At 41.8% G+C, this 61,059-nt stretch overlaps 5 protein-coding genes across 8 annotated transcripts in view; 1 reads left to right on the top strand and 4 right to left on the bottom strand.

The window, feature by feature from the left end:
• Nucleotides 1-2,518: 2,518 nt before the first annotated feature.
• Nucleotides 2,519-21,402, bottom strand: cdh17 (cadherin 17, LI cadherin (liver-intestine)). The gene is made up of 19 exons (XM_050046832.1): nt 21,303-21,402; nt 19,320-19,376; nt 18,393-18,488; nt 17,545-17,682; nt 17,291-17,426; nt 14,976-15,134; nt 14,503-14,655; nt 13,530-13,735; nt 13,292-13,423; nt 13,041-13,191; nt 11,876-12,085; nt 11,723-11,799; nt 11,453-11,641; nt 10,243-10,487; nt 8,720-8,850; nt 6,788-7,012; nt 6,586-6,696; nt 5,029-5,145; nt 2,519-3,256 (listed from the first exon to the last, which is right to left on the bottom strand). The coding sequence occupies exons 2-19, from the start codon at nt 19,365-19,367 to the stop codon at nt 3,171-3,173; spliced, it is 2,610 nt and encodes an 869-aa protein (XP_049902789.1). The 5' UTR covers nt 19,368-19,376; nt 21,303-21,402; the 3' UTR covers nt 2,519-3,170.
• Nucleotides 21,403-23,495: 2,093 nt separating this feature from the next.
• On the bottom strand, nt 23,496-25,993 carry gem (GTP binding protein overexpressed in skeletal muscle). The gene is made up of 4 exons (XM_050046548.1): nt 25,163-25,993; nt 24,770-24,846; nt 24,459-24,663; nt 23,496-24,370 (listed from the first exon to the last, which is right to left on the bottom strand). The coding sequence occupies exons 1-4, from the start codon at nt 25,515-25,517 to the stop codon at nt 24,087-24,089; spliced, it is 921 nt and encodes a 306-aa protein (XP_049902505.1). The 5' UTR covers nt 25,518-25,993; the 3' UTR covers nt 23,496-24,086.
• Nucleotides 25,994-42,518: 16,525 nt separating this feature from the next.
• On the bottom strand, nt 42,519-58,889 carry rad54b (RAD54 homolog B). Its single transcript, XM_050046057.1, has 16 exons — nt 58,764-58,889; nt 56,968-57,139; nt 56,664-56,859; nt 50,028-50,276; nt 49,217-49,516; nt 48,930-49,092; nt 47,058-47,283; nt 46,704-46,790; nt 46,482-46,602; nt 46,239-46,378; nt 45,848-46,138; nt 45,418-45,581; nt 45,083-45,344; nt 44,377-44,443; nt 44,084-44,281; nt 42,519-43,184 (listed from the first exon to the last, which is right to left on the bottom strand). The coding sequence occupies exons 2-16, from the start codon at nt 57,112-57,114 to the stop codon at nt 42,964-42,966; spliced, it is 2,832 nt and encodes a 943-aa protein (XP_049902014.1). The 5' UTR covers nt 57,115-57,139; nt 58,764-58,889; the 3' UTR covers nt 42,519-42,963.
• On the bottom strand, nt 50,554-55,727 carry LOC126391354 (fibrinogen silencer-binding protein). The gene is made up of 2 exons (XM_050046063.1): nt 53,713-55,727; nt 50,554-52,904 (listed from the first exon to the last, which is right to left on the bottom strand). The coding sequence occupies exons 1-2, from the start codon at nt 54,117-54,119 to the stop codon at nt 52,349-52,351; spliced, it is 963 nt and encodes a 320-aa protein (XP_049902020.1). The 5' UTR covers nt 54,120-55,727; the 3' UTR covers nt 50,554-52,348.
• Nucleotides 56,851-61,059, top strand: part of rnf41l (ring finger protein 41, like) — an 8,706-nt gene continuing 4,497 nt past the window's right edge. For 2 of the 4 annotated variants that reach the window (XM_050046059.1, XM_050046062.1), the window contains exons 1-2: nt 60,437-60,866; nt 60,969-61,059. The exon at nt 60,969-61,059 is cut by the window's right edge and continues 116 nt beyond it. In XM_050046059.1, the coding sequence (XP_049902016.1) occupies nt 60,970-61,059 (90 nt within the window). In that variant the 5' untranslated portion in view covers nt 60,437-60,866; nt 60,969. Of the gene's footprint in view, nt 56,945-60,403; nt 60,867-60,968 lie in introns of those variants that run through there. The other 2 variants (XM_050046061.1, XM_050046060.1) reach the window with 2 other exon arrangements.

Here is a 61,059-nt window from a genome sequence, read left to right as displayed (position 1 = left end):
TGGATTATCTTGGCAAAGGAGAAGTGCTCACTAACACAGATTTAGACAGATTTGTGAACAATATTTGAGGGAAATGGTCTTTTGTGTGTATAGAAAATGTTTTAGATCTTTGAGTTCAGCTCATGAAAAATGGGAGCAAAAACAAAAGTGTTGCGTTTATATTTTTGTTCAGTGTAAATTATCGTGTTACCAATTACTAAATACCAATAACTGTCTTTTCATTGATTGTTAACAGTAAAATACTATTAACCAAAGTTTAATTAACTAACAATTTACCAGTTATAAAGTGGAGTTTTCCTTCTTTCCCTCCAGACGTTGCATCACTAACAACCACAGGACTGAGCAGTTACTTATATATACATGATATAATAGTTTCACATTTTTACTTCCGCAACATATTTATGTAACTGTGTAAATAATCTCTTGGAGTGCGCTGTGTGCTGTGTACAGTATGTACTATGTACATTGTACTAATGTGTTCTGGATCCAAGCCAGATGTTAAGCTCTTGAGGTCACTGTGTTATGTTTGCATTATTGTCTTTGTCTGTTGTAAAGAAGAATAAAATGCTCTTCAAATACGATTGCAATAAATTGGTTGACAGATGTATGACTAACACGTTTTTGACTTGGTGACTTGGTTTTTTAATTGTGGGCCATATACAGAAAAATATAAGGAGATATGGGCCAAACAATATTAAATGTATAGTTTTTAACCAGTTACACAAAAAATTAGTTTTTCTAGACCAGAAAAGTGCATTTGCCGTAGAAAATCAATCTTTTATTAAAATTACTACGCAACATTACTAAATATTATTGTTTGATATGACAGTGGTTGCCTGGTGCCAACATACTACAAAAAGTATTTCTATATCTTCTGTCCTTTGAGGTCCACCGCCATGTTTACTGAGGGAAATGAGAGTACCTCAGAGATGACGCTTTTCTGTAGTCCAAGGCGGAAGTTAGCATCGTGCTGTTTCCCTCGTCAAAATGCCTACAGACTTTTCCATTGGACTTTGAATTACTAAAGAAAATAAGCTTTGTGGCAAATGTAAGTTCATGCTGAGTAAATCAGAACCAAGTTTTCATTAACGTGTTGCCTATTTCTCGCCCAAAATGTTTCCAAAAAGATATATTAGCTTACCGTTTAACAGTAATTCAGGACCGTTTGTTACCAGCCGGCCGCCATCTTGTTTCCTGTGGGATAAATGGCTCGTCACCTACAAGCGGAAGTTGGTTCGCTGTTGTGCAAAGCATTCTGGTAGTTGTAGGTTTTCTAGCCTTTCCCCTGTTTTCTCTGATCGTGTAGCACCAATTTAAAAAGCATTTCTACTGCATAGACAGCCTAGTTTCATGAAAAGATGATTTTTCCAGCAGTGAAGCACTTTTTAAGAAGTAGGATAATTTTCTTAACACAGAAAGAAACACTAATATCTTCAGATATCACAAGCATTCATAATACCTGGAGACGAGTGGTTTTCATTGGATAGAAAGGGGATGAAAAACTGTTATATATATATATATATATATATATAAATAACTAAAAGCAGTCAGATAAATGAATAAATCTTAGATGTTGTAAAATACAAGTACCTTGAATTTGTATTTAAGTGTGGTACTTGAGTAAAAGTAGCTAAATATATTCCACCCCTGAGTATTTCTATATTAGGATAAAAGAGTGCCCCAGCACATCTGGGTGGGAATCACTGGGGACAAAAACAATCATGTGAGACTGTGTGGTGATGGTGAGGATTGATATCCAGAGGTGAGCAGGTCATCCATCACACAGTTTACTCTCCCTTTCTCTCCTCCATCTTTTCTCTTCTGTCCCTCAACCTTTCAATGTCTCCCACCAGCTCCGTGTGTGTGTGTTGTTGTGGAAAGTGTTACCAGGATACAGGCAGGGAGAGAGTACAGACATAAACACTGGAGAGGCTCCATGTTGAGTTTGTCATTATGAGGCCGTAGCTCAGTCCACTCCTCTGACACTGTCCTCTGTTTGGTTTTGGAAGCTGAAGCAGGCCGTTCGATGACTCATCTCACACGCACACACTCACAAATATGGCACATGGATAGGAAGGTTGCACGGTCATAGCTGCACATGTGGCACCCATATTCAACTCTCACATGTGTGTAAGAGAGGGTGATTTTCTTTGTGTGTGTGTGTGTGCCGTGGCCTCTTTGTGCTGCCTGAAAGCCCACAATCATGCCAAATCATCCTCTCAGCACCGCTAACAATCTGCAGCCTGTCCCCCACTGTCTGAGAGATGACTCAGAGCATCGCTCTCTGCAGCAGCACCGTGGCCTTGACTGCTCAGCGACAGACAGGCATGAAGGGGGTTGGATGCAACAGTACTGACTATAACCACAGAGTGGGGAGAGCGGAGAGGAAGTTGTTTGTATCGACGCTTATGTCACCGGTCACCTGCTGCACCATGCGTCTGCTCTGACATGTACTGCACACATGTACCGCACATGCATCCACACAGGTATACACACATACAGTGGTGAAATCCAAAGTGAATCCCAGTTTCTTTGTTTATTGGGAAACACAGCAGTGACTGGTCATTACAAAACACAGAATTGATCGTTCATTACACACAGTGACATTCTGGGTTTAAGATGTTTCCAGCTTTGACACAACACTCAACAGTTATGTGTCACATTCAACATAAAAGCTCCGGGTCAGAAACTAACTGAATTATGTGAGATGATTAAACTGCTAATGAAACAACCTGAGTCTGGGAGCGAAATTCAAATAAAATACGTTAACAAGCTTTATAAATGCATGATTAGCATGGAGCCACCTGACCACCTATTAATCAGCTCTCACTTGTAAATAAACATAACCTCGTGTAAATGCGTGTGTCTGTCTTTGTGAGGATTAATGCGACTTTTAGACCTGGAGGGAGAAGACACTGATGGAAAACCAAGTCCTCATTTCTGCTGTTGCGCTGGTGAAGATTTAGTCATTAATTAATTTTATTTCATTTGTTTATGTTGCAAGGAAAATGCTAGTAAAAGTTTGTAAATGAGCCGTCAGCACAGAATGAGGGGCACGACTTGGTTTGAGGGCTGAGGTTCGAATAAGGTTCAGGTTAGGCCTGTAGATGTGATGGCTAAGGTCCTTACAAGTATAAAAGTACAAATATGCGTGTGTGTGTGTGATGTCTCTACATCATGGCGTTCCTCTCTTCCTCTTCAGTTGCCCTCTTGCCCCCTTTACTGACACGTTTGATCACTACAACGAAGACAAGAACTGCAACAAGACAAAAAAAAATACAATTAGTCAATTATAGCCACAAACAAAATGTAGTCAGCAACATAAAACTATACAATAACATCAGACTGTACAGTGTGATGGATGCTGGTCCATGTGATGAGCAGGCCTGTCACGATAGCTACTTTTGTTTGACGATATATTGTGATAAATGAGACCATTTTATACCACTGATATAATGATAATACAACAGCATATTAATGCAAGTACCATCACAGTCTGCAGTGTCCTGACACCATCAGACTTTTCTGGGAAGACTGGACTGGGTATCTGTAATAGACTACTATGAGTTGCCTACATTAGTTAGTCTGTCTTTGTTTTCACTTGTCAGTTTTTTATCAAGACGATGTTTTTCTGGGTTTTTGGGTTTCCGTTTACTGCGTTCTGTCGGGGTGGACCAGTCGCCTCTGTCAGCTTTGCTAAATTTGTGCTAAATTCAGGCTCTTATGTCCATTTTGCAAGTGTTGTTAGTGCTTTTTGTGGTTGGCTTTGGATGGTGGTGGCGTGTGGCGAGAGTCACTCATCAGAATGAGGAAATCAACTCACCAGTCTGAACACTCTCCTTCTGCATTGCTTTTGTACATGGGACGCCCACACTACCCACTGAGCTACTGGGCACCCTCAGCTGCTAGCTGCTACCTAGCCAGGTTGAGGTTTTAAGATGTAAACATCAAAAACATTTAGGAAAAGATGGAGAGGAATGGACTCCAGCTGAACAAGTATTCTACAGGCACTGGATAATAAACTGGACAACCTCCATGCCACAAGAATTTCAAACGGAATATCAGGAACTGTAATATCATTTGATTAGGGATGAATTAGGGATGATTTTTTGCAGATGTCCGATATGTAACAATTTATTTAACCGATAACCGATACTGATATCGATATATCCACATTTTTCCACACCTAATTTCATCAAGTCTCTTCTGTAGTGGAATCAGCATCATATTATGCATGCATACTCTTATCATGATGGCCCACCATCAGATGGAGACATGAAATACAATGCTTTTCAATGTATGCGATATTCATCCATTGCACAAAATAAGAAAAATCATGTTGGCCGATTCTTCCAATATTAGCCAATACCGATGATGTACCGACATTAGTGTGCATCCCTACATTTGATTTACCAAAACTTGACTTCTAAATGCCCATCAACAGAGTAGAGGACTCTGGAGAGAAGGGAGGAGGTGTGTGCTTTACAGTGGATAAGGACTGGTGTTCGGGTGGAAACGTGAGGTGCTGTCCCGTTCCTGCTGTGGATCACTGCTATACACCGTTCAGAGCCAGCTGCAAAGCAGCACTGTATTCGTGAAGAGCAGTGGTTGTCGAGGTCAGGATGTGCAGACAGTTAAATCATCCCATATACAGAAACCATGGATCACCAGAACCATCCGGAAACATGGGCAATAAAGCAGCAGCCCTCAATGTAAGAAGACGCCAAATAAAAACGAAAAAGACTAAACTAGAGAGCACAAGTTAAAGGAGCTGATAGGGCCAATGGATTGATAGATTCTCTCCCTCCTGCGTTTCTGTGCTGCCTTTCCCCCATTTGCCCACCTACACACCTGCCTTGCACACCACATGACATGTACACCTTTTTAAAGAGCAACTACCAGAATCGTAGGATCTATGGACATGACCTCGTTCATTTTTGCTGACCTCAATGAGCTGATAGTTATCGTGACAAGCCGAGTGATGAGTTGGTTTTCACAAACTTTTATATGAGAGTTTGTCACACTTACTGCAGAATCCCAGAACGCCAGCCAGGATGCCGATGGTGGGTCCCATCCCTAAGCTGAGGTCACGGTTCTCTGGTGTGATGTAGCAGTAGCCCAGCTCTGTGCAGTTACATACTCTCACTGGTACAGAAGGAAGACAGCAACACATGTGTAAATAATCCGTTATCAGGGACATGATGTGCAGTGAAGTGTCAGTTTGCCTTTAAAGGATGTAGCTGAGGTCAATCTGTGTAAACACATCCCATTAAAGTCACAAACCAACAATGTGTTAGTTTATCATCAACAACCAATCACTTCTTGGCTGTTGCTTAGCAGCTGTGGCTCAGGGCGTAGAGCGGTCGTCAACTAATTGGAAGGTCAGTGGTTTGATCTCTGGCCCCTGCAGTCTACAAGTCACAATGTCCTTGAGCAGGATGCTGGTCTTATCGTAGCCTTGGCCACCGACACATAAATGTGTGTGTTGCAGAGTGCTGAGAGTGCTCACTATGACTACAAAAGCGCTGTATAAACACAGACCATTTACCATTTATCTCAGCCTTTGAAATACTGTGTAACCTGTGTTTTCCTGCTAAAAATAAAAGCAGTCTCGAAACACTTACTGATTTCTCATCTCTGTCTGTGGAAACTAAGCCTCAAGCACATTTGTGGTCAGATCTTTAATAATGTTGTCTACTGTGTGTGATTTTTTTCCAAATTTGTTGTTTGCTTTTCATTTATTTATTTAGCTTCTTATTTCCTCATAATGTAAAAATGTTCATAAATAAAAAGTTTAAAAAACGTCACAAAATATAATTTTATATTTCAAAAAAACCTTTAAAGCAATTTCCTTAAATATATGAGCACTGTAGTTTTTATCAAATCTTGCCCAAACAGGAGAAAATAGTTCATTTGTTGGGGACTATTTTCAGCGGCGGATTAATACACATTTTGTGACATAGGGAGTATATAAAAACAAGGCAGTGAATGACTCAAATAAATTAGAGCCTGTGTTCATGGTAATGAAGGAACATGTTATGTATTGTAACAGTATGGTGCCTTGATATACTTTTAATATTTTATAGACAAGAATGGAGGTAAATGGCACAGAGGAAAAAGTTATATCAGGCTTTGGCTACAAAGAAAATAGATGTATGGATTAGTAAATTGCTTTTCGTCCTTTCTTGGTAGAAGACATGTTTTTAAGAATGTACAATTCATCTGCTATATTAATATTTTGTTGAACATGGTTTTCCCACGTAAAAAAGTAAAAAAATAAATAAATAAATTACTGCATTCAGCCTTACGTTTGAGCCTCAGTGAGACCCAGATTCAGATGAGGAGTTTGTTGTGCACCAAAATCAAAGACTAGCATACGTATCAGAATAGTAAGTGTAATCAGCATCTTTTATTTGTTTATGTTGCTTATTAGCTTGTAGGCTAACTGGCAGTGGCTACCACAGCTTTAGTGTTTGTAAAACATACATTAATATCTGCTGCGATTACGTTTTTGCTGTCAAAACTTAAAATAAAAAAATAACATCTTTGAGTGGAGAGGGACTTGAATTTAAAGAACGAACTCACCCTCAAACGCCTGCGTGACTCCCATGCCTGCATTGTCTTTAATGTTAATGTTGAGAAAGACAGTTTTATCTTCACTCGGTATTTTCTTCAGGGTCAGTCTAGCTGATGTACCTGCGTTACATTCCAAAGCAAACAAAAAGAATATTATGGTCTGCACAACATCTCCTGATGATGACCTCAGTTTTACAGCATGTCAGCGTACCGTCGATACTCTTCAGGTCCCAGTTGGGAGATTTCTTGCCGTGGGCGAAAGCGAAGGTGAAGGGCTGGGAGAAGGGGGCGCTGTCTGTGTCTTGGGCCTTGATGATGACGGGTTCGGGTTTCTTCACACAGATGAAGGCCTGGGTCTCCATAAGTTTGGGGACGTTGTCGTTGACATCCAGCAGCCACACGGTCACGACACTTTCTGCAGACATTTCTGGGTGCTCTTCAGAGGGAAAGCAGAAAGATTGTGAGAAGGGTTTCCTGATACAACACTACTTTGTTACAGCACTATCATGGAGAAGATATAAATTCACCAAATAAGTGTAAAAAACTGTTTAACCTTAGAAAGAATTACCTATTCTACTTTGAGAAAAACAAATACTATTCAGAAATGTTTGGCATCCTTTTATCATTTACCCTGAAGAGAGAGAATTGAAAAGTTATACTGGGTCAGCTGAGTGAATTTGGAGATGACTGATAAGCTCCTCTGCTCGGAGCAGGATGTAAACCTTGCATAAATGGCTTTCTGTTGACTAATGGTGGGATGATGTTGCACATTGTTGACTACAGGATGCAGGAGAAATATTTTCATGTATTTGTTTTCATCATTTTTAAATTTTAAGGGTAACTTCTGTATTTTTCAACCCGGACTCTATTTTCCCTTTACATCTTATGGGCACTGAACAATGTCAACTTAGGTCCACTTAAAGAGCTTGTTTTTGCCACTGACAGGCTCAGATAGTGATGACATTATGGAGAGGATCCCTACAGAGGTTAACGTCTTTGTTAAAGGGTAAGATCCTTTTTGAGCCAAGTTAAGGGTTTATTTTTAACCAAACCAGAGGTGGTGATTGTTTGAACAGTGGAAAGACAAACGAATGAGTTTTATTTTGCTTCTGTCAACTCTAAAAAAAGTCCTGTTCACACCAAAACAGTCTTAGACAGGTGCGTAGGTGGAGCATGAATCAAAAAGGAGAACACCTGCACACTGTCCGCACTTGCAAAAAAGGCTACAACGTTTCAGTCATGGACCTTCATCAGGTAGATCTACCGTGATCTTACTGCTTTAACAAAGACGAGGTCCAAACAAAGAGGTCCATCTCTGAAAGGATCCTTTCAATAATGTTGTCCGACACTTAGAATAACAATATGAGTCTGTCAGTGATTAAAAAAAAGAAAAGAAAAGAAAAGAACTTATAGTGGACATAAATTGGCAGTGCTTAATTGCCCGCAGGGATTAAATTGCAGCCTGTTTCACTGCAGCGCTCTCACTCAGTACTAGACCAATATCAGATTGTTGTTTTGACTAGGCACTTAGAAACAAAACAACAAAAATAGGGTCAAGGTTAAAAATACTGATGTTGCCCTTCACTATCTAACAGCCTGTGTCCACAATAGCACTTGTTTCTCAGTGCTTCTGTTTTTCAATTGATCTCAATGAGAAGCGAGCTGCATGTGGCCGCCTAGAGAAAAGGCCCGCACCCAGCACCTTTTTCAGAGCGCTCCATTTTGTGTGGCCACACCGAGTTGAAAATCTCTGAACTTTTCAGAAAGGCACAGGTGACGTCACTGCCGCCTCTTTAGCTAGGCTACTGTCCACTGTCACAGCAAAGACAGATCAGCCGGCGGATGTTACTGGTGAATGTTGTGCTTTTATCACTGTTTGCTTTGTGAGCCTGAAGCTGACTGTGTCGTCAACCCTCTGTTAATATAGCATTGTTTGCAACCGGACTAATGTTAATGTCAAGATATCGTTGTCACATAAACGAAAAACAAAACTAAATCCTTTAATTCTATTAATTGCTATTATTATTCATACTTTTAAGATATAAAAAGTATTGCAAATTTATTTTAAAACTGTGTCACTTCATAGCAACTGATCAACACAACAAACACTCTAATAAGCTGCGATATGAGTCTGTTATCTCACCCTTCTCAAATGCAGTTACAGTGACTTTGAAAGTCTCCACGGTTTCTCTGTCCAGCTTGTCTTTGGTCTTGATCTCTCCTGTGGCCTCATTGATCTCCAGCCAGCCCCGAGTGTCACCTTCCAACTTAAATCTGCACACAAACACACAACAGCAATCACACACACAGACACACACACACACACACATAGTGAGTAGATATTGAAATAATACGTGACACATTGAGCTCTGAACGCAGGCCTAGGGGAATAATGGTAGTCAAAACAAATCAATAGTCCTGTTCGGGTACTCGTGATAGTCCTAACATCATCCTGACATTAAAAACAAAGCCAGTGCACATCTAGTGGGACAATTCCTGAGCTATGAAAGCTATGCATGTGCTCAGTCTTCTATCAGAACATCTTGTTAAAGCTCGTAAACTGAACAAGAACGTGGACGTAGCGTCAGTGTTGTGTCCCTCTGGTTTCTAAAGTGATGGTTGGAAGTATGCAGCTCAGAGGTGTTTTGATACATACAACACCCCCAAAAATTTATAATTTAAGAAATTTAAGATTTAAGAAGTGTAATAGTTTTGTATATCAAGAGTAAAGTTGCTTTAGTTCTGTAGAAGACTTAGGGGGCTTTAGAGGAACTGGTTGGTGCTGCTCTATGTTTCTACTGTTGTCAACAAATCCCATTAAAAAACCAAAAGCAACACATTAATCCATCTGTTGCCATGTTGGAAACAGTCCAGTGAAAACTCAGCACTGCCCACCAGCCAGAGGAAACTTCCTCATTTTACAAAAAGCAGTTTTGTAGGTTACAGTGTTGATAATAACAATAATTATAATAACTGAAGGGGATAGTTCTGATTTTTTGAAGCAGGGCTGTATGAGGCATTTATCCATAGTAGGTGTATCACACAACAGTAGAGAGCAAATAGCATGCCCCCAGTGTGGAGGAGCAGGCTGGAGTCCGGGAGTTGCTGGTCTACCACCACCTCGATCGGTTAGTTAGTCTGTGTTTTTGTGTGATTTTCGGATCCAAACTAACGTGGTGTCCAAAGCAGTATATTGCTTAGCTTCCTAGCCGTTTACGGGGTTAGAGGAATATAGCTAATTTGGAAGATTGATTACACACAATTAAACAAAGACGGCTTGATCACAAAGAGGCACGTTAGGCTGGCTAAGGGGTTTAAATGTCGTAATATCATCCTGCAGAAAGGTAAGTCAGGTCATGTGGGAAACATTGTAGAAGGGCTAGGGAAAATAACATTTTAAGCATACATACTTGACCAAAATAAGATTTTTTTGATTCAAATACACTACTAGGAAGCTACAGAATGATATTCCGGTAAAAAACTAATGAATCAAAAATAATAATAATAAAAATGGACTCGCCCTTTAAATGAGATACATCATGCTTGGGGTACACAGACAATACTGTATTATGTTTAGAATGATCAACTGATTGTTGGTTTTGATCTCCTGGGATTTGATGGTTGCTGCTTGGTCTTGCTTGTGTCGTCTTATTTCTGTGTGCTCACCTGATCTCTTTGCCTTCTGGATCCTTCGCCTCCACAGTGAGCAGCACTGATCCCTTGGTGGTGTTTTCAGGCACAGTCACATCATGGATGTCCAGACTGAATTCCGGAACCTCGTCCACGTCAGTGAGAGACAAGGAGACGAAGGCTGTGGATTCGCTGCCGTACTCCAGACCCTTCATCAGTGGCTCCGGGTTACGAGCATCAATCTGGAGCTTGAAGGTGGGAGAGCACTCAAAGTCCAGAGGCTGTTAGGAGACAAACAGGCTGGTTAGAGAAAGCAGGAATAAAAGGAGACAAAGAATATTTGACACAGTCGTGACTCTGCTCTCCGCTTGCCCAGTGTAATGTACATTTACAATCAAGGGCACATTCTCCTTTGATTTCATAACACAAGTTGGAAGAAGTCAGATCCAGTAGTTAAATCAGCTTACACTCTTGCTATCAGGATGAATTTCATAAGTGATAAATGTTTGATTTTCAATGGTTGTGTCATTGACAACTTTTTTGATAATCAGTTGTTTAAAGGCCCTGACACATCAAGCTGATAGTCGGCCGTTAGTCAATGCTGGGCCGTCGCTGAGCATCTTGTTGCCCTAGTTTTACCTCCTCTCATGCAAGTGTACGTGCAACTTGTTGGCCAAGGCACAGGTAATATGAGGCAAGGCAACAGTCAGCCTTTGTCACCTCTCATTCTTTGATGCCTATTTTGTGTGTCTGAGGCTTAAAGGTGCAGTATGTCAAATTTTGTCCTATCTAGCAGTGAGGTTGCAGCTTACAACCAACTGAACACCCCACTGCTCGCCCCTCTATATGGTGAACCTACAGTGGTCTCCAGGGTAAAGTAAAAATGCAAATGGCCCTATCTAGAGCCAGTGTGACTCTGTAAAAGAGGACCGGGGGTCTCATTACAGAAGATTATTAAACATTGACATCTTTACAGATGACACCATAGACCTGAAGAGAAATACTCATTATTTTCTGAGATTTTAGAAACTAAACCATACATTTATTATTAAAAGACATCAATAAATGAAAAATGAAAAATAATAATTACACATCACAGAAATATAAACCTTACACCATGGGAGGTTAAGAGTTAACTTTTTAAGGTATGCGGGACCTTGAGTGTTTCAGTGAACAGTTAAAGATCAGTGAGTTGTATTAAATCATCTGTGTGTTTGTGTGGGAGTGCAGCGGGGAGATACTGTACCTTAGCTACGACCAGATGGCCAACACCTTTGCCGTCCGTTTCCACAGCAAAAACTTCATCATCATCGCCAGCAGTGATGTGGAACTCGATAAGGGAGCTGCCGCTGTCTGGGTCATCAGCGTCTGTTGCTCTGATGGTGAGCACTGTGTGTCCCACAGCAGTGTCCTCTGCCAGAGTGTGATTGCCGTACTGCACACCGACACAGGAACATGAAGAAAATCAGCCAAACATCACGAGAAAGAAGAGACAGGAAGTGGTTCACATACTCACATCATTCTTCTCAAACAGCGGCATCTCGTTGTTGACATCGATCACCTTGACGACGACCTTGCATTCTGTGCTGAAAACTGTGAGACAGGGGAGTTAAAACTGACCCACCTCTAGTTACAGGTGTATTACATCGTACAGTTTCGTATGTGTTACCTGGGTCGTTGACTCTGACGTTGAGGTTATACATCTGGTGGTCTTTCCGCTGCAGCGAGCGCAGTGCCTGGATTCTTCCTGAATCACCGTCGATGGCGAAGGCAGTGGGTTCGGTGGGTGGATTCTGGGACAGGATGGTGAAAGTCAGCTGAGAGTTCAGTGTCCCTTCTTGATCGTTATCATGGGCCAACAGCTGTCCAATCAGGCTGCCTGGAACCACAAGAAACACAACTTGAGAATAAAAACTGATCTTAAATTTAAGGGCCTCCAGAGTCTTTTAGGCTTGTTACAGCAGAGTAAATCCTACTGTCAATACAAGTCTTTTATCCATCCATCCATTTTCAGACGCTTATCTCAGGTCAGGTCTCGGGGACAGCAGGCTGAGCAAAGCACCCCAGACGTCCCTCTCCCTAGCAACGCTTTCAGCTCCTCCTGGGGGACCCCAAGGTGTTCCCAGGCCAGATGAGATATGTAATCCCTCCAGCGTGTTCTGGGTCTGCACCGGGGCCTCCTACCAGTGGGACTTGCCCGAAACACCTCCAACTGGAGGCTCTTGTCAAATCTTTCACCCACCTCCAAAATCAGGTTACATTACCCCCCAAATGATCTGTTCCACAACCTAAGAATAAGGCACTACACTAAAAGTCGGAAAGAGATTAAAAGAGACCCAACACCTATCTAGCAGCCTTTTATCATGGCAATAGAAAAACACTTGCCAAATAGATGTCATATCTTCTACATCTGCAGATTGTTAACAGCTGACATGGCAGAAAATACCCTCCATGTGAAAGAGAAATTGCAGTTAGAATTAAATTTAACAACTTAATGGTTCATCTACAGTTACTCGTCACAGCTCAGGAAAGTACATTGCGTTATCGGTGGAACTTGGCTCTGATGGTGGTCGATGAATGCCCAGCCTCCACCAGTAACACAGGGATGTACAACCCTGACTTTAGAGTGTTCTCAAGTGTAAATCTCAGAAATGTGATAAATACGGATCAAAAAAATAAACGGGATGCAAACCAACAGAAGAAGCAACAGTGAGTGATCAAATACAAATCAAAAGAAGCAAAGTTTAGGAAATTCTTTGGCTGAATCCCAGCTTTGAAGCACGTGTAACACTCTACGCCATTAATGGCTTATGCGCTAACCACACACATCTTACCTACAGGTTCGTCCTCCTGCACCTCAAACACACTTTCCTCTTCTGCACACACTGGAGCGTTGTCATTAACATCCTCCACCAAGACTTGAATCTCCATGGGTGGATCCACCTGTTTGTCGTCGTTATCCACTGCGAACACCACCAGGATGTACTGAAACAGAGCCAACACAAGATCAAGAGTCAACCCTGAAAGCAGGTTTTGATTTCTACATGAGAAAACAGAGATTTATAAAGCAAACTGTGTTGTGTACCATGTCTTTGTCCTCTCTGTCCAGCTCCTCTGTCAGAAGTATTCTTCCATCTTCTGTGATCTGGAAGGGGAATTTCAGCTCTCGCTCTTTCTGCACTAACTTGTAGATGGCGCTGGGATCATTAGACTGGACCTGGATAGAAAGGGCCAGAGAGGGATGGTTAGTCACTGCATATAAAGAGTGTACTTTAACGTGTATGCATTTGTGAGATCTGTGGGGAGTTGGCATTCCACCACACCGTTGCGATATCCATAGGGTAAGTTTCCTTTAAGTGCTCTCTGATAGTAATAGGTCCAGGATTGACCCACAGGTTTTGCTGCACGACAATTCGCACTCTGGCGTTTCCACTCAGCGCTGTGTCCAACGCTCCGCCCAGGTCCTGCACACGCACAGACAGGGTGTAGTCTGGGTCCTCCAGGGGGTCCACATTCCTCCTCCTCAATTCTGACAAAACAAAGGACGACAAAGGCTGCAATTAGAGCCATTGTTTTTATCGTTTCCCAGTGTAAACCTTGTGTTTCATATATTTTTATATTTAGAAATGTGACCAGAGGAAAGTGCAGGTATGTACGAGGAGAAAAAGAGATAAATAAATAAATAGATAAATGAAAAAACAGAAATAATATTGATAAGTCAATTAAGTTTCTTCACAAATAAATAAATAAATAGTAATAATATTAATAAATCAGCTCAGTATTTTCACAAATAAGGAGGACCTCGCACGCTACCCTGGAGTCCACCCTTTTTATTTTTATCTTCCTTTTTGTCTCCTTGTATTTAGCCGTCTTATCTTTCTTCTCACAGGTGTCATTACATGGGCAACAAAAAGTAAAAGTCTGGTGGTTGAATGTCACAAAAACATTTCAGCAGATCTCTAATTTTGGACAGCTGAGTCACATGGATACAATCTTGGTGATTGGTGGTGGCTTAACCACTCTCCCTGGCTGAACTCATCAACTCAGCACCCAATAAATCACAGCACCAGCACTAATCGCTGTCTTCATTGCAGTCTGTGTTTATCTACATTGACACCATCCGTCACTCTCAAACACTCTAGCTTTTACACACCACAAATCCCTTGGCTGGGATCACTCATGACTTTTAAGATTTGAGAAACACGTGTGTCAAACTAAACAAAAGTTTGTGTACACAGTTTTGTGCTGCAGGATTAGTTCTCAGCTCTTCATGTTTTTTTTATTCTGGATACAAACCTGCTCTCTCCACACAGGTGAAGAAAGGGTTGTCTTCATAGGGGACGTTCTGCACTGGACAGTAGTCGTTGAACTTTGTCTTCAGAGCGTCAATACTCTGATCTTCTCCCCTGCCATAATGGATGCCTTCTCTTGCCTTAAGCATCTTTTCCCCTGTTAAAAAACACACAAACACATCAAATACTGTTCAGTACAGTCAGCTGACAGATAAAAACAGGCATCTTCAAACACAGACCATTCACATGCTCACACACACTCAAAGTAATCAGCGATCAACATCACGCGACACATTTAGGCAATCTGCCTCCAATCAGCGTTAATCTTGAGCACACAAGATGAGCTGTTTAATCTGGATTTACAGTGGCACTATACTGCCAGATTACAGGCAGGGATGGACAGATTACTGACTTTCCTATGGAACGTGTTCCTAGTTCTGAACGCTGATGTCTGGGTTCATGTCTGTGTGTTATTACCTGCTTCTGTGGTGGAGATCTCTCCAGTGTTTGGGTCAATCTGGAACAGGAGGATGTTTTGTTTGTTGGGGATCTGGCTGACCAGGCTGTAGCTCAGTTGAGCGTTGGGAGTCTGCGGGTCGTCCCGATCCAGTGCAAACACGCGGGTAAATGGGACACCTTGAAGAACGAAAAACTGATGTTAAAGTCTTACCACAGCAAGATGCCAGCTCGAGTGTTTCGACACAGAGAACTATAGTGACTGGATGTCAGTGAACATATAGAAAAACTGCTCAACCCATATGCATGCCAGGAAAACTACCATAATGGTACTTTAAATGCTAAAACATATGAACACCAAACATATTCAAAAGCATAGCAGTTTGTTGGTTTTATAGAAGAGTTTTTCCACATTTAAGACAGACACTGTTTTCCTTTCATTTTAGTACAGATTGAAAATCACTCCACAGAGACTGCAGACTTGCTTGAGCTTCCCATCTCATTCCACATTAAGCAGCTTTAATCTCTTTGTTAAAGTAGTGTTGTCATGGCTAAGTAATACGGCTGTAATGAGGGACGTTTTTTCTTGTTGATCATCCTAGAAAGCACCTACATCCAACACACAAGAGTCCACTGCCAAATAGCAGCTGCATATGTCCTTGTTTTCTCCTTTAATGTCTCCTTAAATCAGAGGTAGGCAGTTTTATTTTTGGCATCACTGGGCAAAATTCCACAATAAATTTTGAACATGTTGTAATTCAAGAGGACTGAGGCAAAACTGGACTTCTGTACCTTCTCTTGGGTCTGCTTTTAGGCTTTAGAAAATCTACCCTGTGATAGGAGACTTATGACAATCACAGGCCAAGGGCGTTCATATTGGCTGTTCTACAAGTGCAGATGTGTGAGCATGTCCCTTAGGTGAAAGCATGATTTAATGTTGGAGAATCCTGCAGAAAAAGTTGTTATTCCAGCATTGGCAACAACTGCCTGCACTGCAAGAGTCTGACAATAAATGAATAAAACATGCCAACATCAACGAGGCATTTCAGTGATGGAGAGAAAATGTTGCCAATAGATCAGCCTTCTACTAGCCAAGGCCAAAAGCTCACAGCTGCAGGTCCATGTTTATGTAGCTAACATAAGCTAGAGCCTTGAATCACAGTGTCCTTTGCCTCACTCCCCACCTACAGACCCCCTCGCTGGGAGGAGAGCAGGCAGCAGCTCTGGGGACAGACCCCCACTTAGCAGCCACAGCAACCCAAATCCAGCCACTGCAAACTCTAGCTCAAGGAGACCGGAAAGACCAGAGTCCCTGCTGGATGAGCAAACTTTCTGTGGCTGCCGCTACACAGGTTAGACCCAGCGCTGCAGTCGGCCACCAGCCCACTGTGACACCTGGTGCTGGAGGGTTTGAACTGGGCGAATTTGAGCTGCAACAGCCAACTACCGCAAGGTCTTGTAAGGCAGGGAGTGAAGCGGAGAGACGGTGGGGTGGCGAACAAGCTAATTCTTTTATTTCTCATGTGTGATCTCATAAACAGAAAGAGAGGAGCAAGAAGGGGCTGAGTGAGCTGCATGTAACTGTCGATGAAATAGGATTAAATAAATCAGTGGCTAGGAAACAGGGTTACTGTATGAAGCATGTGCATGTGCCTGTGGTGGTCTGGTGGGAGGGCTTTAGGACAGAGAGGGGACAGCTATAGGAGGGTGTATTAACTAATTATGCCGTTTTTTTTGCCTTTGCCAGATTTCTGCCAACTTTAAGGTTGGAAAAATAATCTTATTCCATGTTATGTGGCAGTATTTATAATGTGTACATGCTTGTTCTAACTTTACATTGAAACCCTACACTGTTGGCTGTTGGCACTGTTTTCTAACATCTCCACTTGAAATTGAAATAACAAAAACTGAGGGTCTGAGCAAAGTTTGGATGCACAGATTGAGTCTGTAATGAACTGAGGGTATAGTTCTGAAATGCAATGCTTTTTGGGATGCAGACACGCGTGCATGTGGGTGAAGCAATACACGGTCCTGAAAGTGGTTTCACACATTTCCTCTGATCCACAGGTGAAATGGTGCATTACCCTGGCAAAGGTGGGGTGGAAAAACCTGATTAAACCTGGACCTTTAATCACATTCAAAGTACAAAAGCTCCCATTACGGTCACCTGTGATGGATTACATATACTGAATATTTACAGCTTCATGTGTGAACGACCTGTAAAGCAATACCAAGTGTTCCTAGGCCACTGTGTACATTTACATCTAAGCCACTGCAGGTTTTGCAGGTTTTTTTGCATTAGTAATGTTTCCTCTCCTCTTATTTATGAAACACACCTGCTGGATTGTTTTCTCTGACCAGTGCTGTGTAGTCACTCTGGTTGAAGTACGGAGCGTTGTTGTTGACGTCCAACACATTTATTGTCACATAAACTGGACCATCCACAACTTCATCATCTGCCAGTGCCTCCACCTGGATAAAGCCGCGCACACACACAAACACAAGTATGTTTAAATACATGTTTTATAGCTACTACAATGCAGAGGTATAACTTTCTGTGTGCTTATGAGAGGAGGAAGGACCCTGTTACCGCGAGTATGTAATGGTCCTCTCGTGACCAGTCCAGAGGCTTCTCCAGGAACAGCCACCCATCCTTGGAAATCTGAATGTCGTCCTTACCTTCTCCATTCAGCCTGAAATTATTAACACCTGCATGGGTCACCTGAAACTGTAGAGGGGAAACAACAGATTTGTTTACAGCCTTTTGACACAATCACACACAAGAGGAAACAAAAGAAAAAATAGAAAAATTGCTGTACAAAAGGAATAAAATGCTAAAAACGCATACATAAGAGGCAACATAACTGTCAGGTACACAGCTCACACATTCAGAGACACAACACACACAGGAACACGTCAGGGAAGACCACATCAGGGGGACTCAAATGCTAATGAATAAAAGTAGGTTTTGAGTCTGGACTTAAATGAGTCAGTGGAGGAGGCAGATCTGATTGGGAGGGGAATGCTGTTCCACTGTTTGGGGGCAGACAAAACAAAGGCACAATCACCCCTGAACTTAAGTCTGGAGCATGGGACAGCCAGGAGCCCCAGGTCAGCTGACCTGAGGGACCTGGGCATAGAGTAGGGGGTTAGAAGGTCTGCGAGATAGGATATGAGCTTGCTGGTTAGCATGCTCATTTCAGTAGATATCTCTGCAACCATAGACTGTATAAGTCATGGACGTAGCTACTATTGGTTTGTGGACCATGACTGGACAAGAGGTTGGAGCTGTGGAGGAGCAAGTGGTGGATCTGACTCAGACTGTAGCGACGCCTCAGACAGCCTGTCACTCAAGCAGCCCACCCTTAAATATGCATAACTTTAAGTATCAAGTCCAAGAAACTCAAAACAGTAATTGTACTGGCATGTGTGTACTACCTGATACATGGGATATGGCACCGGCGTCCCCTCTGGCACATCCAGCTCCGTGTTCTGAAACGGGCCCTTCTTCTCCTCCAGATCCTTCCCACCAGCCTATCAGAGCGCAGAAACAGAGGTCAAAGGTCACTGAGTGTAGTACAGGAGGAAGTAAAACTGAACCTCTCCCACTCTACGCCCACATTTGCCCTTTCCGCTTTACTCCGTACTGTAGCTGAATGTAGTCGGGCATTAAGGGCAGGCCAGTTATTTATTGAACCAAAATTACATGTCAAGTGGGAGAACTCTTCCACTGCAGGACAGGAGAGCAAAGTCTACAAAGAAAGGACTGACACTCAGTTTAGTAACAATTCACACTTATTTTCTAGTGTTTTAAATGAGTTACCAAGGGTTCTCTTGTACACATTTATTAACACTTGTCATCGATGTTTCTTTTGCACAGGATGCTTTAATGACATAAAAAATTATCAGCCACATGCATGAGTCTGTAGTCATCTTGAGTCTCTCTGTAGTCATTGTGAGTCTCTGTAGTCATCTTGAGTCTCTTTGTAATATTTTTAAGTCTCTCTGTAGTCATCTTGAGTCTCTCTGTAGTCATCTCGAGTCTCTCTGTAGTCATCTTGAGTCTCTTTGTAGTCATCTTGAGTCTCTGTAGTCATCTTGAGTCTCTTTGTGGTTGTTTGTAACATTTTGTAGGTGAAGGCGAGGGGGCCCCTGGGCCTGCACCTGGTAGGCCCATTCAGTATTCCATCCATGCACACAAGCACTTCCTATGCATCAATACTGTCCCATAAACTATTCATTAAATCTAAGCATTAATCCGCACTGACTGTTTCACACACATTTTAACGGGGTAATGTATTTGTGCATTTACTATGAATATGTATTGAAGGACAGGAGCAGCAGTTGGCAGTATTATGTACTCACAATGCTGAGCAGGAGCGGGAGCAACAACAGATGCATCATGGGTGTCATGATCACAGTCTGGGAAGGAAGGGGAGAAGAGGAGTAGGAGATACGGGGGATAGGATTATATACAGTGGTGAGGGAAAAAACAGGAGGTTGAGGAGGCAGAGAGGTGACATGAAGAGGAGGATTTAAGTAACACGGTTAAAATTTACAGAGCATAATATTCACTGTGATCAGCTGTTAAATTCACATCTCGCACTTGTAGGAATAATGGAAACTGATGTTGTCCAGAAACAATTAACCGCAGTGTGCCTCACTCTGTTCAGCACACCGAGTTATTGACTCATAAAGACAAAGTAAATCTGTCCTTGGATATCCACACATGTACATGCTATCTCTACGTGTGTGGCACCACCTACACAACCATGTGAACTACCCACCTCGGCACACAGGAGAAACTGAAAGTCAGAGCTTAGACGCAACGCATGACTCGAGCAATTTTCACAGTGGGTGTCAATATGACGCAGGTGGCCAAAGGTCATTATGGAATGTTTAACCTTAGCGACATTACAGCAGCCTCAGAGTGACATAACAGCCTTCACTGTGTGTTTGTGTGTGCGGGTGTGGCTTTTTTGTTTAAAAAGAATTGACACGTTTTACTGTCTCTCTGCGTGGTCGGATTATAAGACAAAGTCCCCACCACCTCTCCTACGCTGGGGCAAGACACAGACACTGTGTTTTTGCCTCTATTTTGTTGTTGTTTTTTGCAGTCATAATGCAAAATGATGCAGTTTCTTTCTGCATTTTTGTGGTTTCGTGTCTCTTTGAGGTCATCTTTTGTCATTCTTTGGTCGTTTTGTGTCTCTTTGCAGTTGTTTTGTATCTTTTTTGCAGTTCCTTTGCATCTCTTTGTGGTCATTTATGCCTATTCCTGGTCAGTACATGATACAATAATTTGAGTAACATTTTGGGGATGACAGCCAAGGGGGGCCCTGACACTTTGGGCCCCATGGCCTGGGCAGTAATCCATCCATGTCTCTCTGACATCCAAAAGTTACATATGAAGTTTAAATGATAATTTCATGTCATACAGTGTGTCTCAAAGAAGCTGTGAACCCAGATGGAGTTAACTTACTCTAACACCAGTTTGAGTTATGACAGAAAAAAAGTATTCATCATTATCAAACAAGACTAACATAACATGCATAATTGTGCTTAGCAAATATATCTAGGGTGTATTGATAAATGACCACGTTCGAGATCTGTCGACTTGTAAAGTGCAGGCGAGAGAGAAGGCTGCCGCAAGAAAGTGAAGGTGACATTGAGTCGTGGCCAATGACCTTTTTGTAGCACAGCACACTTTTAATGTCACCGCCCCGGTCACACTCCTAATGAATAGGACTTTAACTCTTCTTTGATTTTATTTAATTAACTTGAATTTGTATGTCTGTCTACATGTTGACCACTACTTCTGCTGACTAGCATATTTTATTTTTTAGAAAAGCCCACTTTGATTTATCTGACTTTCAGTGAGGAAAATATTCTGTTAATTGAAATTTTCACTGTATGTGCTCAACAAAACTTTGATGGACGAAGTGACAAAGCTGTAATGACTTGGCTGTTGCAGGCCCTAACTTTCTTCCTTTAGCACAATGACTGTATGACCTCTGTCAGTCTACATTTCAGCTGCTATGACACCAAATCTAGTGTCCCACACATACACTAATATCCCCTCAAAGCTCGGCTCTGGCAACAACCCAGGAAGCCACAAAGAAGCAGAGGTCAATTGTCAGATATGCCAACACCAGACGCAAAGGCCCTGTCAAAGTCAAGTGAAGATCACAGCACTTCTTTAACAAACTAAAAGCATCCGACACATCAAACTCAGCCTGTTAAAAAGCAACAGAAGCAGTCCAGTTAAGTGTCCTACTCACACCCCAAAATCTACTCCAAATACTCAACATGCCCAAAGCTGGGAGACAGAAGAGCGAGGAGACTTACCTTGGCGGAGAGATCGAACGAGTCACTCCTCAGACCTCAGACCTCAGACCTCAGAGTGATCTGAGCAGCCCCATCCTGTCTGGTCAAACGTTAACCAGGTGTTAACCAGCAATGTTTTATTGGATCTAATGATTGTCTAATCACCCTGCCCTCATGTGGAGTTAGCCAATGGGGGCGTAGCTGAGGAGCAAGAAGGAGACAGGAAGAACATAACAATGATACATACAATACTGTGAAAGACAAATCCATTAGCACTTAGTATTAGCCACTGATTTGATATAATGGTTATAGATTATAGAGGGTCACAGAGTCCTGTTGGTGGGTTTAAGTTGCCTAACGTTACTCACAATAGTACTTTTTAGTCTGCAGGTGTGTTGTTTTGTGAACAAAAAGAGAAAAACTGAAGCAAAAGTAATAAATAATGGGGGAAATTTCTTTAGGAATCTGCTGTTCAGCGTTAGAGTTTCTAATTTCCCCTCAGACTTTGACCTCTGCACCATTTCCTGTCAGATTTTCCATTGCTAGCAGTGCCTGATAAGGAGTTGTGTGTAGACAATAGGACCAACAGATTACACTAACAATGCAATGCATCATAAGAATGCAAACCCACGGGGTCATCTGGTGTTATTCAGCGGGTCAAGGCACCTACTATAAAACTGTTAAATAGCAGGTTTGATTCCAGCTCATGGCCTTGACTCTCGCTGAACTTTTCCACCTTTATAAACGTGTATAAATGAATGCTCAAGAGAAATGCCTCAAAGCTCCTCATTGATTTATGCCTTATCTATGACCCAACCTCACATATAGCTGTGACTGTCTCCAAAACATCCCAATGCACACCCTGAGCTTTACACGCTGCAGAAAGCTGCTCAGCAACAAGGTAGAGATTTGTGTGAATCCGCAATTGTAGAAAAGCAGGCTGTGAAGTGAGTCACCATTTCACAGCACTGTTATTTAACCAGAACCTGTGACTGCCGTGTTGATGGTTCAGCGGATGAAGCCAATAATTCAGATGGAGGTGACTCTGTTATGTAAAGCATGGGTCTGCCTTGTGATAGATATTCTGGGCCAACTTGCACCAACACCATCTGCCTGACGCTCCCTGGACCGAACATACAAGCACATACACGCACTTCCCGGGTTCCTCTGAATGTTACCTTGGCAACACATCTACTGCTTTTCTGACAAAACGGAGTTTGGGATCTGAGCAGGCGGTGTCTGAGCAGGATGTTTGGTGTCACACTGTGACCCAAATCTCTGATCAGTCCCTGAGCAGTCAGATCACTGCACTCAATCATCTGTCTCTCTCTCTCGCACACACACACTCACACACACATACAGGGGGACTAATTTTGTTTCTGAAAGTTCAGCTTTAATGTCACCTGACTCATCTTTTGTCAGCTCAGTTGTGTAAGTGTGTCCCTTTTGTGTCAAAGCTGAGTCACCCATCGTATTTTCTCATCGGTAAGGTTGAGATGACAGACCATAGGTGGAAATTTCAGGGTGGCGGGGGTGGAGGGGACACGTCCCCCTCACGATGTAGGACATGTGCATTAGCCAACCCTCCTACAATAAAAACATGAAAGTAGCAGAGGATTTACTTCGACAAAATCACAGAGATTCATACAGTCATTATCCATAACTGCTTGTCCTATTTAGGATCACAGGGGGCTGGAGCCTATCCCAGCTGACTTTGGAGTCTGGAGGCGTGGTATACCCTGGACAGGTCCCTGACTATCACAGGGCTGACACATAGAGACAGACAACCATTCACACTCACGCAATTACATCTACGGGCAATTTAAAGTCACCAGTTAACCTAACTTGCACGTCTTTGGGCTGTGGAAGAAGCTGGAGAACCCACACTGACACAGAAGGGCCCCAACCGGCCGGTGGGTTTGAACCAGGAACCCTCTTGTTGTGAGATGACAGTGCTAAAAACTGCACCACGGTGCTGCCCAAAATAAAGGCATGTACACCATAAATTGATGCAGAAAAGGCACAAAATGGTGCATAAAAAAAATCACCAGAATGCAGTAAATTAACCTCCCCATGTGTCCCCTGTCATGCAGAGACCAAACCTACTCCCATGTGACAGACAAAAGCCACAATTTTTTAATCTCAAAACTGGATGATGTCACTTTATTTCAATAAGCAACACTGAAACATACAAGTAGCAAAATACAATACATTATATCAATCTGTTTTTTATTTACAGTAAGTGCAAAACACAACAAGTTATAAATAAATTTAAAGTAACAACAAAATGATCATTGCAAATCATCATAATTCATCATCAACAGCTTACAACTGGTAATGTTAGCACTTGGGGAATTGACAGACCACACATTTGGCAAAAGGACAAGGAAAGTGAGGAGACAGGAGAGAAGAGGCTAATATTAATGTAACACAAAAAACGTCCTTCTCTCAGTTTCCATCAGCTGATCACTAACTTCCAACATTTATGACACTGATCACTAACTTCCAACATTTATGACACAAGATGCTTCATTTGCAGATTGTCCAGTCCATTACAGAGGCTGACAAACTGAGCTCAGTCCACTCTGTCTGCTTTAGACTGCAACACATGGATGGCGGTGCAGAAACATTGCAAACACCTCTCATGTGCACCATGCTGGCTCAGTGTGAACACAGTACTGAGGCTTGAACCGTTTAGCCCTTCAGAACGAGGCTTCCCTCCAGCCCATGTTCAAATGCTCTGATCTCCAGTTCACCTGCTCAAAGGTTTGTTGCAGGGTTAAAAAACAGGAGTCTGTCAGGCTCCTACAGCACAGAGAGATCATGACAGGACTTTGATTTCAGCCAGAATGCCACACTGGGATTGTTCTTTGCCACCACCTTGTCCAGGAAGCGTTTGGCCTTCATAGGGAGGCTTTCTCGGCGTGCACTACAGCTTATGTGCCTGCGACGCTTGTTGGCTTCCTTGGAGTCTCTGCGTAGACGCAGCTGTCGCACTATGCCGTGGAAAGCCTCCCAGATGTTGTGCTGCATGGCGGCTGAGGTTTCGATGAACTTGCAGTCAAACACAGCAGCACATGCACGACCCTCTGAAACAGGAAGTCAGTGATCAGTACTTGCACATAGAAAAAAAAACCTCACAGTGAACACAAACAGACAGGGATTTGGTCTCCTCACCGCTGACTGACACCTCTCTGCGTCGCACCAGGTCACATTTGTTCCCCACCAGGATGATCGGTGTGTGCTGGGCAGGCCGGAAGCGGCGAAGGGTGATCCGGAGCTCGGAGGCTCGCAGGAAAGAGGCCCTGTCGGTCACAGAGTACAGCAACAGGTAGGCATCACCTGTCTGCATGTAGTGCTCCCGAGCCCATTCGTTATCAGTCTGCAAAGACAAACATGCACCGTTAGATGAAGGATTCACAGTGTGGCATGTACAGTGTGCCCTCCTCAGATTCACACAAGGCAATGCAGCTGTTTTTCCACCTCACCTCTGCATCCCATGTGTCGAGAAGAGTTATGGTTGCAGGCTCTCCGTCCACTTCAATTTCCTTTTCACACACTTCATCTGAAATGATTGGGAAAATCATGGACTTATAGTCATTTTGTTGACAGAAATGTGTTGGACATAATCATACCATCAAAATAACTGCAGCATTATGATATTATTATAAAAAAAATTAACAAGTGCATGTTGCTTAATAAACATTACAATGGCCTTTTCACATATTATTTTCTCTGTATTTTATAATGTGCAGGTTTGAAATTTCTATATAGGGCTTTAGTTTGCTTTAGTTCGTTTCCTTTTAAAATGTATTATAAAACTAAGACAGATCTGTTTGTCAATAATCACAACACAATATATTTCAGCATCTTTTCCTCACCTCCACACAGCTCACAGTCATCGCTGTCCATGCTGTCCGCTGCCCCTGCGAAGATGCTGGCAAAAGCCGTCTTGCCGACCCCGCTGGCCCCTAAAAGCACCACCCGATAGGGGCCCCCGGGTTCTAACGGCTCTCCGGCCGAGTCGGTGGAGATGACCGAGTCTGAGGACGACCAGCTCCCGCGGCTCACGTCCGACTCCCCGGTGGAGCTGGTGCAGGACTTGGAGCGAGATATGCAGGCGGGGACGCGGGCCAGGAGGCTGTCTGTGAGCAGGTGGCTGCCCGGGTCGCAGATGCTCCACCGGTGGAGCTCGGTCTGCAGGCGGAGGCTGTGCCGGCGCACACTGGACAGCATGTTGCAGCGATAAAATTAGGATGAAAACACCCCCCAAAAAACAAAGTTGAACGAGTCGGTTTCTTCCTTAAAAGTCGCTTTTACAGCTTCCTATCCTTCAGATACATAAATGTCCATTTGTTTCTCAGAGACTCACTTAAGATAAGGGGAGCATAAACTGTCCTAAAATTACGAAAAAGACAATAAAGTAAGTATAAATATGCTCTGCTGCAAGTATACTCAACAATAAATTACTGCACCCTCAATGAGGCTGATAAAACGCATGAAACTATGAAACTAAACTATAATCCCGGCTTCAGATGCAAAGACGTGCATCCCGCATTAAAAACAAACTTTAACTCGAGCATCGCAAAAACATTTGGTTGGCAAATCCCGGAGCGACATTCACAGCTAGCTTCTTCTCCGTGTGTCTGCAGCAGTCTGTCAGTAATCTCCATCTGAGAGTGTCTCTAATGCTGCGATGGGGTTTCCCTGGTTTATAAAGACGAGGAGGAGGAGGGATCACACAAGTGGAGCATGAGTGTTTACTGTGGTGTGGTGGGTATTTACTGTTTTGACTCACTCTCACACTGTCAGGATGGGCTACTGCTGCCCAGATTATGTTTACACCAAAGGGGCATTGAATTGTGCAACATGAAAGTAAAAATGAATTAAAAAATGTCTTTGCGGAATTTATAGATGAGATTTTCTGGAGATGAATAGATCTCTCTTATATCCCCCTGAGCCCTGAACTTTTGTTTGGTATGCATTTTTAATTTCTCCTAGCTATATGGGATCAGCAGGAGCCGATAACTATAAAAAAATAATTATTGTCAACGATAATTAAGTCCTAATATCCTCAAATGAGACAACAATAAAGTCCCAAAGTCCTCAAACGAGTACTTCCTAATAAACAGCGTATGAGCTTGTTACTGTTGCTAAAATTGGTCAAATTTGTTGGCATATCAAACTACAAACATTATTAATCGTAATTAAACAAGTTTCAACCATAAAATGTGATCAGGTTTTGGACCTGGTCTATTCTGAGTCGGGATCGGCTGCAGACTGAGTAGGCAGAGATGGCTGCCGTCTTGTTTCTACATGGATTAGTGTATTGTGCTCTCACTACCACTAGATGGCACAAAAAAGTGTCCACGAATGAGGACGACAGGTCTAAGTTAAGTGGAATGAAGTATAAGGTCAATTAAACCCAAAATGTGATGTCCTCATATGAGGACACAGGGTCTCAGGACGTTATTAAGACATGGGCTGGAGTGGTGGAATGTAACTAGAGGTACTTTTATTAAAGTGCTGTACTTAAAGCGGGTTTAAGTTTTAAGAGAAGAACTAACATTTTTCTGCTTTGAAATTGAACATTGACACACCTTTGCTTAACTCAGTGCACTCATGGGTTTTCTCGCTACAGCCTTTGTTGGTGTGATATGACCAGTAGGGTGGCTAATGTTTGCAACTACACATCACCAGAAAAAAAGGCATTATATGTTTCTGCAAACCACGGATACGTCACATTTGCACGTAATTAAGTAGCGGATACGTTAAAAATTGGGAAGAAAACCCACGCTGACACGGAGAGAACATGCAAACGCCGCTCAGAAGGGCTCCCCCATCTTGGGTTCAAACCAGGAACCATCTTGCTGTGAGACGACAATGCTAACCACTGTACCTTACCAGGGCAGGATGTTGGTGCAGTGGTTGGCATTGTCACCCCACAGCAAGAGGGTTCCTGGTTCAAACCCAGGGTGGGAGGTTCGAACCCCGGGGTGGGGGAGCCCCTCTGTGCAGAGTTTAGTGTTAGTTAAATTATCATAAATGCCGCTAACATAAATTAAAAATATGGCCGTGGATGCTGTGACTTATCAGAAGCCTAATTCAATTTGTTGCACAGAAATATTCTTCCTCTACCTTTTAAAATCAGCAGATAGGAGGGAAGGAGACACTTGAAATAGATTTAAGTGTCTAATTTCATACAGAATCCTCGAATATTCTGATGTACAGATGTAATGATTGGTACATTTTATGTTTAAATCTGCTAACTAAATCTGCTAAATGTGTAAAAGGAGGTGAGATGACTATTTAATTATAGTTTATTCATGATTTTACACTGGAATTATGATTAAAAACATAAATTCAGAAAGACTCAGTAAATGTATGTACTGCATTCTGGATGTGTTTACATTAATTTGTGGTGTCTGAGCTGATGCAGGCTGGGCGGAGCTGTATGGATAATAAAAACTCCATGATTATTGTCAAAACAGTGCATTAAATCTGACTTGATCAGAGAAAAATGTCAGAGAGAAGGAGAAAGAAATACAGAGGAAGTGAGAGGACAGTCCTTGACACTGTGTTCTGTTTTCTGACATTAGAAGGCAGCTTTAACTCTGCGGGAAAAACATCTATTCTGTTCACGCTGTATTAAAAAACAGTTTTTGTAAAACATTATTAGATAGGAAAGTCTGGTGTGAAATGAGGAGAAAGAGGGGGGATGACATGCAGCAAAGGGCCAGAGTTGGAAATGAACCTGCAGCCGCTGCCGCAAGAACATAGCCTTTGTACATGGGGCGCCCACTCTACCAGGTGAGCTTTTGTGGGTACCCCCAAGTCCAGTGTACTTTTTTAAATTCTTTGTAATGGGGCCTCCCTATGCTACAAATGACAGCATCTATTCTGAGTGTGTATTCTGTGCTGAGCTCTGTATGTTTGACATTTTGTCTCTGAGCACCAAGAGTTACATACCACAAAGACCAACCATCACATCTAAATGTTCAACTACAATGGAGGAAAACTATGTCAATATACTAAAGGCTAATTATTAATATGTTTCCTCTCATGAACCCACACAGACCAACATGTCCATCCTCTCTCCCTACGTGCCTCAACCTTCCCTTCATCCAGAGCGAGTAGCAACATTTTTCTTGTGCAGCTATTACGTATCACAGCAACCCAATGCAACCAAAGCATCTCAGCTGAAAAGGCGCTGCGTCTCCAAAGTGCTCTCAAACACTCCCAGCTGGGCATTTCCTGAGGAGCGCCTGACGAGAAACACTCTGGTGGACACAGGGCCTTAGTGTAACTTCTTTCCATACTAACAAAATAAACTCAGTGAACTCAGTGAAGGTTTTCTCCAGACTCAACATTTGTCTGGCAATGTTCAGCACAGAGTGTAACATGAGGATGTCGAGGGGAATTTTGTGGGGAATCAAAGTATCAAACATCACGGCCTGCAGAGGTGGTGTTTAATGGTTTGTGAGGTGGAATTTTCATTTTCTTCTAACCTAGAACTGCAACATTAACAGATCACTGCTCTGATAAACTCTTTCAAAGCATTTTCAAACAAAGATGTCAAACATTTCCCACTTATCTGCTTATCTTTGTCTAACATGACAGTGAGCAGAATATCTTAAGGTTTCGTCTGCTCAAATTAGAACTGATTTAGTTTGTATATGAATCATTCAATAATTAATGTCTTGTAAGAACTGAATTTATTTATAAATGGAGGTTTGTGTAGGCGCCAACATGAATAATTGATTCAAACCTCTGCTGCTGCCTGTCCAACCTAACAGATGATTAACAGACATGCTAGATTACAACATGAGCTAATAAAGAAAGCATCAATTATTCCAAAATCCTATTTGCTTCAATCTTGTACTCAACAGCTGCGAAAGATCACGTATTAGGAAGCAGTTTTTGGCAGGTTATTTTGATTCACAAAACTGTCCCTCGCTCAGATGAATCATCTTAACACTTCAGTCATGAGTATTACCGGAAAGGTCAAATAAATACAAGTTATTCAAGCCACAATTTCCGGGAGCATCTTGACAAAAGACACACAGACGTGTTGTTGTCTCATTAACACCAACAACGAAGTGAAAGACGGAGGATCAGACAGACGTTGTAAAGTAAGAGACACAAGATGTGGCTCAAAACTGATATAACTGAGTTTTATATCAAATGACTAAACACACCCTGGGTTCATCATAGGGCAGATTTATCAGCTGCAATTCTGTGACTGTTGGGAGTGAAAACAATGAAACCTTCTGCAGTGTCTTTTCAGTATCAGAGAATTTCTGAACATAGCGTCCTATCAAGATTTACTGAATAGAAGCTTTGCGAAGAGGCTTAGCATGTAAGCCTGAGATCCACTGCCAGCAGCACCAGCATATTGTTAATGGGCTGGAAACCACCGGTTGGTATTTTGTGAATGATCCATCTAGCAACATACACAAATGTCCAGAGAGAGCGCGCATCACATCACTCTCAACTTGTAAACATCAGATTTTCATTTGCCAAAGCACTTTGTGTGTGAGAGAAAGAACAGCCGGGAGTCGAGGGAGTTATTACAGTAATTGTGGGATTACGCTGCTTTTTCGTCTGTTGTTTTTCAGGACTTCTGTATCGGGTTGTGGCCTCATCTGCGGGACCTGCTGCTGTGTATTACAGCGCTGATCTGATCTGCCTGACAGATGATTGGGCGACATTAAATCCTTGTTAAGTGCTGGAGCACGACCAGGATGAGGGTGGAGGGGGAGCTGTGCTCAGGCCGGCTGCAGACTGGCAGGGTCATGGTGATGGCTATAGATGGGAGCTGAGCATGGAGTGACCTCTTTCTTTCGATCTTTCAGTCACTTCATGGAAAACATACTCTGTCTCATAGAGTCAGACAGTTGAGATATGCACAGAACAGCCTAAGCACAAGGAAAATAAGCATATTTTTGCTTTCATAAAGACGTAGCATAAAATCAGTGGACACAAGTTCAACCAAAAATACCTTCCTGATTTTGTCAGTAATATTAAGTATGGAGCCCGAGCTTTTCTTACTGGGTTGTTACCCAAAGGAACACATGCATGTATGGTGCACTGCGCTCATATGACGGTTACTGTTGATATTGGGACGATGGTGTTATGGAAAAGCAGCGCCCATCTTGCAGTTCCCCCCTGGTAAATAGCGTTATTTTAACCAACAGCACTGTTGCTATTGTTCAGTGCTGTTTATGGAGTTAGCACAGTTAAGCGGGATTTATGTTTCTGCTTGAATGGACGCCATATCTATGGACTCACACCGTAGACTGTCGTGCACCTCCGAAACCATTTCTCTCAATGGAAACGAAGCTTTTATTTACTTTTATTTCACAGGTAAGAAACAATAATGTGTGAAGACAATAAAGCCTCCACAAAAATAGGATTTTAAGTCTTGTGTGTGATTTATCTTGGCTTCATGCGAGTAGAAGAAATCTCTGCTATTTGCCAGGCTAATTTATACAGTGTAAAATGCCATAGGTTTGTGCTAATAACATTAGCATGTTATATTTGTTTGGAAAACGTGTTTAGAATAAGACAGTTGTTTTGTCAGCGAACCTTGTGAGTTGTAATGGAACCGAATTTTGTAACGTTACCTTTGTTAAATGTTGCTGTTGTCCCTGGTGTCATATGAGCAGAGAAGGTTGCTAGCTGTTAGGCTAATTTATACAATGTAAAATGCCATAGGCTTGTGCTAATAACGTTAGCATGTTGTATTTGTGGGGAAAATGTGTCCAGATAAAGACAAGTGCTTTGTCTGTGAATCTTGCGAGTTATAGTGAAGCTGTTTTGTGTACTTGTATTTGAAATTGTCTCTATTAAGCCATGTTTAATGTGTGTTTCTAATCAACTAAACTTTACAACACTTCACAGAAACCCCACCTCAGCCACCTCCATGTTGAGAACCGTGTCCGGACAACTCATACGTAGTCTGTATTTTGCAAAGAGCCCCTTTAATGTATTTTCTATTATCATTCTTTTTGTCTTGTGTATGTTTGTACACTAATATATATTGTTTATGTTTCTTGAGCATCTAATAAAATGTGATGCTTCTGTGTCAGGTCATGTTTTTGTTTATTCTTCATTTTGTCCATTTCCTGTTGGTTTATTTTGTTAATCTCTGTCTCATATGATTTCAGGCTCCCACATCCTGTCAAGTTTCCTGTGTGATTACCTGGCCTGCCCTAATGTGTTCTTCACAGGCCTGAGTAAAAAATCAATCAGACAACTGCAGCTCGTCCAGAACGCTGCTGCCAGAGTCCTCACCAACACCAAGAGAGTGGAGCACATTACACCAGTGCTTAAGTCACTGCACTGGCTTCCTGTGTGTCAAAGGATAGACTTTAAAATCTTGTTACTTGTCTATAAAGCACTAAATGGTCTCGGGCCTAAATACATCTCTGATATACTTGTACGTTATGAAGCATCCAGACCCCTCAGATCATCTGGAACAGGTTTACTCAGTGTTCCCAGGATCAAAACCAAACAAGGTGAAGCAGCCTTTAGTTTCTATGCTCCCCGCCTGTGGAACAAACTTCCAGAATATCTGAGGTCAGCTGAAACTGTCAACTCATTTAAATCAGGGCTTAAAACATTACTATTTACTGCAGCTTATCAGTGAACTAGATATGTAACTTGTTGTTAGGATAATCTGTAGCTATTGTTTTTATATTTGTCTGCTGTTGCTTTTGCTTTATGCTTGCTTTTTAAATGCATTTTCTGCACTGTTTTTCTTGCTTTTAGCTTTTGTTTTTAATGATCTATTGTTCCTTTAATGTTTTATCTTAACGTATTTCTCTTGTAAAGCACATTGAATTGCCTTGTGTATGAATGGTGCTATATAAATAAAATTGCCTTGCCTTGCCTTGCCTTGCCTTGCCTTGCAGCTGTGTCTGATTGCCACACCTGTGTCTCATTATCCTATTCTCCCCGTGTGTATGAGCTTGGTGTTCTGTTCCTCCTGTGCCAGTTCATGTTTGACTCAGGCCAAATTTGAACCCAGGGTTGCCGCCACAAGGACACAGCCTTCACACGTGGGCTGCCCACTCTACCTACTGAGCCACTGTGCGCCCTGTGCCTGTTAGTTTGAGACTGTTTTTTGACTCTGCCATTGCCTTGCCCTTTTTGGATTTGTTTGTCTCGCTGACTGATTACTTGTGTACTGAACCTGTTTTTGTGATTAAAGACTTCGATTATCACTTACCTGATGTGGCTCTGAGTCCTGCATGTGGGTCTATTCCCTGTGAGCCTGATATAAAAAAAAGTGTAAAACAAAACAAACCTGGCAGTTGTATGCCTCTGTGCACTGGGCAAGTTGCAGTTACAGTTTACATCCATGTCTGTGAAAACATGGACGCTTCACAGACACTCAGACACAGATGATCTATACAATCAGCACAGTTTTAAGATGGACACCCAGGATTAGTGTCATCAATTCAGTATCTGACCAAATGTCTCTCCTTATGTTCTTGAGATATGATGTTTTGTAATGACCAGAAAAGTTTTTTTTACAGAATATTATGATGTCACAGCAAATTTGACCTTTTGGATAAAATGTACATATGATATAAAATCAGCTACCTCTGCTTCAGTTCTACTTAGTTGCGGCCACTTCAAAGGGTTCAGAGGTTTACAACATAACAATCAAACCAAGTTACTGCACACCAGCTCACAGAGCAGCGAATAATCTGTACCTGTTCAATATAATAGACTTCTCAAAGCTTGGTATGAAAACAAGTGACTCAAGAGAGACCCCACTGCTGAAATAATCTTAGGTCCGCACAAATCTTTGACATTAGGCTACAGAAAAGAATTTAGTCAATAGACTCTACTCAGAGTTCAGCTTTACAGGACACAGTCCATCCGTCATTAAAATGCACTGCAATGCAAGATGCTTCTTTCTGTCTTAACAGTCTAGAACAGTACAACCCCACAGGGTGATCAGAATTTATATTTTGCCTTATAATTATTCATTCAATTCATGAGCAGTCGGTAGTAGTAGTTAGTGTACTGAATAAGTAAAATTTCCACCAATGTTATGAAAAATAAAAACCTGTAAGTCATTTTAATGAGAAACTTTCTCGAAATATTTACTTAGAATCTGGAAATTATGAGTCAGTATTTTGAGAAAGTCATTATACAAAGTCATTATTTTGGGATACTAAGTCATAGTGATGGGAATTGATAGGATTTTATTGATATCAATGCCATTATCGATTCTGCTTATCGATCCGATTCTTTATCGATTCCTCCTGTGAATTTTCTGAGTAGAAAAAGTAGACCTTACAGGATTTTGGTGTCAACAACATAAATTTTATTGAGTTTCTATTCTAAACAAGAGATAAGTGCTAAGTAAGCAAGTAAACAAAATATGAAATTGGTCCACTGCTATCATCTAAAATGGAACAAATGAAAGAATATTTGTACAGCATTTGTTTTCATCTACGTCAAATAACATTACAGAATCTGTTAGTGTTGTCACGGTACCAAAATTGGGACCCACGGTACGATACCAGTGAAAGTATCACGGTTCTGAGTAGTATCACAATACCACAGCAAAAGTGAGGCAGATGTGCCTTTTGTCATTTATAAAAAGATAAATCACTTTTCTATAATACATCAATGATATTTCAAAGGAATAAATTACTTATTGACTTATTCATACTTAAAAAACAGCATCAATAAGTGATTAACATAGGGGGGATCAAAATAAAATAAATAAATAAAATAAAAATCAACCAGCCACCCTCCTCCCCTGACAAGTCCCTTCATAAGTAAAGAACAGTCCCTAAAGTGCGGTGAGGTTTGTGGAAATGTGAACGGCTCGTTTCTACTCTGACACGTCACATACCTGTGTGCCGCCACGACTCGGCTGTTCAGGTACTTTTGGGCAGTCATGACACCAAGAAGAGGAAATTATTGGAGCCGGGCTTCTCGGTTGCCGGTAAGCCTTTATCTTGCGCCGCGGAGCACTATGGCCGCCGTATTTGACAGGAATACGTATTCCTGTCCGTGTCTGTGTCTGTGACCCACAACAGGCAGGATTCGCCTTTCGTTTCTGCTGCTGGTTGAAATCTGTACTCGCACAGTGTGCTGAATGATTTATTTTGCTTGCACAAAACTATTTTAAGTCGCAAATGCGAGTAACATTAAAATGCTCGCACAGTAGAGCCCTGTAGTGGAAAACAAATCACTGTAGCATTGGTGGTGTTTCCGCCCTTGCATGTAATTACGGTGCTGCATAAATTGCACGTCATGCTGTTGTGATGAGTGAATGTCATGAGTCTTTTTTGGTGAAGTGAAGCCAAGCTTTTCGACCGACGACCGCTTCTATCTCTCCACCATTACTTCTTCTTTGTTGTTGAATGTACTGCTGACTGACGAGCGTGACGTGCGTCATCGACGTAAAGATTCGGCGTAATAAAAAGAATCGATAAGGGAATTGTTAAGTATAAAGGCTAATGATGTTGATGAATTGAACCAGTTGGAACCGGTTCTTAACAGGAACCGGTTTGTCGATTCCCATCCCTACTAAGTCATTATTTTGAGAAACTAAGCCATTATTTGGAGATACTAAGTCATTATTTGGGGATACTAAGTCATTATTTTAAGAAACTAAGCCATTATTTTCGGATACTAAGTCATTATTTTGAGATACTAAGTCATTATGTTGAGATACTAAGTCATTATTTTCGGATACTAAGTCATTATTTTGAGATACTAAGTCATTATTTGGGGATACTAAGTCATTATTTTAAGAAACTAAGCCATTATTTTCGGATACTAAGTCATTATTTTGAGATACTAAGTCATTATGTTGAGATACTAAGTCATTATTTTCGGATACTAAGTCATTATTTTGAGATACTAAGTCATTATTTGGGGATACTAAGTCATTATTTGGGGATACTAAATCATTATTTTGAGATACTAAGTCATTATTTTGAGAAACTAAGTCATTATTTTGGAACACTAAGTCATTTATTGAGATACTAAATCATTATTTTGGGATACTAAGCCATTACTTTGAGACACTAAGTCATTATTTGGGGATACTGAGTCATTATTTTGGGATACTAAGTCATTATTTTGGGATACTAAGTCATTATTTGGGGATACTGAGTCATTATTTTGGGATACTAAGTCATTATTTGGGGATACTAAGTCATTATTTTGAGAAGCTATGTCATTATTTTGGGATACTAAGTCATTACTTTGAGATACTAAGTCATTATTTTGGGATACTGTCATTATTTTGAGAAGCTAAGTCATTATTTTGGGATACTAAGTCATTATTTGGGGATACTGAGTCATTATTTTGGGATACTAAGTCATTACTTTGAGATACTAAGTCATTATTTTGGGATGCTGTCATTATTTTGAGAAGCTAAGTCATTATTTTGGGATACTAAGTCATTTTGAGATACTACAACATTATTTGGGGATACTAAGTCATTATTTGGGGATACTAAATCATTATTTTCAGAAAGATTCTTGTTATTTCAGTAAAGTCCCTCTTTATAATAACTTCTCCCTTTTATCATCACATTGGCAGAAATGGATGTCTGTACTGTAAGTGAAGGCTGTTGTAAGATGAGAGGAAGCAGGAGATCATTATGTTTTGGCCTTGAGGTTTTAGCTGCAGTGACCTGGTTTCAGATTTTTTTTCTTGTATCTTTTGGCTCAGATGTGGGCCAAGGTGGTAATTGCGCAATCAAAGTGCTGGCTGAGGCTCCCTTTTTAACAGAACAATTACTAATAGCACTGTAGAGCAAGGTCAGGAAGGACAAATCCAATCTAAGTGCCTACCTACATTACTCCCGTCTTCATGGTTTAATACATTTGTGCTCACATTTAGTTGGTCTTTTTGATGTGGATCTAGTGAACTGCTTATCACACATGTAACAGTATTTATCTAAATTTTTCAGTATTATAATGTAGTTGCTGCACATTTCAGGCAATAGATTGAACGTATTAACCACCACAGTGCCAACACCTAACCTCACACTGCCTCATGTGTATCAAAAATATCAAAGAAAAGTGAAAAGTATTCTGCCTGTGTTTGCTACAACTAATTATTACACTATGAATGTATATATACATATAACTGATTGATCACTGGTCTATAGAAAATCTGAAAAAAGGAGCCAAGGTGACAAATTGCATTGTTTTGTCCAACCACCAAATCTGTGTGTGAGTACTGAGTAGTAGGAGAAAGAGAAACAAAATAAAGGGAGAACAATCTTCCTGGTGTGTGGTCTTTGTCATCACAAAGAGGTAACAGCATCATGTCTCACACCTTAACATTGAATTTGAGCCCAACTTCAAATGTCTAATCTTATTTTGCGTGAGCACTTATTACTTCATCCGATTTTAAAATGAAATGGAGGTAGAAGGTGTTGTGTATGAGCTACACTGCTTGTGGCTGTAGTTGCTGCAGCAAGCACGGCAGTTTTACGACAGTCTGCCGGAAATAAGGTTGCAGCGGGAGAAGTCAAGAAGCGTCTTGAGGTTCTCACGCCCAGCGCACAAAAATATTAGCAATAAGTTGAAGCTGCGGTCCGCAAGTTATTGAACATGATGCAAGGCTTTAAAGTAAATTTGGTCAACATTTTGTGGCTTCTTCGACCTCTCGCTTTCTATTTTGTTTATTGGAATTTTCAGGGAATACGCAAATCTATAGTTCAGTGTCTAAGTTTCATTAGTGATTTCTGGACAAGAAAATTTACATATGTAAATACCTCTATACATGGAGTGATAGAGAGATAGTAATAGTGATGACAAAAATAATAGTACTAGTAGTAGCAATAGCAGTCACAGTTGTAGTCATATTACTTTTACTATTAGTAATAGTAGTTTGTTGTTGTAGTCATTTAGTGTCTAAGTTTAATGCCAATTTCCAGACAAGTAAATATGTACAGGTAAATATCTTTATACCTGGAGAGACAGAGAGATGTTCACTGTGATGATGAAAATAATAATAGTAATATAAGTAGTATTAATAGTAGTAGTATAAGTAATAGTAATTGTAGCATTAGAGGTCATAGTAACAGTATTAGTAGTAGTTTGTTGTTGTTTTTAATAATGATAAATAATAAAAAAGTAAATTAAATTATTACATAAAACTTTGAATTAAAAACTAATAGATAAAATTGAAATTATATTGAGATATAATAGTGGGAAAAAAATCGAAGTAAAAATTAATTAATAAAAATTGATTCATTCATTTTCCATAATCACTTATGGTACAGGGTCACGGCAGGGGCTGGAGCCTATCCCAGCTTTCACTGGGCGGCAGAGGTGTGGTACACGGTGGACAGGTCGCCACACTATCATAGGGCTGACACACAGAGACAAACAACCTAACCTGCATGTCTTTGAATTGTGGAAGGAAGCCAAAAAACCCAGAGAAAGTCTACACCGACACGGGGAGAATATACAAACTCAACAAGGAAGAGCCCCGGCTGGTGGATTCGAACCTGGAACCCTCTCGCTGTGAGGCCACAGTGCTAAACAATGCACCACTGTGCAATCAAAAAAAAAAAAAATACAATTTACAGTTAAAAAAATAACAATAAAGGATAAGAGAACTGTATAGTTGTTAAAAAAACACACAACAACAAAAGAAAGAAAGAACTATGCCCTATGTCTCTAAATGTCTATAAAGAGAGAGCAGTGCAAAAGAGAATATGAGGCAGCATATCATGAGTGGGGTAATCAATACTACTCATCCCATCTGACAGGAGAACATTCCAGCAAACTGAGCCTGAACTATTTCAAAGGACAGTGAGCTGTTCTACCATGTTGACATGAAAACCCTAGTGCTGCTTCGGATATTCACTCTTTGTCACTGATAAATGACGAGATTAGTCTCTTTAAACTCAAGTGCATCCAGTCTGCTGCCATCAATCTTGGAGACTACATCTTTAGATCGGACGGCTGAAGGCCTGTGCAGTATAGACTGTATCTACTGATGTATCTTAATGTCTCCTCTAGAGCCACGTGCAGCCTGAAGGTGAATGATTCTCGGACTGATGATGAATGAAATACAAGAATTGTGACCTCAGTGTGGGTTAATACCCGAGACTTGGCCATCTAGCCTCCTACAGAACATTCAGATCTTCCACAGAGGTCCTGGGATCACAGGGAATAAACTTCCAATCCGTGATTCAGTCATTCCATCAAAACAACTGCATCTCTTTCTCCCTGCCTCCAGCCGTGGAAAGTCATTCATTCGATCCATACGCCAGGTCTTTGAGCAAGAGTCTGGCTGGAACGCACGGCTTAAAAGAGGGATTGGCAATGCGGCCAGCAGCGGCTAGTAAGAGCTTTATGCAGACAGACAGACAGACCAATTCCAGCTCATGCACACACCAACACATGGCCTCCGAGGAGTGATTTGGATCAATATCCTGCTTGGACCTGTGACACTCATCTGCCGGACACGTGTCCAATAGCAAAGTGCTGAATGTGATGGCTCTGAAACAACAAACAGTATCTTACATTGCGACAGCCAGGCCAGGCCAGTAGCTGTAGTTAGTTGCTCGGGTGACAGTTGCTATGCCGGCACTGGTTTCTGTCTGAGGCTCAAACATGGACTTCTTGTTATTGTAAAGTTACAGATCATTTTTAGCCATGCTAGAGGAAATGTTGGTCCACCAATTTGGTCCAGACTGAAATTCCTCAACAGCTATTGGAGCTTCTTAAAACTGATCTGATTGATATATCGATTTGATGATTAATGATCTAATATCATTAATGCAAACTGAAAACACTGATACAAATCCTCATCTTTAGGATATGCCTTTATTTTGAAATTCCCACTGCAAGTCTGTGTCACCATTCACGTCCAAGCACACCTCCTTCCTAAACATTCAAACAGTGCTAGTGGCCTAGCGCCAGGCAGAAAATGGTGAGCAGCCATGAAAAAGACAATGAGGATATTAACTGATATCGTCTCATATTGATCGAAGGCCCCAGAATTGAATTGCAATCCATATTGTGCTAGGGTTTAGTAACAAAACTCAGTGCTATATCACAAGACTGGTAACTAAACACTGAGTCACAACTCAAATTTCAGTGCCAGAGTGTGTGTGAGTAGATAGTGAGATCACGTAGTTTCTGTTTGTAGCTTCTGATTAATTTGAAGGGGGTTAGCCCTGAAGTTAGCGAGCGAAGTTAGCCTCCCATTGGAATCTGACATGGCTGACTTAAGGTGGACTGTTAAGGTGCTGACAATAACAGCCACTCCTAAACAGATAATGCAGACATGTCTGACTGCCGAGTCTCTCCTGAGTTAGGTGGACAATCATTGATCTGAACTCAACATTAATTTTGCTGTTATCATTACTGTAACTGTTATTTAAATGATTGTAGGGTCAGATTTTATTTATTCTGGGACTTTGCTATGAGAATTTGTTAATACAGAGTTAGTTTGAGTTAAACAAAAAGGCAGTTCTTAATGTTTTTGACCGTTGTTTTGTACTTTATTTTCTCAAAAGGTATCAGGTACCATTTAGGCCAGTGGTTCCCAACTGGTCCAGCCACAGGGTCCAGATTTCTCCTTAGTCATTACTTCAAGGTTCCCACAGTTTAATATATTCAGTGTCATACTTGAATTTGGTCATGTCATTGAGCTAGTTCATTGTCTCTGTTATGTAGCTGTCCATAGTCACTCACTCTACAGCAGGAAACAGCACTTAAGAATAAAAGCTCTGTGCCGGATATTCACTGTACTTGAAAATAAAGTGGGTTTTTTCTAACCTTGACATGTTTGTGAGTCACTTGCGGTCCATTCAAAATGGACTTGCAACCCACCAGTTGGGAACCACTAATTTAGGTAATGGTACTGTTTTAGCACCGAAATTAAAAAAACAAACAAACAAACAAGCAATACCCAACCCTAATCGTGGCAGCAAATATCGTACCGTTGACCAAAGAACTGATACATAGTCCAGTGATGAAACTTGTGATTTACGCCCCTAATTCTTAGCCTTCTTTTACTGTCCCAAACTGATGAGCTTCTGGAGGCCTTCACTGGAGTCCTCAGTCTCCACAGACTACATAATAAATATATGCAATACGTAAACTTTTGATTCTGGTGTTTGACAGGCACCAACAGTTTAAATTCACACTGTGGCCACAGAGAAACAGCAGGTGTCTGCATAATCGCCACGCTGCCTCCAGCACGCCAAACACACACTGACAGGCCACAAAGCTACAACTGTCATATGCATAAAGGAAAAGCTGAACATCCCACAGACCCATTTATTATACAACAACATTGCTTAACAATCACGCAGAGTGGGGAGCATCCAATAAATAATAATAATAATTACCCTTTTTATGTAAAGACGCATTGTATTGGACCTCCGTCAATCTGACAGACCCGAACACAAGTCATATGTGAATTCAGGGCGCACAAACACACACACACAAACACACAACTACATAACTCCCACGCAGCAGCTTTGTGGTTGGAAAGCATGAACAGAACGGAGTTATGCAAAATAACAGACGGAACAGATCGGACTATGGCCCACATCAAAACCCCCCACTGACACTTCATGAACAAGTGGTCACTACATTCAATAAACCGTGACTTTGTAGCACAAAAACCTCAGACTAAAGACTTTTTTGTTTGCCTTAAGTGTTCAGGAAATTCTGTTTCAAATGGCACTCCTTCTGCACAGACAGCCATGAACTAGATTATTTTCAATGGATAGTTGTGTACACATTATCATCACATCACCAAAGCTTCTATGTCACTTAAACACGTCCTAGAACAACATAAATCCTCTAATTCACACAATAAATGTCACGCTAATGGACACAGGGCACCTCTCTTACATGCTATCTACGTTGTGTGGCCATTAATCATTACTGTCACACAAACTCCAAACCAAACTTCCAATTTGCATCATTCATACGTGTATCTAAGGCCCTGTTCACACCTGGTATTAACCTGAGTCTTGGCTGATAGGATCAAAGCAGACGGCTTTAAGTACAGGAGTGAATGCACCCAATACGTCCTCAATGTGCATATGGCTGCATTATTTGAGCAGTGTGTCCACTAATGTGTCCAGGGACATACTGAGGGGACGCTTACTCAGCTGACATCTTCGCCAACTCCTCGCCAGATTAGCAAACTTTCCTGTGCTGGCTACAGCTGCAGCGATGACAGACCGTCCCTGAAGCCCTCCGCTTACCGGACCCATGAACGGTTAGTTCAATGTCTGCCCTGTGAGCACCAGCTAACACAGATGCAGCTGTTAAACATCCCAACAAACTCACAGACACTAAAGCAGCTCTCCTTTATCATTAAAGCCGTAAATAAGCATTTGTCATGTGATGCTAATAGCCCTGTCACTGTGTGTGCACAGGTGGACTCTCACCAACTGTCCCCAGCAAAGAGCAATAGGCGGAGGGACCACGAGTTGCACCTGTCTTATGATAAAGAGAGCAAGAGAATGACAGCGGGGCAAGGAGGGCTGAGCCAATCAATAAAATGAGATTTTATCATCATCAGATAACTTTTTGTTTGCTTTCATGGTTTGTGTGCTAATTTCTCCAATAATTTAAAAGCCAGACGTTCGGTGAATAAAACCCTTGTTTAAAAATGTCCACTATTTGCAGAATGTTTCAAGGGAGAATTGAAAACCAGGTAAAACAGTTTATGGAGGAGCTGTGTTGACACTGATCAGCTGACTGTCAATTCAGATGCAGAAATCATAGAGGCCTGAAAGAAAGAGGAGAAACAAAACTCGGCAGAAATGGTGTTGTTGATTGTTAAATGATAAGGTGAGACAATTCGATTACAGCTGGCACTGCGGCTACCTGAGGAGGGTAAGCTGTCCTCCCTTTCACTGTCACTTCCTCTCTGTCTTTGTGTGGTTCTCATCCTCTATTACATCCTCCTCCTCCTCATCATCATCCACCTGAATATTACTATCTGACCTGCTGAAAGTAGGCCATCTGAGTTATGAAATGATATTGCGTGTCCTGTTCCTCTCTCCTGTTTGCAGATCTGTCCTGCAGGGTGTGCCACATTTTCTTAACTGCTTCAAGGTCAAACCACAGCCTAGGTTTTAGAGGGATGGGAAAATACGCAAAAAAACGGAATCTTTTCCCAAACCTGGGTCTGTGTGAGAACATGATTGACACAACATGAGGTCTTATTTATTTTTAAACATGCGACAATTTCGGATGGAAAAACAGACTTGGTGTGCAAAGGCCTTTAGAGCTGTCCACCTATGATCTGATCACCCAAGACACGTTATTACCAGGTGCACACAGGGACTCTAAAATGCTCTGCTTTCCCCAGGAAGAATTTTTCAGTCAATAACAAATGTTTAACTTCTTAAAAGCCTTTTTATTACACATATTCCTTTGTAATTTCATTTATTTGATGACGTTTAACAGTAAATTTCCTTGAATAAATTAAGAAGATGTCGAGAACAAAACACAGAATCTCACAAACATCACGTATTGCTGTTGTTGGCAGCAACTGTTGAGTGCTTTGTAATATGATGTAGCCAGACTGCTGACAAAGCCCAGAAGCCTGAAGACAAACACGTAGAAGACGAAGACACATATGTGTATATGTGTGTGTTTGAGTCATCTGTATTGAGAGTGCAATCTGGTGCGCTTCTGTTTACGGAGCTGTGTGAGAGATGGTGGTCTGGAAGGCGAAGGTGATGTGGTTTCGTGCGAGATCAAGATAAGGGTCTGAGAAGGTGTGTGTGTCACCAGAGAAATGTCTCCACTGCATCAGCTCGGACATGCTGAGATGCTTCTGTTGCGCCCCTCCGCGGTCGCCTTGACGACCGAGCTGGCAAGGCCTATCAGACACCTGCTCCTCTTCCTCTTTGACAACTGAGGATGAAGAAAGACAGTATGAGGAATTAAGTCAAATACTGGTGTCAGTATATGTGGGGCTTTAGTGGAAGAAGTATTCAGATTGTTTACTTCAGTAAAAGTTCTAATACCAAAGTGTAAAAATACCCAACTACATGTAAAAGTCCTGCATTTAAAACCTTACTTAACTAAAAGTACAGGAGTATTATCAGCAAAATGTTCTTAAAGTATCTGAAGTAAAAGTATTAAATGTGCATTAAAATGTTCCCTGACAGTTTTAATATCATATCTGATGTTTTAAGGTTAATATTACTGCTTTATTAAAGGGTACGTTCAGTTTTTTTTAACCTGGACTCTGTTTTTGTGTCTAAGTGACTTCTGGGATCAACAATGTTCAGACTAGTCCAGTATTGAGAGAGACAGCTGCAGCAAAACAAGCTGCAAGGTAACCACTTGGGGCAATTCTGCGTCACCAATTTACGGCCACTAAAAGTGTTTATTTTTGCCACTGACAGGCTCAGATTGTTATTTTAAGTGTCTGGCAACATTTTGGAAAGGATCCCTACAGAGATATATCTTGCTTTAGAGTAAGATCCCTTTTGTTTACCCGCAAAGTAACAGCCCTAAAGTTGTCACCGTCAAAGCCACCAGGCTCCATTTAAATAAAGAGTAATTTTAGCATCATAAAACACACTTCATTTAAAGTCGACAGAAACAAAGTAAAACTCACAAAAGCCATCTTGGTTTGTTTTTCTGCTGTTCCAACAATTACCGGTGGAGTAAAGGTTTGAAGTTGCAGAAAACTGAAGTACTTAAATCAAGTAAAACTACCTCAGATTTGTACTTGAGTACAGTATTGATGTAAATATACTTAGTTACATTCCATCACTGGTGTGGGGCGTCAGCTATGTGCCTACCCTGGACTGAGCCGTCCATGCTGCAGCTGCAGTTCAGCAGGTCGTGTGTTAGAGACAGCGTGTCTGTCAAGCTAAAAAGATCTCGCAGTTCACTGGTGGAGAAACTGGTGTGTTCTGCCTTCTTGCCCAGGTCAACCACTGTCCCAGAGAGCCCCTGTTTGGACACCTGTCTCTGGAATATGCGCTCCTCGATAGTCCCTGCGAGGACGTAACAGACACCAGGACATAAAGCTTCACATCAGTCTGGTTCATGATGTACTGAACATTCAGGCTCATTGTGTGTTTTCTCTGACCTGCAGTGAGGAGGCGATAGATGTGCACAGTCTTCTTCTGTCCATCTCTCCACACTCGAGCCATAGCCTGGACACAGGACGGAGAGAGGGAAAAGTTGTAGGGGAAAATTACATAAAAGTGCACAGCGCCATCTGGTGGATATGTAAGTGAGTGTGACAGAGTATGGGGTGCTGCTTTGCTGGACTGCAACTTTTTCTGAGGATGACGATCAGCTCAGGTAAAAAACACAAGGACACAAGAGAGGCGCCTTTTACAAGAATATCACCGGGTTGGCGTATCACTTTTTGATGAACTGCCAAAAGAAACCGAGTATGACACAAACGCAACACATCTCTGTTTAACTCCTTTTCAGTTTCTATTGAAACTCCCCCCACTGACAAGGTCATCCATATATTTGTTACTATGGTTATCAAATAATTTGCACACATACTGTATACAGTACAGTGCTTATAGAGATTATGTGAGACGGCTTCATTAACAGCAGCTGATTTTATAATCATATATCTACTATCAAGAAATGCTGTGATGTGTCTGCTTTCAGAGCGCACACTACAGGGTAGCTGCACATTTTTTAATTACAAATTTGATGACTTTAAAGATGTTTTTAATACCTCTCAAAGGAAAAATGAAAAGAGACAGAAAACAAAGAAAACAGTGTTACAGACTGAAAATGTTTTTTGGCAGGTCTGAGTGTGTGTGTCTCACCTGAATGTCATTGGCAGGGTTCCAGTCAATATCATACAGCACCAGGTGGGAAGCACCCACCAGATTGAGCCCCACCCCGCCTGCTTTGGAGCTCAGCAGAAACAGGAAGTTCTGAGAGTAGGGGCTGTTAAAAGCATCGACAAGCCGCTGCCTCTGGCCAGTGGGGGTGTGTCCGTCAAGTCGGCAGAAGGTGTAACCCAAGTGTACACACAAGTCCTGGAGCAAGTCAAGTGTCTGCGTATAGTTGGACACTACGACTACCCTGCAGGGGCACACATACTTTGTCAGTATATATGGACAAAAATGCAAACACATACACATACTCATCCACACACCTGTCTGAAGGGCTGATTTGTCTGATGGTGGCCAGCAGGTCCGACAGCACCAGAAGTTTTCCGGAGTCAGCGGTGTTGAATCCACCTGAAGAGTAGGATTCTGGGAAGAGCTCAGCCAGGCCCTCGTATAAAGTGCTCTCCACTGAACCACTGTCTGTTCTCTCCTAAAAAACAGAGCACAGTGCTCACAGTGAAGACTGGTAGTAGATCTGTAAACACTAACATAAATGCAGAATACGAATACGAATTCCAAGGGGCAAAGGGGCACTTGAACAAAAGCAGTAGGGGTATTAATAAGAAATGGGTTTGGGCCAAACTGATAGTTTTAGTTAAAGTACCTCATACAAACCCATTTATAAAAAATCAGAACAATCCCTTTAAGAGGCCAGATGCAGGTTTTACTACCCTACCAACTAACAAAGACCTTAACCTTGACAGTGCAATGGAGCAGACCAGGGTGGTTACACAGCTTCTTCAGTGCAGTGATGCAGGCCAGGTGTGTGTGCGTTTGCACGGAGCCCTGAAGGCAGGCTCTGAAGACTCTGTGGCAGAGGAGATGCTTGTACAGCTCTCGCTGCAGAGGGGACAGGTCGCAGAACAATGTCCAGTCGAGGCGAGGAGGCAGGTAGCGGTTGATGATCTCTTGTGTCCGTCTCAGGATGAACATGCCAGTCAGGCGAGAGAGCTCAGCTGCCCGCTCCTCTCCCAAAACGCGCTCCTCCTGTTAGCAGAGACAGATCAGGTTTAATGCCAGATTAAGTTGTTGATATACAAATTACTACATAGACAGGAGGAAGCAAGAGGGGCGGAGGTGGCACTACCTCTGTGCAGGAGGGCTGTCTGGAGTGTAGAATTGGCTCCTCATACACTTTCCTATATGCGGTGGACGTTCCAAGGATCCCCGGATTGACAAACTCTATAATAGCGTAGAACTCCTGCAGATCGTTCTGTACTGGGGTGCCTTCAAAACACACAGATAATTTATTATAAAACCTGTACCAAAAGGTGCAGCTCTCAGTTTGAAACACCTTAAAGTTTGCCTCCATGTTTCTCTGTCAGTGTACCTGTTAGTATGACTCTGCGACTACAGCTCAAGCTGCTGAGGGCTGAGGACGTTTTGATGTTGCTGTTCTTTAATCTGTGGCCCTCGTCGCAAATTACAAGACCAAACTCCACTTTCTGCACCTGAAAGTACAAGAAAATAATACTGTAGCAAAACAAGAAGATAATACAAGCTGATCTGTTTGTAACATGAGTATCTGACAGCAAGACACAAGGTAACATACCTGCTCCAGGCAGCGCAGCAGCATTTCATAGCTTATCACAAGAACGCTGTGCAGAGGGGACAACACGAACTGCTCTATCCTGTGGTCCTATGTCAACACAGTACGTATATTAATGACTTAATGCATTCTAGATTAAAGGTAAATGAATGAATCTGATACTTTAACACAGCTTTAAAGTGCTTTACAAAAAGACGCTAGACTAGGAAAAATTCTTGTCACCTTCTTTTGCTGTGAGCCTGAAATACTGAGCCTGAAACTTCTAGCTAACAGAGATCTTTCTATTTATACTACCATCATGCTGCTCCTTGTAAAGCGACTCTCTCTATAAGAAAGAATTTCTCCACCTCTTCTCACCTGATCCACAGTGAAAACGCTGATCCTCTCACGGCCCAGCCACTTGTTAAACTCTGCGCCCCAGTTGTGCACTAGGCTGCCGGGGGTGACCACAAGGACACGCTTAGCGACGGGTTTTCCACCGTAAGGTCCTTGTTTAAGCAACGTCCAGGACAGTGCCACGCTCTGGAGGGTCTTCCCCAGACCCATCTCGTCAGCCAGGATAGCCCCGTAGCGACCTACAGCTCTGAAGCACAAACAATAAAACACAGCAATGTAGGAATCTTGATCATGGCTTAGAGGTGCATGTGCATGTCCATCTGTATCTGTATTTGGATAGAAGACCAAAAGTGGGTGTGGTTTGTAACGGTCGTCAAGTTAATTCAGGCAAATGTTGTATTTTCTAACCTAATATTCGTTCGCAGTGCAAACATTTGTGCCCTTGATTTCATAATAGCATATAATTATGAAATATATTTACACACCCTCATACTATACTTTTTTATCTCCGTCTCACTTATTTTTTTTTTTATTTTTAACTAAACAAATTTTTATGAGCTGTCTATGTGTCTGTGTGCCTTTGAAAAACCTCCTTAAATTAATAACTGAGGAAATAAATATATACATATATAAATAAATCTATATCTGAATACATAAACGTGTCAGTACAGTTGAATAAATAAAAAGGTTTTAATTTTTTTAAGACTAACGTTTTACAAAGGACTACTTTTACTTATTTCGGAGGACTTTCATCGTGCCACATTTACTTACCAGCTCTTTTTATTTCCATCTGTTTAAAGTAACCATGAAATACTGGGTGTTAGTGGACACTAAGCTAAAATTCCCTTAAATTTGGCTGAAACATACAGCACGGTATAACAGATGAATATTGACTGAGACACAAAGTAAAATGGCTTTTTTGTTGGTTGATATTGCGACTGGGTATTTCAAATAAAAACCCTAACCCTAACCCAGCTAAAAACTACAGGTTCTAAGCTTATTTCAATGTATGATTTGTGACGGTTGCTCCAGCACATAATGCCTCCTCCCACTCAGGCAATCAGAATATAGTGACCATTATCTCTCCCATTTTCTGAAAGTGTAAAACAGACCTGGAAACTCTTTTCCACTACTTTTTGATCGCTAGATACTGGACTCACATAGCTCGTGAGTTATGCAGGATCTTTAGGACCACAATAAGAAAGAATCCAGGGCTATTTCTAGTTTGACCTCTAAAGAAGTAGCACTCCCCCATAATCGTTATAGATTACTAGACAATCTTTTGCTCTTTGCTTGTAAATGCATCCTGTTGAAATGGATCAAAGATACTCCACCCACAGTAACAGTCTGGCACAAGAGGATTTTTAGTGCCTTACCTCATGAAAGAATAAGCGCCATCCTTAGAGATGATGAGGACTCATTTCTTAAGATCTGGAGCCCTTTCCTAAATTATCTACACTTAAACAAACTTTGTTAGAAGGTCAATAACCTTCTGAGTGGAAGCAAACTAGGCCTAGAGCCACGTGACATTTCCTAAATGCTTAGTTTGTAATACTTTGGGATCATCTTTTGCCATATGCTGATTGCTGAGAGACACAGAACAATGTACTTCACTTTCTGGGATATCATCATTGTCAGTACTAGTCCTATGCTGCATTTCCATCTTGTGGCCATCCATAATGACATGAATCGATTTGATGAGACATATTCCCCCCCGAATAATAGCAAGCAACTTGAATAAATGTCTGTATTGCATTATTTGTGCTTTCCCAAATAACGTACCTAGATTTGGGAACATCCCTATAATGGCTGTAACTTCTTCCGCTGTGAGGCTGAAACAGATTCATGTCTAAACAGCATCAGAGAGAATGTCACAGGAACAGGCTCCATTACCTCATGCCCATGACACACTCATAGAGAAACAGCAGGCCGTCTCTCTGGTGGGGTCGCAGGTGAGTCGTCAGGTACGGGTCGACGACAACATCAACCACAGGAAGCCCTGACTTGTTATTAGACCACTGGTGATTCGCGGAGGGACGAGGCATCACCAGTGCACCTGGAAAACACCCAGAGATCCTGAGTATGTACATACACAATGTGAGAAGTGTTCTCACAAACCAAAAGATGCCACAAAGTGTCAAAAATAACAGTCATGACATATCTTTTAGAGTTCTACGTACCTGGAGCCAGTGGGTCATGGCGAGGTCTGCAGGTCTGTTCCTCCTCTGATTTGGCTCCTGGATGATCTGCTCTCCCCAGCAGCGTAGGGGGGCAGAAGGGTTTGGACGTCAAGCGACGAGCAGGAGGTGGAGCTGCCTTTGTTTGCGGCTCCTCTTTCTCTACCTGGACCTCTTGAAAACAACGTCCTCTGGCGAAGTCCTCCGCAGAAATGACCCCCATCACCTCCACCTCCTTCCCTCCAATCATCAGGGTCTCTCCCTCGGACAGGGAGGCCAGCTGGGACACCTTGTAACCACTTCCTGTACACAATCACGCACAAGCATACCCACTGAACTCATGACTGTGTATACTGAGAAAAATGATCTCCAGGGGTTTAAAGTGCTCGCTACATCTACTAAAATGTTATGTCAGCATTCAGAGGTTGTTTCCATTTTCCCCAAGTGGCCAATTGCCTTTGTGCAGCAGTAAAGAAGTGTACTCAAGATGTAGTCATGATATTCAAACATCTCTGTTTGGTGTGGTTACACGTGCACCAGAAAACTTGGTAAAATTGAGAAGAGACAATTCCCCCGGAAATGCACAGTGTAAACGAGACTTGTAGGAAACCAATCTAAACGCTGATTGTGTCATTAGCCATTAAATTTATTATCATAACTTCAAGCAAAATCTTTCATTTTAAATCAGTACTATAAGTGACTCATGTTGAAGATTTACTTAAATTTCAGAGGCCGCCTGGGCTGCGTTCACTTGCATTAAAACATGACAATAAGCAAAAGACTAAATGTAAACTGGGGTGCGTCTCTGTCTCACCCTTGCCAATGTCCTTGCCCTCCATATCTTTCAGTGTGGCTGTGCGTCCTCTTGTAAGCAGGACGGCATCGCCCTCCCATCGCTTGTGTTTCTTCTTACTGGCTTTACACCACACCACACTGAAGTAACGCACTCCGTCCTGACTGCAGCCAGAGTCTGAGCCTGCAGCTCCAGAAACACACACAGACCCCACTGGAGGCTGGGGGGGTTGAGAAGAGCCAGGAGTCAACTGAGGGCAACCGTTCCTTCCTGAAACACAAAGACATAAAACGAGGTGAAAAACCAATAGAAATATGAGACACAACTCACCAGCAGAGGTCACTGTTGCACTGAGGCTTCACATCGAACCAGATGTTCACACTTCAGATGAGACGAGACGCAACAACCCTTGATCATGTATTCCTTTGCTTATAAAAATGGTAACAATGATAAATATATGTAAACCCAGTTAACAAAAATCATATCATCATGAGAGCAGATGCCTGTTTGACATGTAATGAACACGAAACCAGCCAGTAGAATGTTAACCTCACTTTTTTAATGGAAATGAGTGGACATATGGACAGAGTGTAAAAGAAACTGACAACACTTGTATACCAACATTACAATACAATCAATGTTGTAGTCACACACATTAAATAACAGTAACATCGCAAAACCAATTCCACATCTCCCCTCTGTTGATCACATCACACAGCCAGCAGTTCAGCAACCACAGAGAACTTCTGACTTGAACAGATTTCTCTCACTTTCATGTAAATTCCGCAACTCACAGAACAAGGTTGGTCATCATTAACATCTTGAGTTTAAGGCCTCTGGCAGTTTAACTTGCGCTTCAGTCCTGGATATCTGAACATCTCTCAGGTCTAAAACAGACTGTTTAGAGTAATTGCTAACCAACAGAATTTTGAATAAGCATTCAGTTTGGTTACTTGAAAGTGCTACAAGGAAATGCCTTTTTAATTTGTCACAATGTATTCTAATAGATGTCACAAAGAGGAAATTTTCTTTACAAAAAAATGCATCAAGCGCTTCACTATCCCCCTGATATGTCGGCAGACTCTTGCACTTGTGACACTCCAGTAAATCACTGTTGCTGGAATTTTCCTAACAAGATCATTAAATGGAAACTTTGGTATTTTTAAACCTGGACTCTGTTTTTCTGTGTTTTTGTGTCTGAGTTACTCGAGGGAACAACAACTCTTGAAATTGGTTGAGTATTGAGAGAGACACGGCTGCAGCTGTAGTGGCACTGTCAATTTACGTCCAATAAAAGTGCTTGTTTTTGGCACTGACAGCCTCAGATTGTTGTTATAAGTGTCTGACAACATTACAATAAGGAAGCAATGCAACATTTTTTCTTACCCTTCACTGGTCTGTTTGTTATTGTGACTAAGTCTTGCTCAAGCAGAAGTCTTGTTCTGAAATCTAGCAAGAGGCGACTTGTTGCAGGAAAAACAACAGTGGAGACGTTAGTGAGAGTTGGTGAGAGAGGTGCCAGGAAGAGTTTGTTGTGTTACATGTAGCTGATTCGAACAATGTGGAGAAGTTTATGAGATTTCAGAACGAGCTAGACTTGGTTACACACACTAACAAACAGACCGGACCAGTGAAAGGTGCAGAAAAACAATTCACTTCTCTGTTGGGTCTTTTTCAACATGTCATCAGACACTTATAATAACAGTCTGAGCCTATCAGACCTATCAAGCACTTTTAACATAAAGAAATTGTCAGTGCAGAATTGCCCGCAGGAATTACATTGCAGCAGTCTCTTTCAATGCTGGACAAATTTCAAATATTGTTGTCTCCATTTGCCGCTGAGACACAAAAACATGAAAAAATAGGGTCCAGGTTTAAAAAAAAAAAAAAAATACAAAGCTTTCCCTTTAACACTACGCTAAAATTCCTATTGATACATACTGGTGGCAGATCTAGACAAGAACAGCTCCATCATGAAATGGTTCACTCAGTTCACAACTACCAATATTCCCTTCTAGAACCCGGACCTTCCCATTTATTTTACCTATACCGGCCTGCCAGTGTTTGTAATGTGAGCACATACGAGTTTTGTTACTGCTTCTGCCAATGAGTACTAGAATGATGATACATTTTTAACACCGACAAGCATAAACACAGACCAATGGCAACACGAGTCAGCCTTTTCCTGCAATATGCAAACAGGCTTTCAGCATCTGTACGAGGCACTATGTTTCCAAAAGAAATTCAAGTTCTGACACAGTTCTAAAAAACAGATGAGTTTGATTGCTCCTCAGAGCCTCTCCCTTTCTAACACTGGACACAGATGTGCGTGTTCATGCTTGTTATAGAGGAATTGGCAGTCCGTGTCTCAGTCGCGCAGCCTTTAGTTTCTCCACTTTGATCTTGGCTCTCAGAAGTTCCTCCTCCAGGTCCTGCTTCCTCTTCAGCCCCTCCCTTTTCTCCTCCAGGTACATGGCAACCTTCCTGTGATTGGCTAACACCAGCTCGTGCTCCTCTTTGGCCAGGTGCAGAGGGCGAAACCTGTCGGGCTCGTGGTGGGGGTAGATGTCGTTGGGGTAGAGGTCGTGGCGTAAGGGCAGCGGCGAAGTGGAGAGGGGGATATTAACAGACGAAGGGACGGGAGACAGGGATGCTTCGTAATCGTGGACACTGCCCAAGTCCTGCTCCCCCTCCCGCTCCTGGCCTCCGTCCAGCCCTGGCCCTGTGTGTGTGGCGAGGATGGGGAGATCTGGCGGTGGTTTAACATCCTCTTCAGGGTCCAGCTGGACCACCTCATGGGGGATACTTGGGACAGCTGCTGAGTAATCCTGGAGTCCGGCCAGAGAGGAGCTGCTGCCAGGATGCTCGACAGGAGAGTTGTGCTTGCTGTATATTAATCTACAAATGGAATGAAGGATAAAAACAAGTGAAACTGGAGTGCTTAAACAGCGTTTATTGAGTTTATGTGGGGTGTGTGGAGACCTCTGTCTGTGACGATGCACACTAAATTAATCAATCAAAGGGTCAGTTGACTAATCAGAATAGACGAGAGGAAATTAAGTGACTCACCAAAGTAAAAATAACAAACCTGTGCTCACTACAGCCTTACAGAGAATACGATGTCCTTGCTATTACACATAATTATGCATACTTAATTAATCTGCAATATGTGTTCTTGGGCAGGTATTTATCTATAAAAAACAACAGTTGCCCAGTAAAATGACACTAAATTATTCAAGTGTTTGTTGGCTTCTGCATCCTCTCCTGAGCCAATATTGATATATTCTACTTAGCCTTATTTCCCTTACTCTCTGTAGTAGTGGACCAAGTTCAAAAATTTATTTTGGGGTTCAATTTGAGATTGGCAATTAAATTAAATGTAAAAAAGAAAAAAACACTATGATTAACCTGAAACTAAATTGGCAGATTAATCAATATTAATAGAGCAGTTGAGTATTATCCATCTAAATAATAACGGCAGGACAAACTTTATATTCCTGTTGAGCCTGATGATGTACAGAGAGTGTAATCTGATTGGTTTTTGGAGCTGTGAGTTCAACCCCTCCCTTCCTTCCTCCGCTAAGAGTTGAATCAGTATCGTGACCACATACTGTTAATGATGTATGTGCTCGCTAAACCCTCGCCTGATCCTTCAGGACTGCATTAAAACGCGTGTTTGTGCTCGTGGGTGCAAATTAGACTGTACCTGCGCAGTGCCTGGTCCTTCTCATGGATGGGCACATGGTGAAACAGGTGAGGGATCATCTCCATAATTCTCCTGGTTGGCTCTGAGATGCTGGCTCTGTACTCCGGCTGGGCGTGTCTCCGCTGCATCACTTCCTGCTTGGCCGACTCCTTCAGCCTCTTGTAGAGGGTCCTGAGGCCCTGAGCGGTGCGATGGGGTCGGTCCCCTCCCAGTGCGTTGTACTGCTCAGCGACAGTGTCCCAGCACTTGTTCTTGTCCACGATGACTGCATGCTTGTTGGTGTGCTCCTCCAGGATGCGGATGTGCGGACGGACCAGCTTCAACAGGTCCAGCTTCTCAGAGAGGGTGAAGTTGGAGGAGCGAGCTTTACCCACCATACTGGACAGAAACACAGAGCTGGATGCCATCTTATAGCATAGCGGACTCACACAGACCAAGTCAGGCCTATGGCAGTCACCCTCCAGCAGCCGCACTCAGGACTAAGGCTCCTCACGCTTTCCACCTGTCTTTTTGTGTCCCTGCTGCCGGCTTCTCTTGGTCCACCGTGATAAAGCTCACAGTGGTCTTACTCCCATGTTATTTCCCATTTTCCTTCTAGTCTTCTTCTAGATCAAACATAAGCGATGTCTAACATGTGCATGGACTCATACACTACTCCTAGGTTCCTTCTCAGCCACGTTGCACAACAAAAACAGGCTGTGCTGCACACAATAAGAATCAGGCTTAACTAGGCCAGCCTCGTTTAGGCCCCCGCCTACCGCGGAGGGCTTTGGATGAATTCCTCCCAGCTTAGGCTGACGTAGCTAAGCCGCTTAAGCCCAGCCCGACCTACTTACAGCTCGGTCTCTCTAAACCCCAAACCAAGCACAGCACAGAACACAGCACAGCCACACTGCCTCCACATTACAACACAGGCAGGGCAGCAGCAGCGCCTCTGTGCCCTGCACAAATGAGGGAAACAGTCTTTAAACAGTGTATTACAGGTTATTGCGGGTCACGGGTCTATTTTTCAAAAGTGAGAGATAGCGCTGGCTTAACTAACTGAAGGGGGAGGGGTTTGTGAGCGCGCTGCGCATGCCCGCACACACAGATCGTTTATATCCATCTAATGCCGAGTGCGTAAAATAAACCAGAAACAGGGACTCGCATGATTGAGACACGTGTTCAGGGCGCGTGTGGAAACCGTGCCGGGAGTGTAAGCCGCGCGTGTACAGGGTGGAAAACAGCGGCACTAGTTGCTCTTGCAGGAGGAGGGAGCGGTGGCTCACTGATCCTGAGCACAGTCCTAATCTGCCCGGCGCTGCCGCTGCACTACCCCGCTAATTTGCATAATGCTGGACCTGCTGTCACTCAGCTTCAGCCCGCCTGGTTTAACATCAGCATGTGTGTGCATGTGCGTGTGGGTGTTATTATTAGCCACAGAGACGAGACAGTGGGGCACTGCGAAATAAGGGAGCGCTGTGACTTCAGGCGTTGCACACGGGTTTTCATGTAGAAAGGACTGAAGCACAGCTGTACTGATTGATCTGCACGCCGGTGCGTAATTATCGTGTTGTTAAATCAGCTGAAAGCATGGACCCTGTGTTGTTATGATGGTATAGGTCATGTTTAATATCCGATATTAGTATTTGTAAGACTAAAATTACGCGGAGAGAGCTGGACTGGGTGCTGTGTTTAAGCTTACAGGTGTTGTGAGTTAAAGCAGACTACATCCTGCCGCTGAAAAGGCAACTAGTTTCATGTGCATCACCTGATAAAAGATTTTGCAACCAAACCTGCACAGGAAGGAATTTAGTCGCAGGTGTTTCGCAATAATTTGCATCTGAACAAGAGATGCAGGCAGAGGATTCAACATCATGTTCCCATCATTTTGATCATTTGATATTATTTTCCATCAGTGAACCTGGTAAACTAGTGTCAGCTAATGCTCTGCAAGCTGCTAGATCTTTGTGGTATTACATTCCTTTATAATAAACATTGAAATAAGGAAGGCTGACATCTGACATGACTGAGAAGAGACAGCATCAGTCAAATGTTTTAATTACCTTGTATTATGTTGTATACTGAGGTATTTCGTAATCAATTTTCATTTACATTCATTGTAAATAACCTTAAAAAGAAAAATTGTATATATATGTGTGTAAGATATACACATATATATATATAAATAAATTTGTGATTAAATAATCTGGACCTAATTGGAAGTGGCTGTGGTTGTGATTGCTCTAATTAAGCACCTCTGGGAGCAAACATGGTGTTTATTCATCCTTTTAACATACAGGCTTAATTGGCTGATATTTTCAGCACCTGCATTTAACCTAACACTAATTACGTGTCTTTTTACGTGTCTCATTAAGATCTCAAAGCTCGCAAGTTCCTTTTTTCTTGAATACAAAAGTTTAGCTCCTCAGTGAACACTTTCACACCCAGCAGTCATCATGGGGAGGGGGGGTGGCAGAGAATTTATAAGCTGTGAACCTTTTACCTTATAACCTTTTTCCATCAGCGAACTTTCCAGATTCTGGTTGACTTTTTCCTTCACTACAACCATGCCTATGATATTAGCAATATTATCACAATCCCACTCAGAAAAAACTGCATTTAGCCAGGCTGTCTTCTCCTTTAGAGCATCTCATCAATGGAATTTAGTACCATGATAAATTAGAGATGGTTTATTGAGAACAGTAATGTCTACAATGATGCTACTTTTATCTAATTACTTTATTTTTACTGTACCTGTATCATCTATTTGGATTTTATCCACTCATGTTGTTTAACTGTGTTGTATGTACATAAATACACGTATAACAGTATTGTATATGTCTTTTTACCACAATGTTGTATGTTTTTAATTAACGCCTATCCCAGTGAGGTTTTTTCTTGCACAATCGCCACATGACTATCCTTGCCCATAACAGGTACTGTCCCAGCCACAAGTCTTTGTGTCTTACCTGCTGGTCTGTTGTCTTCTGTGGTCTCTTCCAAGCCAGTGGTATGATCTTCTGTCTCAGCCTTATTCTCCTTACTTTCCGCTGCACTAAGAACACGAGCCAGAGCCCTTGACAAGGCTGGAGCAGGTTGGGCAGCTTTGGGCTGGACATCACACTCTGTTTTTCTCGGAGCTGGTGCTGCTAAACTTCTCTGGACCTGCAGGATGTGAAGAAGAGAGGATTCATAATCTGAGGAAGTTGGATGATGAGAATCAAAAGAATACTGCGAGATCATCCTGAAGGTTAAATTATGTGAATAATTTACCTTTTCCAGTGCATTGCCTAAACCAGGTTTAGGGGTAAGGGGTTTGGATTCAGCCACAGGACATGAAGTAGACACTCCAGGGGGCACAAACCGAGGCTTTTTCACAGCATTGCCCAAGAGCTGGCTGGGAGCTCCTGAGCGTCGCATTCTGCTATCCACAATAATCTATATCCTAAAAGCAAAAAAGCAATTAATACAACACAACAATTAGCCTAATACTGGCAACTACTTAGGTCCTATTCAGTATATTATGCTGTCAACTGATGCAGTGGGGCAGTAACACCCCAGGATTTTTCAAAACTATGACAAAATGAGAGTTTTTTTTGTTTTGTTCTTTTTGCCAGAATATACATTCACCAGCAAATGTGTGAGGGAGACTGTCTTTATGGTCCATCCCCACCTATCTCAATTTATTATTTAAGTCAGGGTTGATAAAACATATGGCCCAGGGGCCAGAACCGGCTTGGCAAAGGGTTCAATCTGGCCCACTGGGTGAATTTGCACACCTGATATTGATGCACCCATGTAGGCTAAGAGGTGTCAGGTTCAAACAGTGAGTAGATACTTCATGTAAAATGCTGCCTCAGAGGCTTTTCCACCCCGACCAGAACACAGTTCTCTTAAATAACAATGAATACTTACTGTGGTTGTATTTAAATATATTAAACATTGGAAAATATTGTCAACCAGCAGCTTCACTGCAAAAGAATCTGTATCAGACTTCTATCTTAAAACAGTGTGGGTGGAAACCTGTTGCTGAGGCACAGACAAAACCTCAGACTAAATGGTTTATAAGGCAGGAGATGACTTAACCTGCTTCTTTAATAGCTCCCACTTTGGTGGGAAATAATGAAAAACGTCACATGTCGTGAAAGTGAGTGGTAGACTGACTGAGTGTGGACAAACTGTTGAATTTGCACATTTTTCTGTGGATATAGCAGGCTGTTCATCACTTGTTTTGTAAACAGATAGACGTTTTCAGAATGTACTTCTTTGGATGAAAGTTGTTAGTTATTATGTAATGGTTTTACTGGTCCGGCCCACTAGAGATCAAACTGGGCTGTATGTGGCCCCTGAACTAAAATGAGTTTGACACCCCTGCTTTAAGTAGTTTAGTGTGGATGCCCTTGTTTGAAACAGGAAGGTTTAGTTACCAACATTTGGTGTTTAAATTTAGACCAGCTTAGACAGAGAGAACACAGACCCCATGATACTTATATTATATCATGATAAACTAAATCATTAAAGATTTTATACACAATGAATCACTTTAACAACGTAGCAGACACATATACCAAAAACTGTGTCTACACTAATACAACTTTACAACAAGTTTCTGTCATGTCTGTAATGTTAGTTACATGAAGACACCACTTTGGCTCTGGTTGCATGTGATGGACATGCAACATTTCATTAACGCAATCAATAAATGATTTGAGGACTATCAAGATAAAGGAAAAAACACATGTAAAAGTAAGAGTTAAACTGTTCTATCATGAAATTAATCGACCATTGCAGCTCTGGTGACGAATTAAGAGAGAGGAAGATTTGGCAATAAAATCTGTACAAAGTGAACCGTGTTACTTTCTACCTGTGTTAACCCCTCTGAAAGTCTTTGAGCTGCCACATCTGGTTAACTAGACATCGACTCTGGTTAGCTAACGTTATATTAACCTGTTGCATCCACTGCATGTTAGCAAGCTAGCTAACGTTAACTAGCTGCAAACAACGCTAACCCGGTTGAAACTCGTCCGTAATGTCGTTTTTTATGACGTGTAACGACGTGTCATACATACCGGGACGACTTAAAGGTATCACGACAACATATATCACAAAATGTCGCCGAATATATTCGTTTTATCTTTTCTTCCTAAAACTCTTGATTCTGTTCAGGTTCTCCCGCTGGATGATTTGAAGAACGTGATTGGTTGAACTCCGAAAGTGGGCGTGTTCAAAACAAGTGGGGTGCGTTTGATTTATAACACCGCAGTGGTAGTACATTTCACATCCCTATTGAATTCCCGCAACCCGTCAGTCCCTGAGTTATAAATCGAGCACACCGGGTACCTATCTGTGGTGACCTCACTTCACCACTTTAATAACAACAGGACAATAAAATATGACGCTTCTAGTAATATTTATCAATATTTATGTGCATATTATTGATTTTATCCTGTAGTATAGTCTATTTTATCTTGTACCCACCGCCTGCTTTGACGTTGTCATGAATTTATTGTTTATTTTAATTTAGTTTATTAAGCTCCCCATTAGCTACTGCATTGCAGCAGCTATTCTTCCTGAGGTCCCCAACTTCACATTTGTGACTGTACACAAAACAACTCACATAATAATCACACAATAATTAAGACATATGCATTTTCATGATCTCAGTTGATAAGTAACTGCCAGTTTGGGGCTAAATTTTGTTCTGATTACCTGATGATGCTCCATAACTGTATTTTAGAGCAAGTATTGACCTAATACTATACATCCACATTTGTATGTTACAATACACACACTACATGTGCATTAAAAGGAATACTTCCTCGGAAAAACAATGTTTTTACCCTGCATGAAGTTAATTACAGCATATGAATCATATAGGTCACCTTGTCGTCATACCAGTTGATTTAAACTAATTAAAATGAACTAGTAACTGATGTTAATACACCAGAACTGTACTTAAGTACAATTCTGAGATACTTGTACCTTATTTGAGTATTTGAAATTATGCATACTTTAATTTCAGACTGAAATGTTACACATTTCTTCTACTACACTCATTTGACAAATATAATGGGCTACTTTAAAGAATAACACATATAATGAACATATAGGCAGTATAAAAATATGTTAGCTTTACTCTATTACATTATGACAAGCAAAAATATTTAAATGTAGCCTTTATGTTAATGGATGGTTAATTACAAACCAATACATTTCATCATATAACACTGACAGGAGCCTTTCCCATGCATTAAAATCTGTGACCCATCAGATTCTGTGGCTCAGTTAATCTTTAAAATCTTTAAATTGTGTGAGTTGTTAAGTGGTAAGGGATATGATTTAGGGGCTAGGTCATAGATTATGGTGTCACACTGATGCATGATATGTACTTTAACTTTTGATACACAGAGTAGTCTACATTTTGCTGGAAAGACACATTCTTTACAGATTTTACTTGTAATGGAGTATTTTTACATCATGTGGTATTAGTCTTTTTTTTTATTTAAGAAAAGCATTTGAATAGTTCTTCCACCACTGAGCGTGACAGAAATGTAAGTTCAAAGAACATAAAAAAGACTGGGATGAGTCCAGGGGTTTGGGTTGCTCTTTGAATTTTGTGTTCTGACAGTTTGTGTCATCTGACATTGTGCAGTCTATAATCCAATCAGGCAGAGAGAGAGAGAGAGAGAGTGTAATCCATGTTAATCCCACATCCAGAGAGCGAGAGAGAAACCTCAGATAGGATGGGTCATTAAAACAGTTGAAGGACAGCAGTAATCTCTGAAGGCACCGCAACCTTTAGCTTTACTGGTGAGGCGGTGAGGAAAACAACACTACTGCAGAATTTGCCTGTTTTATTGAGCGTCTCTCCTCCTGTAATTCTGTCTGTCTCTCTGATCTGATCTGATCTCGTCTGACAGCTGCCTGCCTGTGTCCCGAACCCTGGTTGTCAGGGATACCTCTCCATGGAGACGCAGTCCCAGAGGTAGGGGAGGGCTTTCAGGGAAAGGAGACCCTCACCTTGATGGAGCAACAAGTCAAGAGAGAGGATGAAGAAGGAAAGACTGTAGCAGAAGTGCAGAGATAAGAGGGGAGGTCACCTGTGGGGGAACAAGTGGAAATCAACAGAAGGAAAGAAGAAGAGTTGGATGAAGTGAAAGTTATTTTGTCAGGTAGGAATATTATCATCAGAGAAGAAGAAAATGAGCCAGCACTGTGGCAAGATTGAAGTTTTGTTCCCTTAACTTGCATCACGTTTAATTTTGTGGTTGTAGGATGGGCTATGACCTGGAGAGGTTTGTGGGCTATGTGAATGAGGGTCTTCTGTGCTGTGTGTGTCGAGACGTGTTGGAGCGCCCCCTCCAG

Source organism: Epinephelus moara, chromosome 6 (assembly GCF_006386435.1).
Source record: "Epinephelus moara isolate mb chromosome 6, YSFRI_EMoa_1.0, whole genome shotgun sequence".
Lineage (NCBI taxonomy): Eukaryota > Metazoa > Chordata > Actinopteri > Perciformes > Serranidae > Epinephelus > Epinephelus moara.
The sequence above is the reverse complement of the archived record's forward strand: the minus strand, read 5'-3'. Positions and strand labels throughout refer to the sequence as shown.

Excerpts from the sequence above, each read along its gene's own strand:
- cdh17 (XM_050046832.1), bottom strand. The coding sequence starts at position 19,367 with ATGACACCCATGATGCATCTGTTGTTGCTCCCGCTCCTGCTCAGCATT. Across the intron at positions 13,192-13,291 it reads ACAGAGAGGACAAAGACATG|TACATCCTGGTGGTGTTCGC; the intron begins GTACACAACACA and ends GCTCTGTTTCAG. Across the intron at positions 5,146-6,585 it reads AGTCACGCAGGCGTTTGAGG|TGAGAGTATGTAACTGCACA; the intron begins GTGAGTTCGTTC and ends CTTCTGTACCAG.
- gem (XM_050046548.1), bottom strand. The coding sequence starts at position 25,517 with ATGCTGTCCAGTGTGCGCCGGCACAGCCTCCGCCTGCAGACCGAGCTC. Across the intron at positions 24,847-25,162 it reads TGACTGTGAGCTGTGTGGAG|ATGAAGTGTGTGAAAAGGAA; the intron begins GTGAGGAAAAGA and ends CAATCATTTCAG. Across the intron at positions 24,664-24,769 it reads TCGACACATGGGATGCAGAG|ACTGATAACGAATGGGCTCG; the intron begins GTGAGGTGGAAA and ends TTGTCTTTGCAG.
- LOC126391354 (XM_050046063.1), bottom strand. The coding sequence starts at position 54,119 with ATGGCATCCAGCTCTGTGTTTCTGTCCAGTATGGTGGGTAAAGCTCGC. Across the intron at positions 52,905-53,712 it reads AAGGACCAGGCACTGCGCAG|ATTAATATACAGCAAGCACA; the intron begins GTACAGTCTAAT and ends TTCCATTTGTAG.
- rad54b (XM_050046057.1), bottom strand. The coding sequence starts at position 57,114 with ATGCGACGCTCAGGAGCTCCCAGCCAGCTCTTGGGCAATGCTGTGAAA. Across the intron at positions 46,791-47,057 it reads GCGTTTTCACTGTGGATCAG|GACCACAGGATAGAGCAGTT; the intron begins GTGAGAAGAGGT and ends GTGTTGACATAG. Across the intron at positions 43,185-44,083 it reads CATGGACGGCTCAGTCCAGG|TTGTCAAAGAGGAAGAGGAG; the intron begins GTAGGCACATAG and ends CTTCATCCTCAG.